The sequence below is a fragment of the Eurytemora carolleeae genome, unplaced genomic scaffold (genome assembly GCF_000591075.1).
Source record: "Eurytemora carolleeae unplaced genomic scaffold, Eaff_2.0 scaffold446, whole genome shotgun sequence".
NCBI lineage: Eukaryota > Metazoa > Arthropoda > Copepoda > Calanoida > Temoridae > Eurytemora > Eurytemora carolleeae.
Genome location: NW_019396379.1, coordinates 1 through 57,974, shown reverse-complemented (window position 1 = coordinate 57,974; position 57,974 = coordinate 1). Strand labels below are relative to the sequence as shown.

General features: G+C 31.3%; 1 protein-coding gene across 5 annotated transcripts; it reads right to left on the bottom strand.

The window, feature by feature from the left end:
- Positions 1-11,830: 11,830 nt before the first annotated feature.
- On the bottom strand, positions 11,831-57,201 carry LOC111702053 (uncharacterized threonine-rich GPI-anchored glycoprotein PJ4664.02). Of its 5 annotated transcripts, XM_023473607.1 has the most exons (14): positions 57,115-57,201; positions 43,663-43,819; positions 42,865-42,970; positions 41,625-41,747; positions 41,358-41,404; positions 37,495-37,634; positions 35,626-36,478; positions 33,756-34,085; positions 32,217-32,356; positions 30,381-30,408; positions 25,459-25,538; positions 24,175-24,407; positions 22,593-22,672; positions 11,831-11,964 (listed from the first exon to the last, which is right to left on the bottom strand). In XM_023473607.1, the coding sequence occupies exons 1-14, from the start codon at positions 57,163-57,165 to the stop codon at positions 11,948-11,950; spliced, it is 2,385 nt and encodes a 794-aa protein (XP_023329375.1). In that variant the 5' UTR covers positions 57,166-57,201; the 3' UTR covers positions 11,831-11,947. The 5 variants fall into 5 exon arrangements, with proteins under 5 accessions (XP_023329375.1, XP_023329376.1, XP_023329374.1 ...); XM_023473608.1 differs by lacking the exon at positions 25,459-25,538 and having other exon boundaries at positions 24,175-24,394; XM_023473609.1 differs by lacking the exons at positions 11,831-11,964; positions 22,593-22,672 and having other exon boundaries at positions 24,286-24,407; positions 30,381-30,410; positions 32,218-32,356.
- Between the last annotated feature and the right edge of the window lie 773 nt (positions 57,202-57,974).

Genomic DNA, 57,974 nt, shown 5'->3' with positions numbered 1-57,974 from the left:
TTAGTATAGTGATACCTACTGAGAAAGCTGGGATCTGTAAAAGTTTCGTCTGCTATGTTCACATTTTGTTTGTTTATGTTTTGACTGCATATGGTTGTACTTAGTAAAATAAGAAAATTACAGTACACAAACAGAGTAAACTTGTCCGTCTTCACTGTTCATCTTGCAGAGACATCTTTACAACCATTAACCGTTTTCATAAACCTACTCTAGCAGACATAATAATATTATGGCTTTTTGAAATTAGGTATTACAATGCTAATTCATAATAATTTAATAAAACCGATTTTTTATATATAAATAATATCAAAATTTATAAAAAAAATACTTTAGTATTCCCAATATTTTTGCATCCCAATAAAATTTGTTTGTTAGGCAATATTTTACCTAGCTACTTTTTAAACTTTTTAATGTACATATTGTGGAAGACGATGCCTGGCCTCGTTAAACAAGTTCCACAAGATTCAAAGAATGAGATAGAACGGATACGGGGCATAGTACTGATAAAACATCTACACGTGTGATATCGATATTGACTCTAGTTCTGAATCCTCTAGTAATAAGTTATAAGAAATATATATACTGGAAGTTATTTATGCGTTTTTATTAGAGTCTGACTCACGTCCTCTATAATATACAATAACCTATATAAATAATATAAAAATTTATAAAAAAATTCTTTAGTATTCCCAATATTTTTGCATCCCAAAAAATTTGTTTGTTAGGCAATATTTTACCTAGCTACTTTTTAAACTTTTTAATATACATGTACAATAACCTATTCTGAATTCAATAATTGTAAACGGTATAAGTAAATCAGACAATTATTTCTTATTTAAATGAAGTACCGTCTGAAAAGCAATTATAATCATACGGTTGGCCGGCCGGGCGATTACATATCCTTTATATTCCATTCTTCTTGGTTTCACTATCTAAATAAAGAATCTAAGAACAAACAGTTTTTGAACTTTATATCAAGAACAGTTTGAAACCTGTTATTCAAAAAATATAGGATACATAACTTCTCTTAAACTATAATATTCTGAAGAGAGAAAGTGTATAAATATTAATGAAATCTAGAGATCCACATTCTTCTCTTAATATTATTTATAGTTCTTAATAATACATTCTTCCAGGTAATATATCTTTTCTTTATTTAGAGATTTCATCATTTCAGCAAATATATTTAGATGCGTTATTATAATAATACTAACTGAAGTGCCAGACGTAGCCCGTAGAATTTTGAAAAAGATAGAATTTTGACAACAAAAATGGCAAATTTTGAAGAAAAGAATTCGATTATTTAGTTGACCCTGGCATACCCATAATTTTCTTCAAAAATTTCAGCCAATTTGGTCCAGCTGTTTGGCCAGCTACAGCCAACAAATTTTTTTACATTTTTATTTTAAAATTTTAAATTTTTTACAATATTCTTCAAATATTTATATGATATCAGATGAAAATATTTTGACATTTCTATATTTCTTGTTCTTAATTTTTTTCTTGTTTGAACATTTTTGAAAAAAGAAATTTTGGATATCCTTGCACTATGCCACTCTACAAGAAAGAACTATTTTTAGAGTTTTTTTCTGAGCTAAGCTGGTTTGCTTTCCTTTTTTCTAAACTCTGTATTGTTTGCACATGTGTTATCACTCAGCAACTCATTTTCTTAAACTTTTAATTAGGGGAAAATACATAGAGGGGGGGGAGACCTCTCCTAGCTCCTACTCTAATAGAGGGGGGCCGGGAACCTCTCCTAGCTCCTACTCTAATGTTGTCTCCAATTTTCATTAGAAAAATTGACAGTGTAAAGCTTGACATCAGAAATTCCCTTCCATTTTTTTCCTGTTAGAATTTCTTTTTTCTTCTTGTTTTTTATTTCTATATGCTTTGAGGCCTCTCCAAATAGTTATTTTTTCATCAAGTTGTGGAGCAGGTAGGAGAGAGATAAGGAGGTTTGTAGGAGGAACATTTTAAAGGATTGCTCCCTGTTTTCCCTGTTTTCCTTTCTGATTAAGGGGAATTTTAAGGAAACCCATAACTGCATCCCTTACGTAAAATGGTGAGTTGTAAGCCTTAAAGCCTCATCAGGAGGAATCTTCCACAGCAGTCCAGTCCTCACAGTACATCTAACATAAAAAAAATCTGTATATAGATATATGTAAGCGAAGAGCTTTATTATATATAGAAAGAAATAACCATACTGAGAAGGAATGACAAGGAATGGACAGAATCTCTATACTATGTAGGATAAGAAGGAGCAGTGACAAGGCAACGTTAGAATCTCCTTCTATGCGGAATTAGAAGGAGGAATGACAAGGTAAGGTTAGGATCTTATTATGTATGATAAGAAGGAGGAATGACTAGGAATGACAAGGCAAGGTTCTCTGTGTAATTCCCTTGAGATCATTTCTGTATTTATTTACTATACTACAGTTTCCGTTCTGGAAATACACAAATTGAGTTTAAACCTGACTTTGTCATTTCAACATTATTCAGAAATAAGTTCGAAGAATTTCTTAAATTTAAAATGAAATCTTTCCTTTGATATGAATGAGGCCCTGCATGCTGCAAACTGGGTCGGCCAACACAAGATAATCTAAAACCTTCAATTGTGCAATATTTATAATCTTACACGGGGTCCTTGTCGGAGTGATTTAATCACTAATAAAAAAACTATTGAAATTGTTGAAATAATTATTATTTTAATCGTTCTTGAACATAAAAAAGCTCTTAGCTTTTTAAAATCTATTTTACAATAATTTAATGAATAATATTAATTTGTTCACAGATAGATTTTCATAAATAGATTTTGATTATTTAAGTCGATTAGGCCAAGATTTAATGGACTATAAAGAAAAGCTACTAAAATATTAATATTAAGAGATTCTAAATTTTTAAAATTTCCAATCCCAATAATGCATAGTGTTAAGTATTTATAGAGAAACCAAATCTCTAGGGAAAGTTTCCTCTTAGCATGATGAAATAGCAAAATAGAGTTTTCTTAAATCATTATTTTATTTTAAATTAAAGGATTTACGTTATTCGTTGAAAAAAATCAAATTTAAAATTTGAATACTTTAGTACCCCCCCCCCCCCTCCAAACCTCTTGCAGGTGGCCCTGAAAAACCATTAGCCTGAAACAAGCTCAAAAACTAAAATTTTAAGAATTTTATATTATTATCTTTTTTTCAAACTTTATTTTCAATGTTTTTAATTATTCAATTAAACTTGCTTAATTCTAGACAGATTTTCAAATTGAAACTATCCATTTGTTTTTAAGATAATAAATCCTTTTAAATATAGCCTGAGATCCCATTCATGTCAATTATGCAAATAGGTTTTATATAATTCAGGTGGAAAGGAATTATGCTGCCGGGGATAGGAAGGGAGAGAGATATTTCAGACGTATCATCAATCAATATTTTGAAGGGACGGATGCAATACCGGAGACTAGCTATTTTTCCAATTATCTAACAGAATTTACTCATTAGGACAACGATCTGGAAAGAATTCAACAAACTTAATATTACTTCATGAGATTAAAATAATTCCTAATAATGGATCTTTGTTAGGAACAATTTGAAGATAGGCATGTCTGATTACAACGGTACTTTTTACAACTAAATAAATATGATCAATAATAATAATAATAATCTGTCATTCTTGAAAAGTGTTAAATTCTGATATAATTCTCCATTGTTTCTGAAACAAGAAATGCAAAAGTCACTTTTATATAGAGAGAAACCACTATACAAGAAACTTATCAGTTTTCAAAAACAAAAACATTAATGTATAGTTCATAAAAATGAACATACACACTTTTAAGGGCATTGTATCCACGTAGGGTCACTTGAATTATGTTTACAGCCATACAGGGATTTTTGAAGTTTTGAAAATTATATGAATATGTATGTATACATACATATGTACATACATACATATATATATATATATATATATATATATATATATATATATATATATATATATATATATATATATACAGTAAGATCAATGTGTATGAGATAACATAAGAAAAGGGGTTTGGGTATTATTTACTAATGAACTAAGATTATAGCTTAATAAACATGTTGACTGTTGAGCTTATTCAGGATTAAAGGGGAAGAAAATGGTATTTTTCTTATCTGAACTTTACATTTTTCATTAGTCCTTGGGATAATTAAAGGGACTGTACGCGTAAATTTCAAGTAATCCTCCGTTCAAAGATTGCAATGTTTAATTTACAACGGTACCACCGGCCTTAACCTTCATCTGATCAAAAACTTGAAGATTTTGCTTTTATTGGTTTAATGCAGTATTTAATTCAGCTAATTCCTACGGGGTTTTCTGCAGTATCAAATATCTAATTCATACTTGATCAGACAACAGTTTTAAGGATACCGTTGTGATTCGGGTATTGCCATCTTTGCATGGAAATTTACTTGAAATTACGCTTACAGTCCCTTTAATCTTGTAATGGAAGATTTAAATTCAATTCAAAGAACTATCACATTTTGAATTAATAAATTTGAATAGAAGCGAAGTTTCTGCAAAATTTGACTTAAATATATATATTAATTCTAAAAAAATGAATTAAACACCATCTGCAAAGATCTTAAATATTTTAATAATTTTGATAATGTATATCTCTTTCACTCAATCTTGTGACCAAGACCCAAGAATTTCTAAGGAATCAGTGTAAAGAATTATTCTGAGAAAGGAACTGAGTTTTCCCCACAAACTTAAATTATCTTTTTCATATATCTTTGCAAGCTGAAGGTGTATATCTATCATATTTCAAACTTAATTTATTTGATCTATTAGAATTCATAGTTTGAAATATCAAATGACAAATTTATTGTGTTCAAAAGATACAAAGATTAAAACATCTGATTTTGAGGCAAAATTTTTAAATTTTATTTGTCAAGATTAGACATGAAGCCAAAACTTTTATGTTCCAAATCTCGGGATCAAACATTGATCTCCATCTTCTGCAGATCTACGGATTGATTTAATTCCTTTTCGAAATCCCTTGATGGTCATACACTGCAGGGATATCTTTGATTGAGGGATAAAGTATAACTTCTTAAATTTAAAAGTGGTCAGTCTTGATATCGAGATCAAGCTTTCAAGGTGAACAATATCCCCACAAAAGTGTCGATCTCAGTTCAACCAATTCTTTTTCGTTTTCTTCTGTGGTTCAAAATTTTATCAAGTTAAATTCTAACTGAACAGTTAGTTAGAGATACATCACCTACTTGAAAAATATAAATATCAAAATATTTATTAAAAAAGTGGAGTGGGTGGGAGGATGTAGGAATTATTTCATGATTTTATTGTTGCCCTATATGTACAGAATCTACAGGGTTATCCACAAAGGATGAGACTTCAGAGACGACTGTGTGTACGTAGTCAGTATGTTTCCTTATATTCACGACTGTAAACTGTAAACTTGTTTCTTTCTTTGCATTATTTATTAAGCCATTAAATGACTATATTCAAGGAAGGAGACTTAATTTAACCATGGGGTTGTAATATTATATGAGTTTCAGGTCGTTATTACAGACTCGTTGTTTACGGGTATAACTGTATACATCATTAAAGAATAAAAGAACAATCCAATACAGAGTCTGATTCAGCTAAACAGCTTATTCATAAAAATAATTTAAATATTTTTAAAGAAAATTCATAATCAAATTTTTGTCAGGATTTAAAAAGATTTTGAGGCATTATTTAATTATCAATAATAATATGTTCAGTTTTTTAATGTAAAAATGTTGAACGTGTTATACAGGGAAAGATCTTGATGATCAAAAAAAGTTTTTATTTTACTTATTTGTTATAAGAAAACACTTTTTAATTAACTAACAAAATTAATGGGTTCAATTATTATGTTGTAAAACAAAACATGAGGAAACGAAATTCATTTTATAACTTATTAAAATTATTATATAGATTTCTTTTTTTCACCGTTTATACACAACTAGCTTGTAATTACAGGGTGTCCTAATAAACATGGGAATTGAGAGACGACTTGAATATCGTGTTTGATTTCCGAAAATCAAACATTTGATCAGGTTTGCTGATTTTTCATAAACTGGAATTGGGACAAATTTCCTAAAATCTCCTTCATGCAATTTTGAAAGTAAAAAAATAGTAGACCACATTTTGGAAATCCTGGCACTAATAGTTAAATACTTTCATTGTGATACTACAAAAAAATATGTTTACAAAATAAAAAACCGCATTGAACAAAGACGATATAGAAGTCGTCATTCAATTCCTATGTTTATTGAGACACCCTGTAGAAAAATGTCCCAAAATGTTTGAGAATTTTCACAAGAGATTTATTAACACTGTAGAACAGTAATTACGCAATTACTTTTATAAGTTTACTGAACCCATTTACTTTAATTAGTTTCATTCATTTTCTGAACCCATTTACTTTAATTAGTTTCATTCATTTCCTGAATTAGTTTTTGTTCATTTCCCAAACCCATTTACTTTAATTAGTTTTATTCATTTCCTGATTCCATTTACTTTAATTAGTTTTATTCATTTCTTACTTTAATTAGTTTTATTCATTTCCTGAACCCACTTACTTTATTCAATTTTTATTCATTTCCTGATCCCATGTACTTCTCCTATTTTTTATTAATTTCCTGATTCCATTTACTTTAATTAGTTTTATTCATTTCCTGAACCCACTTACTTTATTCAATTTTTATTCATTTCCTGATCCCATGTACTTCTCCTATTTTTTATTAATTTCCTGAACCCATTTTCTTTTCTTATTTTTTATTAATTTCCTGAAACCATTTACTTTTCTTATTTTTTATTAATTTCCTGAACCCATTTTCTTTAAATAGTTTTATACATTTCCTAAAACCATTTACTTCTCTTATTTTTTATTAATTTCCTGAACCCATTTTCTTTAAAAAGTTTTTATTCATTTCCTGAACCCATTTACTTTTCTTATTTTTTATTAATTTCCTGAACCCATTTTCTTTAAAAAGTTTTTATTCATTTCCTGAACCCATTTACTTTTCTTATTTTTTATTAATTTCCNGGATGGGATGAGAGGAAGGGTAGGGAGGATGGGAGAAGGTGTAGGGGAAGGTTAGAAGACTATTTTATTATCTAGAGCTTGAACATTGGTTGATGTAATCTTAGGAAATAGAATCATTAGAATTCTCCTTCACAAAAACCTGGAAAAATACCAATGGTTAATCTTTCAAGAAAATTTACATAAAAACCTAAAATATTTGTTATTCTATCAATTATTCTGAACAGTTGAAAGTGGTCCTCAAAATAAAATTGGAATTGTATAAACGAGAATCCGCTCGTAAAGCTATATAAACCTTCATTATGAATACATATTTTCGTACACCATGCATATCATTTCATTTTTAAATTTAGTTATATCTAATCTATAATCTCAGTTTTATTTTTGTATTTGAAAAAAAATCAGATACAGATAAAAAAATGGATCCCTCATGTTTGTTCATTACAAAATTTACCAATTAAATATGATAATTCGACCTCCTTAGAAATTACATGGAATTCTTTGAAAGGAAGATAAAATAATAAATTCTTTAGTTTGAATCCTGGAACTCAAATCTGATGGTGCTATTAAACTTATTAAAGCTTGAATTGGCCAACTGCACAAATTTAGATGGAGACTTGGATAATTTATTCTAACTCTTTCACCAGTTCTTCCAGATTCTATAGCTCCAGTATCCTCCAGCTTCTATAGCTCCAGTATCCTCCAGCTTCTATAGCTCCAGTATCCTCCAGCTTCTATATTTCTAGTATCCTCCAGCTTATATAGTTCCAGTATCCTTCAAATTGTATAGTTCAAGTATCCTCCAGCTTGTATAGTTAAAGTATCCTCCAGCTTGTATAGCTCCAGTATCTTCCAGCTTGTATAGCTCCAGTATACTCGAGCTTGTATAGCTCCAGTATCTTCCAGCTTGCATAGCTCCAGTATCCTCTAGCTTGTATAGTTCCAGTATCTTCCAGCTTGTATAGTTCCAGTATCTTCCAGCTTGTATAGTTCCAGTATCCTCCAGCCTGTATAGTTTCAGTATCTGTCTGTAGAGTGTAGACATGAAGAGAAGATATATATTGAAGGAGAACTGTCTGTAGAGTGTAGACATGAAGAGAAGAAATATATTGAAGGAGAACTGTCTGTAGAGTGTAGACATGAAGAGAAGAAATATATTGAAGAAGAACTGTCTAGTGTCTATAGAGTGTAGACATGAAAAGAAGAAATATATTGAAGGAGAACTGTCTGTAGAGTGTAGACATGAAGAGAAGAAATATATTGAAGAAGAACTGTCTGCAGAGTGTAGACATGAAGAGAAGATATATATTGAAGGAGAACTGTCAAAACTTTCAAGCTCATATTAAATCTGTCTGTTCCTGAAAGGGAGTGGTCGCAAATTTTAAAAGTGGGGAAATTATGATTATGAGTCTTTCCAATTTTGATTCACAGTAAAAGCACCATGCATAATAATAGAGTTATCTTCCATTTTATGTTTTCTGGATTTATTCCTGATCAACCCTGTCTGTAACATTACATTCTCTTTAACCAATATTTCAATATTTTAGAATTCTTTCAGATCACAATTTTAGTATTTAAAGAGCATTAACAAAATTCTCCAACCTTTTTTAACTGAACTCTCTGAACTTTTTCTTTTTGTATAAACATAAATTTTTATTAAATATTAATTTTAATTTAATTAGAACTATTGATCTTATTTGCAACAGACAAGCAAGCATTATTGAACTGCATTAAAATATCTCGCAAAAAAATGTCCGATCGGTTTAGCCATTTTGACGTTTATAAGATCCAAACAAAGAGACAAGCTGCTGGTATACAAATTAATGTATTGTTTGTAAATATAAAGGGGAGAGAGAGGTTTAATTTTGTTTTTGAAGTTACAACTTGAAGGTATAGAAAAAGTAAAACTCATGATTGTTCTATGTTTATATTAACTGTATAGAAAAGTAAGCATTCGTGAGAAGTTTTATTTTCCAACTAATTTCACAATAAAGCTCTTTTCAGTTCCAGTACACAACTTTCAATACTTTACCAAGAGAGTACAGGGTATTATTAAGATACATTCATGTACTAAAAATGGGTCCCATTTTCTTTAAAAAATAGAAATCGAGTCGTTGTCACAATCTCAAATTTTCTAATCCCTACATACTGATGGTGTAAACCTTTGATACTTCAAATTTAGATTATTTGATCCAACAGAATTCATAGTTTAAAATGCAGAGGGCTGTTTACGAAATTGCGTTGCGAAGATATAGGGATAAAAAATCAGAGTTTGTGATATACATAGACTTAATTCCTTTTTCTTGAACTGTGAATCATAAACCATAAAAAAAAGATTTGATTCCTCTGAAAAAAGTACTTTTTAAAAAAAATACAACTTTTAAAAACTTAGACTACACGCCAAATAAGTAAAATTATTCTTGAGGAATAATTGGAACACTAATTCAAACAACTGCGGAGAAACTTAGTTAAGAATTAAGATTATGTTTCAAGTAAAGTTTAATGTTCATTTCCATCTTATAAGGAGGAGGGGGGATATTCAACATTTAGAGAATTGGCCTGATTCACAACGGTACCCTTTAGTCCTTTGTAACAAGGAAGATAAAGTAGTTTTCCTGTTTTGAATTTTTCTAAATTTCCGTCCTTTTCTCTGCTGCATAAAACCGCATTATTTTAGATCTAATCGATGAAAACAGGGCCCACTTGCAACTATTTAAAAAGACTCTGTCGTCATTGATTTGGGTTGCTCCGGGTGCAATTTGATAAAGTTAATTGAAGGGATGTGACCTTCATTTAAGGAGGGACATGTCCGATTCCCAACCCAAGGTCTCCCTTCAAACCTTTGTCTGATACTTGATGTGGAAGACAAGCGTGGATTTTTAGCGTGAAACGTTGTAACTTTGGTAATTCCTTCGTTGTTTTCTTGCAGCAGAAATACGGAAGTTAGTTTTGTTGAGAAACCAAAATTGTAAATAATTAGCTTTTATTTCTATCCTGGTCAGACAAAGGTTTAAGGGGTACGAGGGTGTATCGTACATGCCTCTGGTAACGAATTTGGTCTGTTAATGTTCCGCACACTACAGACCCTGAGACCAATATTTAGTTTTCAAGAACTGACTCTTTATAAAGTTGAAGGAAAGGAGAAGTTACAATAAACTTTAAATTTTCAGCTTACGGCCAAATTGAGGATAAACTTTCTTTACATTTTAACACAAGAATTGATGTGAAGCTTCATACTAGAAGTAAAAATATCTATCTATCTTTACTACAAAACCTTTCAACAGATTAAAGTTGATAAAAATAGATTAAAGTTGATAAAAAATACATTAAAGTTGATAGAAAATAGATTAAAGTTGATGAAAAATAATTTAAAGTTGATAAAAAATAGATTAAATTTGATAAAAAATAGATTAAAGTTGAAAAAACAAGTTTAAAGTTGATAATAATACATTAAAGTTGATATAAAATAGATTTAATTTGAGAAAAAATAGATTAAAGTTGAAAAAACTAGTTCAAAGTTGATAAAACTAGTTCAAAGTTGATAAAAAATAGATTAAAGTTGATAAAAAATAGATTAAAGTTGATAAAAAATAGATTAAAGTTGATAAAAAATATTCCAAAACTAACGATTTCGTTCAGCTTATTTTGAAGTTTTGAGACATAAACAAGCAGAAATGAAAGGAATGAGATTTTCCAAAAACTCAAAATTTCTAAGCCTTGTATCCTTGCAACCTGATAATGTAAACCGTTACTATTTCAACTAAGACTTTTTGATCCAACATAATTTATTGTTTGAAATATTAAAGGTCTGCGACATCCAGTTTCAAAGATAAAAAGGAATTATAAAATCAGAGTTTGTTGCAAAAACTCAATTCCTTTGGAGGAGAACATAAAACAAAATGAAAGGGACTATTAATGTATTTTGAAGTGACCTCACATTTAAAAAAGAGGGGTATGTCAGCTTCACAAGGGTACCCTTTTTCTGACTAATAAAGTGAAGATATCGTTGATTTTCTTGCATGAAAAGTGTTAAAGGAACTGAGTTTTAGCCACAAATTCTGATTTTCAAATCACTATATCTTTGCAAACTGATGTGTTTACCTTTGATATTTCAAACTATCATTATTTGATCTAAAATAATTCATAGTTTGAAATATTTAAGGTCTCCGACATTGAAATGCAAAGATATAGGGATAAGAAAATCAAAGTTAGTGACAAAAACTCAATTCCTTTAATCCATTTTCTCACATTGTTTCCACAGTAAGAAATCAGTCACTTTTAAAGAGAAAACCACTATTTGAACAAATGGAGTTGTAAAAATAAAAGCAGAATCAATAATTATTTTTGCTTAAAAGGTTCAAAGGGTACCATTGTGTATCGAACATTCAACTCTATATATGGAGAATTGTATATTTGTATTGCATATGCCGTGGATAAATTTTTAAAAAATCTCTATATTTGATTCAAAGTAGGAAATACTTAATCCTTCATTTGGCTGACAGTGACATCATTATTATTTTTAGAATTCTATTATTGAATATAAAACTAATAATTTAAAGAAAAGAATATAATGATTTTTGAAAAAAAGATTTTTTTCAAAACTTACTCGTTTTTGCATAGAAACCTAATGAATATTTTCTTGTATAGAACCTAGTGATTTTTGGATACCTAAATATTTTTATATGGACATTTAGTGATTTTAATAGAAACCTACTGATTTTAATATAGAAACTTGGTGATCCCAACATATAGATTTAAATATTCAATAAAATTAAATTTAATTGGTTTTAACCGATCCTTTAAGATACACTATTTATTCGATTTATTTACAAACTACATTAAAATAGAGAAAAAGTGTACATCTGCTTGGCACCTCGCTCAGTTCTCCCTGGCTCCTAAAAAAAAGTGAAATGTTTTCCCGTTGCACTTTAACCAGTAAAGAAAATGAAATTATTGATAACAAAATAACACCATGCTTGAGATGCAAATTAAAAACAGCTAACTAAAAATTAGCTTACCTAACTTAATGCCAATATTCTGCGGTCACGTCATCTCCTCAAAATCCCAAATGAGTTTCCAAATTTACTCAACAAAAAACTAGAAAATGAAGGTAGTCTCTCTGTTGTTGTTAATACAGGAGTTGAAGTTATTACAGGTAATGCTGTTGTTAATGCAGGAGTTGAAGTTATTACTGGTAATGCTGTTGTTAATACAGGAGTTGAAGATGTTACTGGTAATGCTGTTGTTAATACAGGAGTTGAAGTTGTTACTGGTAATTCTGTTGTTAATACAGGTGTTGAAGTTGTTACTGGTAATGCTGTTGTTAATACAGTTGTTGAAGTTGTTACTGGTAATGCTGTTGTAGACACCACACTTTGAATGAGTTGTTGAATTGTTGAATCTGAATTTGCTTCATTAAAGCTAAAAGGTAATGTTGACTCTGAAGATATTGGAAGCCTTCTAGAGGCAAAATTGGAGAAATCAGAGAAAACTGTGTTAATCCTACTGTTACTGATACTATTGCTATTTAATCCTTGTGTGAAGTTGTTAACTGTTGAATTGAGGTTGTTTGCGGCAGCAATTCTGAGTGAGTTTTGATTTTCAGTCAGTTTGTTTTGATCTTCTATAGCATTCAAGAGAAGCTCAGAAAAATATAAATTTGATTCATTTTCATCAGTTGCTGGTGGTTGGTTAATTGGGATATTGCCTTGCACTGGACGTTGAACATTGTCATTTTCTGGCATATCATCTAAATCATTAGCCTTTATTAGTGGTTCTTCTGTAACACCAATCTGAATTGATTCAGTGACTGTTATTTGTTCACCATTTTCAAATCCCACAGTTGACTCCATGTTGTCCAAAGTTGTAGCTATTGTTGTATCAAAGAATTCATCAGGAAGAAAAAGAACTGGGATAAGTGCATCAAAGAGAGATATTTTTTCATCAAGAAGCATCACTTTTTGGGTAGAAGTGAAAGATCTTACAGTTGTTGATTTAGGTAATGAACTATTTATCGGGAGGGGAGGTTGTACAACTGTTTTATTTGTATATAGGTTTTCCAAAGCTGAGGTAGGTGGATCCACCGTAAAACTCAGATCAGGAAGAAGTTCTTCAATATTAGGAGTTGTTTCTCTTCTATCTCTTTGAGTAGTAGTAACTCCTTCTTGTAAGGTAGAATTTATATTCAATAGTAAATCAACTATATCAATATTTGAAGTAAAATCAGGAATCAGGTTTTCTTCTGTAGAAGGGACAACTGAAATAAGGACTTTAGAAGGCTTATTTACTGTGTTTGTTGAAATCTTCATATTTTCTTCTGAATCAATATCTATGGCTAGATCAGGGATAAGATTTTCTATAGCATTATTAGTTGTGGCTAGAACTTCAATTTGATTTTCGGATCCAGTTCCAGAAAGGACTTCTGCAGTGTTGTTTACTGAGCTAGTTGGGATCTTCATAATTTCTCCTATGTCAATATCTAAGGCTAGATCAGGAATAAGATCTTCTTTAGCAGGAGTAGCTGTGGCTAGAACTTCAATTTGGTTTTCTGTTTTAATTTCATCTAAAATATCAACATCTAAGATTAAATCAGGAATCAGGGTATTTTCAGTAGAAGAGACTATATCTATTGCCAAATCAGGAATTAGATTATCTTCATTATCCGGTGTGGTTAATATTTCAGAGAGGTTAACTATCATGGTTCCACTGTTTCTTTCAGTTGTGGCATAAATATCATTATCATTGACTTGATTATCTTTCTCATCTATCAATGTTTGAATCACATTAGAAAATTCAGGATCTGATTCAAACCCGTCTATGGTTGTTGGCACCCCACTATTTTCAATATCAATATCTACTGCTAGACCAGGAATAAGATTATCTTCTTTGGCAAATGCAGCTGTGGATGAAACTCCTGATGGTGTAATGGTATTAAGACTTATTTTTTCAGTAGAGCTGATTTTGTTGATCAGATTGTCTTCCTTCTCAAAAATTATCTGAATCCCATTTACAAATTCAGGATCTGATTCAAAGCCATCTGTTGTTGTTTTTAAATCTTTATCTTCTAATTCTTTGTTTAAGGTCAGATTTGGATTATTATCAAAAAATCCAGGCAAAAGATTGTTTATTTTAGTCTGGTTACTTTTCTCTTCCAGGAGTATTTGAATCCCACCAGCAAAGTCTGGATTTGACTCAAATCCATCTGTTGTTGTTTGGAATTCTCCTATATCCATATTTAAGGCTAGGTCAGAGACATGACTATCTTCTGTAGTAGTTGCATCTGTGTTTAATATTTCCAACGGATTTATTACCAAAGTAAACATATCTGTAGAGGTGTTGATCTGATCATTTTTCTCATCCAACAACGTTTGAATCACATCAGAAAAGTCAGGATCTACCTCTAATCCATCTGTTGTTGTTTGAAAATTTACATCCTCTAAGGCTAGATCAGGAATTAAAGTATCTTTTTCAATATTTCTTGCTGTAGTTAGATCTTCTACTCCAGTAGCTAAAATGTTCCTTTCTGTAGAAGATATCCTGTCTTTTGTTGTTGAAAATTCCATATCAACAATGCCTATTGCCAAATCAGGAATAAGATTATCTTCTTCAATGTTTACTGGCAAGGTTAAGACTTCTGATGGATTCAAAGTCATAGTGACCCTGTTTTGTTCAGTAGAGGTATCAATGGTAATATTGATCTGATTTTGTTCTTCTAAAATTGTCTGAAGAACATCTGATAAGCTAAGGTATGATTCAAACCCATTAGTTGTTGTTAGAAATCCCATATTATCGATGTCAGTGCCTAAAACTAAATCAGGGTTTAAACCTGCACCTTCAGTATTTAAAGTGTTTCTTGTCGTAGTTGAATTTATCAAGACTAGATCAGTTTGATTATTTATCTCATCCAGTATCGTTTGAATGCCTTTAGAAAATTCAATGTATGATTCAAACCCATCTGTTGTTGTGGGAATTGGTGATTCACTTGTCAAAGAAGAAAATGTTGTTGTACTCATACTAGCTACAGAGTCATTTTCTATATCAGAGATTTTGTTTTCCTTTTCTATTTCTTCAAGTACTTTCTGGAGAATATTTTCAAATTCAGAATAAGATTCAAACCCATCTGATGACTCCAAGGTTGTATTAGTTTTTGATGAGGAATCAGGAATCTCATTATCAACTCTATTTATAATAGGTTCTAAACCAATAGAAAGTTCAGGAATCAAGTCTTTATCTCTTATTGAATTGGTAAACCCATTGAGAGGAGTCATGTCAAGGCTTGAAATTGTTTTTGGTTTGTCTGAAGTCACAGCAAGCTCTGGAATGAGGTCTCCATCTTTATCAGAGAAGATTTTAATTTCTGTATTTAGATTTGCTGTAAATGCTTGATCATCATTTAGCAAAGTCTGTAGTGATGATGTCCTAATATTATCATCAAAGAGTTTACTGTCTAATGCTAAATCTGGGATTGAATTACCCAAATCCAATATTGAGGTTACTGCTCCTGCTTCTGGTTCTGAGATAATTGTAGTGGTAGTTAACATAGATTCTGGAGCTTGTGTGTTTAGCATGTTGCTCATTGTGCTTTCTGCAGAAGTTCCTGTTAAAAGGGAACTACTTGAAATTTCAGGTAATAATGTTGTTGAATCAAAGTTTCTATCATTTGTTAATGTTTCGTTCCTATTTAGTGCATTGAGTATTGCTAAAAGGGAGTTTGCAAATTCAAAGTCTGATTCAAAGCCATCCAGGGCGTTCAAATCTTCAGCTAAAATTGTTGTTGGAAAATTTGTAGTGGTAGAGGTGTCTATATCATTATTACCTGTGGAAACAGGTTCTCTGTTAGAATCTAAATCTACTTCAAGCTTGGGTTTAAGATTGTCTAATGAACTTGTAGTTTGGGTTTTAGGTCTTTCAGATGATGATATAGCTTCCTTATTAAAGTCAATGTCTATTTCAAGTTCAGGGATAAGAATATTTTTGAAAGTTGTTGATCTGATTGTATCAACATTTACTTCGTTAAAGTCTATTTCCGTATCTGGTTCAAGATGTACAGTTGATGATTCTGATGTTTGATTGACAGGTAATTTAGATGTTGACATTGATTCTTCATTCAAATCAATGTCTACTCCTAGCTCAGGGACAAGAATATTGTTGTTAGGTTTGAAGGTTGTTGAAACAATTATAGCAGTAGGTTCTTGGTTATCGCTTAAATCTATTTCGAGCTCTGGTTCAAGATAATCTGACAAATTTGTAGTTCCAAGATCAGGAACTAGAATATCATTGTTTGAGATAGTAGCAATATTTTCCTCTTTAATGGTTAAGTCTATTTCTAGTTCTGGTTCAAGATATATAGTTGAGCTAGCAGTAAATAATTCTGTTTGGGTAGCAGGTTTTTTAGAGGTTGAAATAAATTCTTCATTTAAATCAATGTCAATTCCAAGTTCAGGGATAAGCATATCATTGTTAGAGTTGGAGGTTGTTGATCTCAATGTAACTGCATGTTCTTGGTTATCACTTAAATTTATTTCAAGTTCTGGTTCAAGATATACTGTTGAACTTGTTGTAGATGATTCTGTTGTTTGTTCAGAAGGCAATACAGACATTGGCAAAGGGACTTCATTTACTTCAATGTTTATTCCAAGTTCAGGGACAAAATTATCATCATTAGAGTTGGTAGTTGTTGATCTAATTGCAGTAATATTTTCTAGGTTGAAGTTTAATTCTATCTCAAGTTCGTTTGAACTTGTACTTGTTGACTTTGTAGTTTTTATAACAGGAACTTTAGACGAAGGCATTGATTCTTCATCAAAATCTATGTTCATTCCAAGTTCAGGGATCAAAATCTCATCCTTACTGCTGGAAATTTCTGGAATTTTAGTGGTTAACAAACTTACTCTATTAAGATCTAAATCTATTCCAAGTTCAGGAACAAGAAAATCCTCATTAAGGTTAGTACTTGATTCTATAAACGCTGTTGTACCTTTATTTGTAGTTGATTCAACCATAGATGTTGATCTTACAGTTGGGAGAAAAAGGGGGGGTAAGTTGGTTTCTGGGAAAACAAAGTCAGTATTATTTGATACAGTTGAGCCTACGTTTCCAAAGACTGTTACATTAAATATAGATGGTGGAGTGACTACCAAGGATTCTGTTGCTGACTCCACAGGTAACATATTTGAAGTCATTCCTGAGAAACTAAATGTTGTTATTGGTATTGTTAAAGTTGATTGTAGGGTAGTTGTAGATGGTACTTGTGAGGTTGGCAGAAAAAGAGGAGGAAGATTTGCTGTTGAAAAGCTAAGCATACTTTGGGTTGTGTCTTGGCTTGTTTCCTTTTCAGTTAAGCCTAGAGGTTTTGCTGTGGAAGAGGTTTCATCTGTGAATATATTCTCCTGTTTATCATTGAAATCTTCTAAATCTAAAGTAAAATCTGGAATCAAATCTTCAACTATAGTTGTAGAACTTTTGACTGCACTTGATTGTGTGGATGATGTTTTAAAGGTTTGAGCAGTGTCAAATATGTCTACAGACAGCTCAGGAGTTAAGAATTCATCATTTAGTGGTTTAAAAGTTGTTTCCAAGTTTGACCCTGAAGAGTTAGGCATAAACGTAGCTGGAGAAGCATCTGATGGAACGGTTGTAGTTGTGAGGTTTGAAATGTTTGTTCCTAAAAGTTCAGATGTTGTTGAGACAGGAAAAGTAGTAAAATTTAAAATTGCCTGATCGTTCAGTTCTTTCAAAATGGCCAGGAGAGCATTGGCAAATGCAAGATCGGGTTCAAAGCCATCTATGGGAATTCTAGATGTTGTGGATTCTTCAGTGGTGGAAAAGTTCAAGGCAAGACTGGTAGTTGTGGGAATTTCAGTTGTTGGTTTAAATTCGTCCAAGTTATCAAGATCAATCCCAAGCTCTGGTTCTAAAGGTTCAGGTGAAAAATTTATAGCAGTTGATTCTGTAGGCTTGCTGGTGGTAAAGAAGTCTGTGATTGTCAAACTTTCAGTTGCATTTTGTGTAGATTGTGTAGATACTTGTAGTATGGGGGTTAATGTTTTATTCAAAAGAAAAAGGGGAGGTAGGGTTGTCTCTATAAAAACTATCTCTGAAGATGTTGATGATGTTGTTGATCCCGCAGAACTTATTAAGGTTGGAAGTGGAGTCTTTTGTGTAAAGTTATAAAAACCTGGCAATGGTGGAATAACTGTTGAACTAAATATAATGGACTGATTTACTTCAGGTTTAGGTGAACTTGTGGGTTGGAATGATGTTGGAATAAAAAGTGGAGGGAGATCATCATCAATGAAAATGATGGAATCTTCTGTTTCCAATTCTAAAGGTACAGATGTTACCATAATGGTACTTTGCTGAGTAGAAGATGTTCCTGTTGATAATTTAGGTGCATCTGATAATGGTTTTAAAGATACTGGAGTTCCTTGTGTTGAATTCTCAGTTGGTTCTGATATTGTAGGTTTACTGCTGGTCACATTTAGAGGTTCAAATGAAAATGCTTGTTCTTGGGTCAAAGCATCCCCAGTGTCTGCTTCCATTGAAAGGTCTGTAACTGTTATTGGAGTTACGGCTTCTGAACTTGATGTAACTTCAGATGGGCCAGGGAATGTACTAGACATTTGTATAATGTCATCTGTTATTTCCAACTCAATTTCAAGCTGTGGGATTAGAGATTCTTCTGTGAAACCAACTGTAGTTGACAAATTTGACATAGATAAGAATGAATTTGTGGATCCTTCAAAAGATGAGGTTGACACTGTTGTTACAGAAGGTGATGACAATGATGTTGTTCTTATTATGGGGTCAGATGTTGATATTGACGATGACATTAGTATTGAAGAAGTTTGAAACTGAGAATATTCCGGGAGTGGGGGAATTTCAGAAGAAATAAATGGGATTTCAGTTAAATTTCCTGAGGCAAATGAGATGTCTGTTACAGGAATAACTTCAGGAGACACAGTCATGGCACTAGATGTAAAAAAAGTTGTGGTTCCATCAAATGATGAAGTTGATTTTGTTGTTACAGCTGGTGATGTGGATGTTGTTGATTCAGTTATTGATATTGAAGATGACATTGGCGTTGAAGAAGTTTGGAACTGAGAATATTCTGGGAGTGGAATTTCAGAAGAAATAAATGGGATTTCAGTTAAATCTTCTGAGGCAAAAAGGATGTCTGTTGCAGGAACAACTTCAGGAGACACAGCCATGGCACTTGATGTAAAAAAAGTTGGGTTAGCTGTTGAAGTAGTCAAAGTTATTGGCATGATTTCATTTTTTATTTCCAATTCAATTTCAAGATCAGGGATAAGAGATTCTGCTGATAGTAATGAAGTTGTGGTTCCATCAAATGATGAAGCTGATTTTGTTGTTTCAGACTGGGATGTAGATGTTGCCGGGTCAGATGTTGATATTGAAGATGACACTGGTATTGCAGAAGTTTGAAATGGAGAATATTCTGAAAGTGAGGGAATTTCAAAAGAACTTAATGTTAATGTATTTGAATCATCTGGGGCAATTAGGATGTCAGTTACAGGGATTATTTCGGGAGAAAAAGCCATAGTGCTAGATGTAATTACAGTTGGGTTAGATGTTGAATCAGGCAAAGGTATTGAAATAAGTTCATCCTTTATTTCCAACCCAATTTCAAGATCTGGGATTAGAGATTCTGCTGATAAGAATGAAGTTGTCAATTCATCAAAAGGTAAAGTTGATTTTAGAGATGATGATGTAGATGTTGTTGTTCCTATTATGGGCACAGATGTTGACAAAGAAGATGAGGTTGGTATTGTAGAAGTTTGAAACTGGGAGTATTCCATTCCAAGCTCTGGGATGAGAGATTCTGATGTAGAGGTAGTTATATAGGAAATATTAGACATAGAGAAGATTGCTTCATTGACGTTCGAAGTTGATTTAGTAGGTGGAGATCCATCAGTTTCCCCTGAGGGAGAGTTTGATATCTCTACTGATGCATCAGTTGGCAATGTAGGTATTAATGATATGGATGATTCTGTGGTTTTTGGTCCAAGAGTTCCCAGCAGAAATATATATGATGTTTGTAAGGTTGATAATGTTACAGTAACAGGGGGTTTGTTAAAGGTAGCCTGCGTAGGGCTTATAGTTGATGATGATGTAATAGATGAAGTAAATACATCTAAACTAGATGTTTGTGTAGTAAATGTGGGAACTGAATACTCAGGCAGGTACTCATCATGCATCTGAGAAGAGATTTCTTGATAATGAGAAAAAAACTGACATAATGGGGATATTTTAACCTTTTTTTGACTGGGGTACTTAAAACCCTGTTTATTTGGGCCGGAGAATGAGGGGAGTCAAATTTATAGATTTTTTGTATCATCAAGATGATCTGCCTGATTTTCGAGAAAATTGGGCTCAATCGTAGAACTTTCATTGTGAAGATTATTCAATACTTCTTTCTCCTGTAATGTTATCTTTAAATGTAAAAATATGTCAACCTGTGATAAACAAGCAGAAGACTTAAACTGCTGTAAAATGAATAAATAAAAATAAAACATTCCTGATATTTTGTCTTTCTTTGTGTAAGATCAATCACTTGATCTGCAATCCCATTGTCAAGATACTGTTTGAAGGCGTTCATTAGAATTTAAGAAAACCATTTAATTTAAGGACTAGAAAATTGGTGTAGGAATGTCTTAATCAAAAAAATTAAAAATTTAAATCAAATCAAAATATGTTGAAACATTAAAACTCAAAGTACTTAATGAACATTTTGAATAAGAACCTTCCCATAAGGATAAATCCATTGTTTGATGATTCATGATCCAGGTGATTATGATGATACAGCTGATCATTGGATAGAAGTAAATTTGGTTCTTCATGTTTAGAATTGGCAGGAATATTTTGGATAGGAAGATGCTTGTAAGAGTCGTCGACAACTTGACTGCTCGTTTTCAACCCATTAGATTCACTTGAAGGGTCAGTAGTATGTTTTCCAGGTTTGAGGTTTTCTTGGAAAATTAATTGATATATTGGTTGGTATTCTGGAATATTTTCTTCTGATTGTATTCCATAGTTTAATTGGTCATTTTCAGGTGACAAAAATGGTTTCTCATCTTCATCTGAAACCCCTGCTTCTGTGTCAAAGATCAGGTTGCTTTCAGTCGTCATTCTTTCAGGAATATCACTTTTAATCTCTTCAGATGTTTCATGATTAACTATCTGATTCTCTTCAGCTGTTCCAGGATTCACTATCTGATTCTCTTCAGCTGTTCCAAGATTAACTATCTGATTCTCTTCAGCTGTTCCAAGATTAACTATCTGATTCTCTTCAGCTGATCCAGGATTCCCTATCTGATTCTCTTCAGATGTTTCATGATTAACTATCTGATTCTCTTGAGCTGTTCCAGGATTCACTATCTGATTCTCTTCAGCTGTTCCAAGATTAACTATCTGATTCTCTTGAGCTGTTCCAAGATTAACTATCTGATTCTCTTCAGCTGTTCCAAGATTAACTATCTGATTCTCTTCAGCTGTTCCAAGATTAACTATCTGATTCACTTCAGCTGTTCCAACATTAACTATCTGATTATCTTCAGCTGTTCCAAGATTAAATATCTGATTCTCTCCAGTTGTCACTGTTCCAAGATTAACTGATTCTGGTTCCGAATTAAAAATATTATTCTGGTAATCTGATATTCCTGATCCAAGACTGGAGATTGAATTCCACAAGATTGTTTGTGGCTCTGGAGAAGGTTTGTACACAACTACGTTCGTGTATTCAGGATTTTTGACATCAGGGCTACTCTCACTGAACCAATAAATTCATGATAAATATTGATTCAAGATTTGGAAAAAATGGATTTTTTTATATTAGACCTGATGTTTGGTGAGCTAATTATAGGCCTCCAGGGTTCACCACAGCATTTAGAAAAGTCAACAACAACAAAAAATAAAGATAAAAATTCATGCAAAATTAAAAGGCTATTTTACATGCTATATATCTACAAGAAACATAAGGAAAATGGTAGATGCTAGCAGAAAAATGGGCATGAGAAAAATGACACACAAAAATCACCCCGATGGTTTTTTTGTCAAATGGTTTATATATTAAAGAATAGAAATATTATTGATTATATTAAAGTAGTTCCTATGGGTCAGAATGATCTTAGCATTAATATAGAAAGAAGTTAAAAGGTTCATAATCGATTATCTGGTTAATTGTGGCTAAGATTTCATGACTATTGAACAAAAACTCGATTTCAATTTTAATAGAAAGAATCGATTCTTCTGGATCTTTGAGTGGTAGAAATAGAATAAGTTGTGTTCCGATTTTCAAAAATTTAAATATAATATGTGTATTTCTCAGTAGGTGAAAAGTCTCCTACTGTGGATTTTTTAACCCCCTTTTCCCAACACGGAATTCTCAACACCTGTCTAAAAATCGGATTTAAACAAAAAGAAAGAAATCTAATGTTACATAACTAACAAGAGCTTAGTCGTGTAGCTAATTGCGCCCCTGTCATCAAAATAAATAAATAAACACCTGGATTGAATTGGAGTCTATTGAACTGTCGTCTCTTGATAATTTCAAATCTCTCTCTGTCTCTCAAACTTCTCTTTGATCTTCAACAAATTTTGGATTAGAAACATGACAAGAATTTTACAAGTTTAGCAACATTATATTTGTTAAGATAAGGAAAGTGTATTTGACATTTATAAATCCTATAATAAGGATGGGGTTTAATTGGCATCAAGAACATCAATTAAAGTGTTAAAACCTCGTTAAGAACTGCAATCATTTTTACCTTCACATACAAGATAAGTTTTGTAAGGGAAAAAGTTACATAAAAAACAGTAGACCCATAGAAATGTGAAATTAGAAAACGACACTTAAGGAATCTTTCCATTGCGTAAAGTGTGTTTTTAAGTTAATTGGATTATTTAAAAACATAACTTGAGTCGATTAAAGGGAGTGACCGGCTATGTATAGTTATTAAGCTGTGTATGCAGTATTGAGGACAAAATATTTAGGATTCATTTGAGACATTTAAAACGATTCAAAGATCTATATTTACTGAATTTGAGCGCAAAGTCGACGTTCAAAATCGTAAATTTGAGTGGGTACGTTTTCAGAATTGGTTTTTTAAATTTATTAAATAACGACTAAAAAATTGCAAACAAAATTATTCAGTAAACTAATTTGTTGTTTAGGAACAGATTAAGAAAATAAAAATTAACTCTTATCAACGAAATAATTATAATATTTACATTTTAAATTTATTTAGGGTGTTAACTTCTCCATGTCATTTTCGCGGCTCTTTGAAAAAGTTGAAAGTTGTGCGGCATTATTTTCAAGTTGGCGCTGGCGGAAAAGCAAGTCAACTCAACAAATAGTTTGGAAATCTTAGTTTCAGTTTTCCGGGAATAAAGCCTCCCACCCTTGCATAAATACAAACAATTTTTGATTGATTAAGTTAGAACTGTCGTCTTCATACATGAAGATATTCAATTCAGAATTCAAATAAACAAACTTTTAAGAAATAAAGTGAACAAAAAAGTGTCGCTCTACTTTCTTTCCGCAATCTGTTCCTAAACAACTAATTAGATTACTGTATAATTTTGTTTACATTTTTTGTCGTCGTTATTTAATAAATTTAAAAAAAACTATTTTGACAACGTTCCCACCCGAATTCACGATTTTGAACGTTGACTTTGCGCTCAAACTCAGTAAATATATAGATCTTTAAGACATTTTATATGTCTCAAATGAATCCTGATAAATTTGTCTACATTACTGCATATTCAGTTCAACCACCATACATAGCCGGTCACTCCCTTTAATAAGATTTTCAAGTTTTATGGATCCCACTTCATATAAAAAAAATTCAAACCAAAGCTACAGAAGAAAAACGTCGTTTATTGTTTTCACATATCTGCAAAATTCTTAGAATTTCTAAGAAAAAATGAAAATTTTAATTTTTTTCCGTGGCCGCAAAAATCAAGTGAAAAATGAAGATAAGGCTACGCCTTACAGCTTGAAAATGTGTTCTATGCTTATTATCTTCAGCAACTTATTCTTAAATTCGTCGTAAGACTCCACATACTGTACGGGATCAATGTATTACCTGTTGATACTAGAATGTGGAAGACGGTCTGATGGCAGCATATGTTTGGAAGCAGGCGTTAAAGGAGTAGAACTAGTTATGTCAGCATCAATATTTGTCAAATCTTGTTCAGGTATTCCAGTAAGATCAGTTTTATCTTTGTTCTCCATGTTAGTGTCTCCAGGTTGGGGTTGAGTAAGGTTCATCAGAGTTCTCGGAGAGTTTTTAATTATCATCTTCTCTGTATTCAAGCCCTGAGTTAAAAATGATAAAATCAATCAAGAAATTGGATTTTTAAAGGTTACTCCAGATTAATCTTATTAGATAAGAAGTTAGAGACAATAAACTGTTAGTCCTATTCATTAAATGTATTTAATGCGGATATTGCACATTTATTATATTTGGTTCCACATGTTCGTTTATTAGAATTTTAAGAGTATCTATAAATGCAGAATAATACTGAATTTTAATGTGGTTTTGATTTCCAAGAAAGAAGAGAACATATATGAAAGGGGAAATAGGAACTAGGCAGCATATATGAAAGGGGATATAGGAACTAGGCAGCATATATGAAGAAGATATAGGAACTAGGAAGCATATATGAAAGGGGATATAGAAACTAGGCAGCATATATGAAAGGGGATATAGGAACTAGGCAGCATATATGAAAGGGTAAATAGGATCTAGGAAGCATATATGAAAGGGGATATAGGAACTAGGAAGCATATATGAAAGGAGATATAGTAACTAGGAAGCATATATGAAAGGGGAAATAGGAACTAGGAAGCATATATGAAAGGGGAAATAGGAACTAGGAAGCATATATGAAAGGGGAAATAGGAACTAGGCAGGATATATGAAAGGGGATATAGGAACTAGGTAGCATATATGAAAGGGGATATAGGAACTAGGCAGTATATATGAAGGGGGATATAGGAACTAGGCAGTATGTATGAAAGGGGATATAGGAACTAGGCAGCATATATGAAAGGGTAAATAGGATCTAGGAAGCATATATGAAAGGGGATATAGGAACTAGGCAGTATGTATGAAAGGGGATATAGGAACTAGGTAGCATATATGAAAGGGTATATAGGAACTAGGCAGTATGTATGAAAGGGGATATAGGAACTAGGAAGAACATATTTGTATAGGAAATCCTTTTGGTACAGTTTATGTGTGCGTCCACGTATACAACAAGCGGTAGGACGCAAACGGTTAAAGCTATTGGTGAACCCTTTCATCATCTTGTAAAAAATATTTTGTAAAAAATTAGAAATAAAGGAGAATTTTCATTATATTTTCCTTGTATTTGAGTTTGTGGCTGTATTTGTTGGATCCTGTTGGTTCTGAAGTTGACACATACACCTTGCTTCCACCAATACCTTCAGTTTTCAGGTCTTGTACTTTTAAAACAAAATGATTTAGAGAATTTAAATCCTAATATCTGATAAAACTCAACTATTAAACTTAGCATGGTTAAGTTAAATCAAATAGATTTTAGTACAATAGATGGCAACGTAGAATTTGTACATTCTCAGTACATCTACATTCTGACGTCACAAGTGTCAACTCCGTTTTTGTTGCCAACAAAATTATTAATAGTATTGATAATTTTATTATAAATTGCTTATCTTACAGTAAAATAAGAGAAATTTTAAGTGTTCTTTATTTTCTGCTTTTACACTGTTTATTAAATCTTGAAAAACATGTCAATTAATGTCAGAAAAGTTCGTTTTCCTTGTTATATTTGACACTAGTCCTGTATAATTGGTCCATTTCTCTTTTGCCACCTATTGTATTTGTACTTAATACTCTATTTGAGTTAATGTCTGATTATCCTTCTGACTCAATAAAAATTAAAAAAATCAGTGCAGTGATAAGATTAAATATAAGATGGGCGGCACTTCTGGTTTTTGGATTTCCAAAATGTGTCCTGTCGCTGTTTTACTTTAAGATTAAGAAGTTTTAACATGAAAAAGAAGTTATACGTAAAATATATGTAAAAATCAGCTGCATTACATGGGCGCTAGCGTACACATTTGATTTTTTTTCGGCAATTTTAACACATTTTAGAGATAAACACAAGTTGTATGATCAATAAAAGGTTTAAAGGGAATCATTTTAAGTCCCCCCCCCCTTTCATGGAAGATCACATAAAATTATGCTTCTTTGAAATCTTTAATAAAAAGGGCAAAATTTTCGAAAGTTTTGCAGACTTACAACATTCACAACTCCTTTGACAAATATTATCTTTACAAAAATCAAAGACAAAATGCTGGTTTTGGGTCACTATCTACTAGAATTCTTTATATGTACTGCATAATTCCCCATTAAGAAAATTACACTGAAACTTTCTGAAACTATATGATCCATCCATTCTATTCTTGTCTCTGATATTCTCAATATCTAGTGTACGGAGTCGGTGTAAATTCTAGATATAAGTGAAAGGTCTCCGATGGCAGTTTATTTTTCCAAAAAGTCTCTTTTGATAATATATAGTGATTACTAGAAAATAGTAAAATAGAAAAAAAAACTAATACAAAATAAAATGTATTTGATGTTGTTACGCATATAGTTTTCCAGTAACTTATAATGTGAATTGGTTCTGTTTCCACTGCACATTGGAAGTGCACTCCTGTATGCCGACTCCCTTAGCGCCTGATCCAATCAGGGTTCAGTCATGTGTTTGATGTCTATTCTGAACCAATAGAAATAGTTCGGCGGTAACATCTATCTTTCTATCTATCTCATTATCCAATCAGAGTTATGAATCCTTCATTCGGCGCTATCAGTAAATGGAAATATTTACTTCTACTGAAACTATGGTGAGTGTCTCATGTTCATTTAACTATTTGAAGTTATAACTTTTGTCTAAAAGATGTCTTCCTATTCAAGAGTTTTCTGGTTCTGAAATTTCTTTCATTCATTTTTACAAAAATTGGTTCTCTTTAATCCCCTTTAGGTTATTTAATGTTCGTTGTTTATAAAAAGTATGAGTAAGAAAAGTCTCCTGGAAACCACAAATCAGGTTTTTATATTACAATGCCAACAAAGCCTTGCTCAGCAGAATTACAACCTTATTGTGTTAAACTTAATTTAGAAATATGTTGAATGGAGAAATAAAACCTGAGTTTACATTTCTAAATGGTACAATATTTAAATTATATTTGCGAAAATACCCAAGGTTTGACATAATCTTAGGAAATATCATCAATATTTCAAAAAATGTATGGCATATTGCCCGATATCTTAAATAATATTTGGGATATTGTACCAATTATATCTTAATTAATATTTGGGAAATTGTACCAATTATATTAAATAATATTTGGGAAGAGTTACCTCATATCTCAAATAATATTTGGGATATTATATCAAATATCTTAAATGAAATTTGGGAAATTGTACCTTATATCTAAAATAAAATTCGGGAAATTGTACCTAATACCGTATTTGTATCGTATTTCCCAATTATTATTTAAGATATAAAGTGCAATTTCCCAAATTTAATTTAGATATTTGGTGAAATATCCCAATTAAATATAATTTAAGAAATTCGCTACAAATACGGTATTAGGTATCTAAAATGATATTTGGATATTGTGCCTAATATCTAAAATGATATTTGGATATTGTGCCTAATATCTAAAAAATTCGGGAAATTGTACCTAATACCGTATTTGTATCGTATTTCCCAATTATTATTTAAGATATAAAGTGCAATTTCCCAAATTTAATTTAGATATTTGGTGAAATATCCCAATTAAATATAATTTAAGAAATTCGCTACAAATACGGTATTAGGTATCTATGATGTTAGGGAAATTGTGCCTAATATCTAAAATGATGTTAGGGAAATTGTACATTTTATCTTAAATAATATTTGGGAAATGTATCTAATATCTTAAATAATTCAAATATCAAATATTTCAATATTAATAAAATTCTTTTTCACAAATAATACGAAAAGAATTTTAAAACTGTTTAGCAGAAAGTTGAAAAATATGTTTAAATTCCAATTACAAATAACTTCCCTCCAATAGGAGCTTATAGTTGAATTTCTTTTTATATTTTGGAAAAAACTTTTTCAATTTTCTAATTAGCTTGCATTCAAATATTAACAAAGAAAAAAAATAATCATATTTTCAACATAACACTCATTGGTGGCCGGGGGGTGGTAAAGGCTAAAAAAAATCTATTTTTTTCAAAATATTTTTTTAAAAACTTTTTATTCACGGGCAACGCTGGACCCTTCAGCTAGCTAGTAGCGTAATATTTCCTAATATGAGTTTTCTTAAAAAGTCTTATTGGTTCATAGTTGTAGATTTTCAGCATTTGTTTTGGAATACAATACAACTATTTGACCCTAAACTAGACGAAGTGGATTCAAAACCCTCTTATATTCTAAACACGCTGTGTATAAGGCATGATTTAACTTAAAAATTGTGCTCCCCCCCCCCCAGCTCCATCATTAAATTAATTAGATATTCCATATATTATAATGGAAGCTGAATGGATGGGATGATGGATTGATGTATATAAGAGACATCAAGACACATAATAAATTATAATTATCTAAATCCCTTCCGTTTAATATAAAATCATAAAAACAAATTAAACACGCACCTCTGCCTCTTTAAATAGAAGTAAATAAAAGTAAATTTAACTTATATGAAGCATAAACTCAGACCGCGTCAACCTTGTTGCACCGGCTAGTCCTGTCCATAGAGCTAGGTACAGTACAAACTGGGAACGGAAAGGTTGACCCGGCTCGGATATTCAAGTGTACTACAGCTGCCCGTGTAAAGGGACTGGACACATCCTATCAAATGTCTTTCCACGTTTTTCTATGTTTTTCTATGTTAAAAAATATTAAAATTAGATAGCTTCCGTCTTCATTTCTGCTTCCATAACCTTCAAGTCACTTTACAGAGAAACCACATTTAAAAATCATCAATTTTTAGGAAGCAAAAACCGTTTTGAATCGGTCATGCCGATTTATGCAGATGAAGGGTTACTTGCAATGACGATTATACGGTCTCTTTTTGAGAATTAGTCGTTTTATGTTTTACTGAATACTTTAGATCAGATTAATATATTTTGATCTACTTCTAATCTTGATTTCGTGTTTTTCTAAAGAAACTGGTAACTCCGACCAAACTCTAATCTTCTAATCCCATATCTTTGCAATCAGACGTTTTTTAAATATCTTAGGTCTAATACTAAAATTATTGTTTAAAATGATTGTGGGGGAGTTATCAGTTTTTTAGTTAATATACTCTGAGATTAAATATATGTTGAGAAAAGTACGTAAAATGTATGTATAATGTATATATATATATATATATATATATATATAATATATATAATATATATGTATATTGATTTAAGTTTAAGATTTTCTAAATTTTACATATATGAACTTTCGTATAATTTTAACACAGTTTTATATCAATTTCTCGAGACAGGAACATCAGATAAAACTTTCATGGGTCACGATCAAGAGCTAAAGAGATTAGCTTTCAGTCTATACCCACTTTCATTTTTCCTTTACAGTCCCTTTAAGGGAACTGAGGTGTAATTTTCAGTAACACTCCATTCATAGAGTGCCTTTCCGATTCACAACAATGAGGAAGATATTGTCATTTTTCTATCTGGACACTCTTGTATGCCGAGTCCATTAGCGCATGATCCAATCAGGGTTCACTCATATATTTGTTGTCTATTCTGAACCAATAGAAATAGTATGGCGGTAACATCTATCTTTCTATCTATCTCATTATCCAATTAGAGATATGAATCTTTTAATCTGCGCTATCAGTAAATGGAAATATTTACTTCTACTGAAACTATAGTGTGGAGAGTCTTAAGTTTACAGAGGAAACATGAACCATGCTTAAAAAATAATGAGATTGCTTTATAAATCAGCACAACAATATTTGATAAAACTGGAGAGCAAATAATTCTTTTTGGATTAGTAATAACCTAATACAAAATAAAAACCTATACCTGGTTAAAAACTTGTTAATTTGAAAATATTTCTAAAACTTGTGCAATCTGCTTCTTTTTGTCAAAAAAGTTTAAACACAGCCTGGATTTGAACAGGCCAATACTTTTTAAGATATGCTTATAAAAAACATCCTATACCAGTAGGAATAGCTAAGGCTAAAAACTATACTCTTGTAAATTGTTAAGAAATCGATTTCAATAAAAGACTTGAATTCCTTGTGTTTGAGATTCTGGTTTCTTCTCCTACAATCGTAAATATTCTTCTTTCAAATTAATTTTTTTTCGTCAAAATTTGATTCAGAAACTCTCATTTACTAATCCCTACTTCTTTGCAAATCCTACGATGTAAAGCGTAATCCTTTGAAATCTTAATCTCTTAATAAAATCAATGTTTAATCCCGAGATTCACAATCCAAAAGTTCTTGCTTCTCTTCCATTTTCATGATACCATAGGTAAAATTAAAACAAGTTACATTAAGAATCCCTCAAACTAATAAAAAAAAACTTTTTGAAACAAATTTAAAAATTTCTATTTTTGCAATAGATAGAAGTTTGTTTAAATTGTTTTTTCCTCGGGGAGTTCAAGCAGTTCTTTTAATCTTTAAATATTTAATCAAATTTCTAAATATTATTTTGAGGTTATAAATATTTTCACTGTTTTACTTTTTATTTTCATGTGAATTTGCTTTTTTAAAAGAACACAGACTCCATCAGACTGACAAGGTTCTGGAGTATTTCTTTGAAGACTTTTTCAAACATTTTCAACATTAACATTTCTTTTACGTTCTTCGTTGCAATCTTTATGAGCCTTATGCTTGTAATCTCAGTTTTTGTCGTAAGGTAGAGAATGTTCAGAATTTATGTACTGACCTGGTTAAAGGGACTGTTAAGGTAAAATGAAAGGGGGTAAAGGCTGAAGCCTAAACATTTTAGGAGTTGATCGAGATCAATATTATTTCTATCTGATGTCACTGTCTCGATAAATTGATATAGAATTGAGTCAAAGTTATACAAAAACTTATATAGGTAATATAGTCGACGGAGCCTTGTGACCAGATACCATAGAGAATAGAATATATAGAGAGGAATTTACTAGAAAAAAGTGTAAAACGGCCATTTTGTTGTACTGCTTCCATACTGCAGGTGTACTTCACATATTTATGCTATATAACCTGTTGGGCCCTTGAATATCATTTTATAGAAAATCTAAAATTATTGTTAAAAGAAAACCAAATTATGAAATAGGCTGGTTTCCACTTTACAAATGATGATTTTCCGTTATAACTATAAATCAAATGATGTTTTTATTCACCTAATTCATTAATCATCATAAAGTTTATTTAACAGTTTAAAAAATTCGAAATTGAAATGAATAGTCTAGGGAACATACTGTATTAATGTACTCTACTGCATATAATTTGTGAACATTTACATGATTTGTACACTTTGAACTCCCTTTCAGGCTGAAAGGGACTGAAAAAATTAATACCGAGAGATTCTTTTAATTCCTCTCTATATATTCTATTCTCTATGCCAGATACTGATCGGTCATTGGTGGAAATTCTGGTCATGTGATGCATACAGATCCACGTGACCAGCCACTGCACTGCCATTGGTGGAACTGTTGGTCACGTGATACAGACCTTACAATCATATTATCGATTACATCTATTAAAAATGAATAAGTATTAAATTTAAATTATATTAGGATCGTACCTAAAATCTTTAGGCAACTCTGGGTTATCCTAATTTTCAGATTTGTTCCATATTTGCTAAATATGGTCTGTTTAAAACTTTCATTCATATAATATATAATATGTATATAATTTTAATATAACTTTGACACAGTTTTGTATCTATTTCTCGAGACAGGAACTGCAGATAATACCAATATTGGTTGCGATCAACTCCTAAAATGTTTAGGCTTCAGCCTATACCACCTTTCATTTTACCTGAGCAGTCACTTTATGTTGAATGAAAAAGTTTAGGATTTTATATTTTTGTCGGCTTTTGTTTATGTTCAAATTAGAAATTAAATCGAAGAATTTTTCCTTTTTTGTTGACATTCGTTGAAACTGAGAATTTCCATCCGTAGGTTTGAGATCTAAGGAGGCAGGATGTGAAGAGGACGAGTTGAGTTTTTGATCCATAACTTTTCCTTCCTCTGCTTTATCTTTGTCCCAAGACATTTCTAGAAAGATGATAGAGAGATAGATAGATAGAGTCCTATAAATTTCTCCCTCTCTCACCCCTGAGGCTGTCACACACTATGTGCACTTTAATAAATCAAATATCTTCCTATGTTGCAAGAATTTAAAATGGTGCAACTAACCCGAGGTATAGATGGAGCACGTGGATCAAATAAGAAGATGGACGAGATTAAAAGGGAAAACTTTAGTCAAACCTTATAGAAATCCAACGTATAGAAACAGCTACGTATAGCAACAAGGCGTATTTTTCAGGAGAACATTTTTTATATTTTTGAGAAATTGAACGTTTTTGTAAAACATTGTAGCGTATTATTATCATTATCATAATTTCTATTTTTTACGTTCCCTAGACATTAAAGGAGCAAAATAGTTTAATATTGTGTTTAAGGTCCTCCAGATTTTATTATGTACTGACAACATAAATGAATGATTATATATGGTCATGCATAAAATTGCGCATTACTATTAAAAAAAAAATATTTTTTTAAATGCTAGCTACAGTTTTATTTTTAGAAGAAAAAAATTTCTCAAAAGTATAAAAAAGTTCTCCAGTAATGCTAATGTGATTTCATAAAATTTCGTTTTACCATTTAAATAAAAGGATTTTATGAAAATTATTTCTACTTTATACTGATTTTTTAATTTCGCAATAATATAAAAAATGTTTTCCAGGGAATTAAATACGCCTTTTTGCAATATGTAGCGGTTTCTAAACGTTGGATTTCTATAAGGTTTGACTTCGAAAAATAGGAGAGTGGCGGGATTGAAGAAATTGTGTAATTTAATGTTTTTTAAAATTAGAATAATTAAATTATTGAATATATTTAAAAAGCAATATCTGAAATCGATATAGTTAAATGATTGTATGAAAGTTAGGAAACGTTATTGAACTTTTTTAAACATATACATATTACATAATACATATATTGTTTATATGTTTGGGCTAGAATGTGTGTACTTTAAGTTTGCTACATTTTAGATTTTATTTTATTTGAATCTATTGCCCTGACGCAGGTTTATCATTTAAATGTATGAAAACGTCTGAGTAATATCCTTCACAAGACAATAAAGAAAAATTTCAACAGACACTTACTAAATTTTCATTTTTAGCTAAAGATTGAAAATAATGAAATTGGCCAAATGAACTGAGTTTCTGTCACAATCTCTGATTTTCCAATCCCGATATCTTTGCAACCCAATGTTAGTATACCTGGGATTTTTTACACTGTAAACTCAGTTAGATCAAATAATTAACGGTTTACACCATCAGGTTGCAAAGATATGTATGTAGAAAGTTGGAGTTAGTAGCATAGACTTAATTCCTTTCAAGTTCTGAATTTCCACATTCTTTCTTCTCAGGAGTTATTTATAAGCTATTACCTGATTTCCCTTTTCTGTATTCTTTTTTTTCTTCTATACCGTCTTCAACCCTGGTTCTTTGAACTGTACTGTACTGTTTATTGTTTTCTTGAACTGTTTCTACAGCTGCCACTGTACTGTACTGTTTCATGTTTTCTTGAATTGGTTTCATAGCTGTCACTGTACTGAACTGATTCATGCTTTCTTGAATTGGTTTTATAGCTGTCACTGTACTGTACTGTTTATTGCTTTTTTGAACTGGTTCTATAGCTGCCGCTTTACGGTACTGTTTGTTATTTTCTTGTGCAGATTTTATGAATGGATCTGTGGTTTCTTGATCTAAGTCTCTATCTGTAAATATTACTGGTTTAATGTTATATCTTCTGTTAGAACTGAGCATCTTTTTTTTACAATGAATTCCAAAACAGTTGTTTTTTGTTCAGAGCAAAAAAAAACCAAATCTTTTTGTACCAAACTTTTTTTTTTATTTACATTCAAATAATTGTTTCTTTCGTTCATCTTTAACGAAAAACAATTTAACAATTTATAAAAAGGATGAAGTAGTTCCCTTTTCCTAGTTTTCAGGGCTTTTGTTTTGATTTCAGGGTCTAGTGGACAGTAGACATGCTGAATCTGATTTCAGGGTCTATTGGACAGTAGACATGCTGAATCTTATTTCAGGGTCTAGTGGACAGTAGACATGCTGAATCTGATTTCAGGGTCTAGTGGACAGTAGACATGCTGAATCTGATTTCAGGGTCTAGTGGACAGTAGTCATGCTGAATCTGATTTCAGGTTCTAGTGGACATTAGACATGCTGAATCTGATTTTGTTTTGTTAACATGGAATTTATTTACCTTTTACAGCAGATCATGAATAGATCATTAATAGTTCATGAATAGATCATGAATAGATCATGAATAGATCATGAATAGATCATGAATAGATCATGAATGGACCATGAATAGATCATGAATAGACCTTGAATAGATCATTTATAAACCTTGAATAGATCATGAATAGATCATTAATAGTTCATGACTAGACCATGAATAGATCATGAATAGATCATGAATAGACCATGAATAGATCATGAATATATGAGGACTAGATCATGAATAGACCATGAATAGATCATGAATATATCAATAGACCATTATTAGTTCATGAATAGATCATATACAGACCTTGAATAGATCATGAATAGACCTTAACTAGATCATGAATAGACCATGAATAGATCATGAATAGATCATGAATAGACCATTATTAGTTCATGAATAGATCATATACAGACCTTGAATAGATCATGAATAGACCTTAAATAGATCATGAATAGACCTTAAATAGATCATGAATAGATCATGAATATATCATGAATAGACCTGGAATAGATCATGAATAGATCATGAATATATCAGGACTAGATCATGAATAGACCATGAATAGACCATGAATAAATCATGAATACATCAGAACTAGATCATGAATAGACCATGAATAGATCATGAATAGATCTTGAATAGATCATGAATAGACCATGAATAGATCATGAACAGACCTTGAATAGATCATGAATAGACCATGAATAGATCATGAATAGACCTTGAATATAGTGGTTTAAAAAACAGTTATGATATATAACCTGGGAATTTCCACCAAACAGTAGAAATTCTGAAATCTCGAAAAAAATTTGTAAAAATTAAAAATCTAAATCATTTAGATTAAGATTTGAAAATTGCCGATATAAATTGTAGGGAATGACCTTAACAATCAGTTTATAAATAAGAAACTAAGCCATACAAAAATTAAAACATGAAAAAAGATGAATTTGTGATGGTTCCTTCCTGCACAAGCAAGCCACAGCTCTAAAAATGATAAACAAAATTACCTGAAATTTTAATATTCTGGTTTTCTTTTTGTAGTTTTCTTCTTTCTATTGTTGTTTTGCTTGTAGCTGGTGTTGTTGGAACTGTACTAGGTGTAGCTGAAACTGTACTTGGTGTACCTGGAACTGTACTTGGTGTAGCTGGAACTGTACTTGGTGTTGTTGGATCTGTACTTGATGTTGTATGAACTCTACTTGGTGTTGTTGGAACTGTACTAGGTGTAGTTAGAACTGTACTTGGTGTAGCTGAAACTGTACTTGGTGTACCTGGAACTGTACTTGGTGTAGCTGGAACTATATTTGGTGTTGTTGGAACTGTACTGGGTGTAACTGGAACTGTACTTGGTGTTGCTGGAACTGTACTTGGTGTTGCTGGAACTGTACTTGGTGTTGTTGGATCTGTACTTGATGTTGTATGAACTGTACTTGGTGTTGTTGAAACTATACTTGGTGTTGTTGGAACTGTACTTGGTGTAGCTGTAACTTTACTTGGTGACACTACCATATCTGATTGACCAGAAACGATATTTAAAATTTTTGAATTTCGTGTGCTATAAGGACTAGAAGAGGAACCCAAAGTTGTAGTAGAACTGACCGTTTTTTTCCTTAAAACGTTGACTACATTTTCAACGGTTTCCCCTTGCGGGCTTTTAGGGTTTCTATCCATCCTCATTGATGCTGAATGCATATTCTTGGATGCGTTGGCGTTATTCAACCACGTTGGTTTACTGGAAACCAGAGCAGCTGTTGTAGTGAGGCCATTTTCGGGTTCGAACAGCTGTTCAAAAATGGCGTCAACATCCTTGTCTTTGTTCTTGTAAAAACAACATGAGTCCACCTCGTGGTTAACCGGATCCTGTAATGGAAATATTATTATCATCAAAATTTAGACTTTGATGATAATAACTTAACTTTTATTTTATTATGGACAGCGCGTCCATATTTGATTTGTTTTGAGCGTAAAACGCATGAAAGGGTTTATGATAATAGCTAGACAGTATTTTTAAAAAGATTTCTGATGCAAAAATTGGGGTTATTTGATAAAAGCAGTTTTGGTTGGAAAATAACGGTAGTTCTTTAATGGGGTTCCGTGAGGAAAGATCGACCAGTAGAAGATATTTCGTTGATTTATTAGAATCAATCTAAGTCTGAAGTATAGCTGAAACTATTTAGAAACTAATCAACTCAAGCATAATTAACAAACTTTCCCTAAATTCACAAATGTATTAAAGTGCTTTTCCTTCTCAATGCTTTCTGAGAGAAATTTTAAATAAAAACTTTTGAAATATAAAAGTTTAATTACAAATGAAGTTTTGTATAATTGATGGAAATTATCCGCTTAAACTTTCTTCATCAAATATTTGATAAGAAAATATTTTCTTACCTCTATGGATAAGAAAGATTAAAAATGGATTTTTTTAAAGCCACTTGGATCGATTGGCTCTTTCCAATTAGGCAGCCTAAAAACCAATAAAAAAACCGAGCTCAGTAAGAATTGTTTTTGCTTTTGTTCATGAAGTACATTTCTTGTGGTAAATCCCCACAAGCGGACAAAACCGCAAAGTTTGTTTTCGCTCCCGCATAGCAATTTAACATCATAGAAGCACTTAAATGGTTTGAAACTTATCCAAAATATAAATTAAGCTTTCATCTTAAAATTCCTGTGATACATACCGGACGCCGGTCGCTCCCTTTAAAAACGATCTAGAATGCTTCTTCAAACTTCTACCCAATTACCATAAAAAAAACCTTCAACTTATTGATGTTTGTGCACTTTGCTCACTTAACAGAACTATGACACTTTCTTTAATCGAATTAATGGATTCCGAAAAAGTCTTGAGAAATTTCTCGTAAACAATCGAAGATTTTTACCTCAATTGTGCAAACAATATGGGTTTCCTCTCCGCATTCACATCTTAATGTTTCATTATCAGGATAGTAGAGGAGAGAGGAGTCCTTCACCCAATCCCGTCCCAGCTCACACTGACCAGCATGCCGCAGCCAGGCGGGCACTAAATATTAAATTTTAATCTTAAAGGGAGTGTTCACTAAATTTACTTTAAAGGTGAAAAAAATTATTATCTCAAAAATAAATGTTCACGATTACAAACCCCTTGCAAAATTTCAGTTTTTTTAAATTGGTTTTTGGGTTTCTTTACTTCATCGAGGTACACACAACAATTTCTTCAAAAGTAGTGAACTCAGGGCGCAGTCTTGAAATTCATAGCGGCATTTATTTGTTAAACTAATTTTACAAGTACAGTGGTAGGGGATTATATAAATAGAATAAAGACAACTTTCTTATTTAAGTTTTGATTGTTAATAAGCTTACATGTCATCAAAGAGAAGCTTTTACAATTGACAGCTTCTCTTAACTTCTATGTTTATGTGTATCCATGCTGTTTAACTCTTTGGTATAAATAAAAATTGAAATCGAAAGTATTCTTCATTGTATTGATATAATCGCCTACCACTGTATTATCTGGAAAAAAAACATTTAACACCCTTAAATTACCCTTTCACGCATCTCTGTTTCTTTAAAGTAATAGTAAATTCAACCTATGAAGCATAAAGTCAGACCGCGTCAACCTTGTTGCACCGGCTAGTCCTGACCATAGAGCTAGGTACAGTACAAACTGGGAACGAAAAGGTTGACCCGGCTCGGATATTCAAATGTACTATGGCTGCCCGTGCTTTAAAATGACCGGAGACATCAAGAATTAAGTTCATATTTCCATTTACAAGGCCAAAAAATTGCCTAAACTCAAAATATGAGCCGCCCATATTCATTTTTTAGTGATTAGTATTTGCTATGCAATCAAGTTCTCTTGTACAAGAATTAAACATAATTCTCTCCAATTCTCTCCTCTCAATACCTTCAAATCAGAACCAGAGAGTTAAACTTCAAATATGTTTCAGAATAGAAAACCTGAATATATTTTTAACCCCTCTGTTAAAAATTCTGGAGATTTTTGATTTAAAATGTGTATTTTCATATTTTTGGCGGGAATGATTTTTTTTCATTTATTGATAAAATTGACAAATGTCCTTTCTTCTCACATCATTCTCAATTATTTTTAACATGGCATTGACATGACAGCTTCTTAGGATTTAGCATTCAAGAATTAAAAAAAGTTGCAAAGAGAGGGATAACAAACAAAATGCATGAATAGGATGCATAATAAATTATACTGATTTAACAGAGATAGAATTTAAAGAATTTGAGCCGCGGTTTAAATCTGCCAAAACCCGGTTTAAATTAAGCGCCGGCTTAAATCTTGAAACATTTGCTACAATTTTAAGTGGAACCAACCATATTTGAGCCGCGGCTTAAATTTAAACCGCCGCTTAAATTCTTTAAATTCGGCCTCAGTTCGGTTCTTTTTCCAAGCAAGCTCTACATTTCGATTAACATTAACCTAATAAACATATTATTTTTTCTTTTTCTTTTATTTACTTTTTTGTTTTGTTTTAAAGCCATCTTTGTAAATTTAAATGTTAATTGCGATTGTTTCTTTTTAAAACGGGGAAATTGTTATTATTCTAACAAAGTTTTAAAAGTATTTTCTTAAATTAAATTTTTGAGTATATAAATCAGATTGAAATTTATTCAGAAATGTTTAATGAAATAAAAAAATATTTAAATTTAAAAATAAGAATTTAAAATTAGCAACAATATTTTGATAAATTCCCTTTTGCTACGGGAGGAAGTTTTAATTAATATAAAGGTTTATGTTGTGGCGGAGAATGCAAAAATTATAGATATTTCATCTGCAACAATAAAGTTGTTGAATCTGTATAACATAGTATTTAGGATATTCAAAAAGTTGGTTGGTCGGTTCAAAAATTTGGTCAGTCCAGTAAGATAAAGTAATTAAGCAGTTTAAAATATTGTTCAGTTTGTACATCTGTCGCGCGGTCCAAAAGAAGTTAAGCGGTACAGAAAGTTAGTTGGTCGGTACAATAAAGAAATTAATCAGTTCAGAAAGGTGGTCGGCGGTACAATAAAGAAGTTAATCAGTACAGAAAGTTAGTTGGTGGATACAAAAGAAGTTAATCAGTACAGAACGTTAGTTGGTCGGTACAATAAAGAAATTAGTCAGTACAGAAAGTTAGTTGGTCGGTACAATAAAGAAGTTAATCAGTACAGAAAGTTAGTTGGTCTGGGCTCTTTTAATATTACATCTACTTGCATTTCCCTCCCTCAGGCAATCTACATTCTACATTGCAATGCACCCAAACTAAAAGATTAAGAAAAGAAATATATTCTGATTCACAACAATACCATTCAAAGCTTTGTCTGATCAAGTATTGCATTAAATATCCATGTTTCCCATTTTGAAAACTGATTATTTAAATTTGTGGTTTCTCTACAAAAGTGACTCGTGTATTTCTTGCTTCAAAAACGATAAAGAAATGAAGGTACCTCGAAAATACCACTCTGTAGATGGAGGATCACTTGAAATTACGCATTTATTCCATTTAAGCATAATTACATTGTTTAAAAAAAAATACCTTAAAATCTCACTTTTGCCCTTAACTAAAAAAGTTTCATTAAAAAAGCTTTAATCAATACTGCCTTCAATGTAAATGTATAATGATATCATAATTTATAAAACAATATGTATCGATCCTATGAAAACATGTTTTTTTAGAAACGTTTCCATCTTTATTTTACATCCCATAAAGCTAACACCACAGCTAGTATTAAGAGGGATTATCTGATGAGTCCACTAAAGAAAATTTATTAACACTTGTAATATGGAAGTGTGTATATGATCGAATAGTTTACATAGTTAAAAAAGGTATCAATATTTTTTTCAGAAAAGGTTGCCAAGGGGGGCACACAAAAAAAATTGCGCGCAAAATGTGCCCCCCCCCCCCTAGACAAATGTTCTCGTACGCCCCTGATTAATAAATACGTAAAATGAAACAACTCTGTTATAAGTATAATGATTGATGAATTATAAACCAAAATGTGCCCCCCCCCCCCTAGACAAATGTTCTCGTACGCCCCTGATTAATAAATACGTAAAATGAAACAACTCTGTTATAAGTATAATGATTGATGAATTATAAACCAAAAACTATTAAATTCAAATTGAAGAAACCGAACCAGTCCTCGTTAGTCAAGGGTGTACTGCTAGCGAAGAGAATTGAATATATATTAGAGGGGAATTTACTAGAAAAAAGTGTAAAACGGCCATTTTGGTGTACTGTTTCCATACTTCAGGTGTACTTCACATATTTGTGCTATATAACCTTTTGGGCCCTAGAATATCATTTTACAGAAAATCTAAAATTAATATTTAAAAAAAAAACAAATTATGAAATAGGCTGGTTTCATAATTGACCAATGATCATTTCACATAGACTCTATGCCTTTCACTTTACAAACGATGATTTTCCGTTATAACTTATAACTATAAATCAAATGATGTTTTTTATTCACCTAATTCATTTTATAAAATTTATTTAACCGCTTTAAAAAATTCGAAATTGAAATGGATAGTCTGAGGAAAATATTGTATTAGTGTACTCTACTGCATATAATTTGTGAACATTTGGGTGATTTGTACACTTTGAATTCCCTTTCAGGCTAAAAGGGACTGACAAAATTCATACCGAGGGATTGTCTAATTTCCACTCTAATATACATTCTATTCTCTTTGACTGGTAGCCATGTATGGACCGAAAAGATAATTGTTTTTACTCGGGATTTAAGAATATTTCACCTTCTATTTGACAGATTGCAGCGGAAACTTTTTCCCCCTCGCAAAACCTGAAAAAAAAATTTATTATTTGAAAGGAATTGAGCTAGGCTCTTTGTTTCAAATGAAGTTGACACAGCAACGGAATGCTATGGGCTGATTGAAAATTTTGGTATATTCTGAAAAAATGACAAAAATTAAGGCAGCTAATTCAACTATGTTAACAGTAATTCTATTTTGTAAAAAAGATTATTTTTTTCATTATTATGTTTTTTTTTAATTTTTACTAACCTTGTATCCCATCTATAATCTTGATCTACATTCAGAGCAACACAAAGGGACTGCTGATACTGTTCTTCTCCTTCAACTGCATCTCGTCCTGGCGCCCAGTCAGAAATCCACGAAAACTCGTCCCTGTAAAGGGACTGTTCACGTAATTTCAAGTGGTCTTCCATGTATTGAGTGGCATGTCTGATTTAGAATTGTACTCTCTGCAGGGCCTTTATCTGAGTAACAATAAGGAAAAGAAGAAAAGGGTACTTTTGCTAATTAGACATGCCACTCTACAAATTGAGGAACACATAAAATTACGTCTACATTCCCTTTAATTTGTGAAAAAATATTCTTTGCTAAAAAATAGTGACGGACTCTTTTAACAATTAAAAAATCATCAAGATAACCCTAGAGATTCCCCTTCATCAAAACCTTTCTAATGGATCTGTTAGAATATTTAATTTTATTCAACCTCAGACCAAAATATTAAATCTATTTTCAAATTCATATTTTTCTCTCTATTCTTGATCAAAACACAGAAATGATAATATTTCCAGCTGAAAATGGAATAACAAAAAACCTATTTATTTACCTGGAATTATTGGCTGGAATTATAAATACCCCAACTCAATCTTAAAATGTCTTTAAAAAATACCAACTTAATCTCAAAAAGTCTTTAAAGATACCAACTTAATCTCTAAAAGTCTTTGAAAATCCCAACCTCAATCTCAAAATGTCTTTATTTAATTGTCCAGATATCCTGTTTTATGTCCCATGCCCATGGCCATATATTATTATGAATTTATTAAAAAAATCTTTCTCAAAGACTATAATTCATATACATTCATATGCATACGGGAACAAAAATAATAAAATATCTAGCAAGGACAATAAAATTGCCAACCGGGACAATAAAGCGGCCAGCCAGGACGATAAATGGAACCAAACTTGAAACTGATCTTACTGAGCTGTAAAACCAGTCCAAAAAAGTTTGGATTAAAAAGGTTTCAAATAATTGAGGAAGAAAAATAATGTATTTATTAGGAATATAAATTAGCTGAAAGGGACTGTAAAGGAAAAATGAAAGGGGTATAGGATGAAATCTGAGAATCTCCAACGTTGAATGGTAAATATAAGACATCTATCTGATGTTCCTGTCTCGAGAAATTGATACAAAACCAATATGAAAATGACGATATCCCACAGAAACCTGAAAATCTCAGGTTTGCTCCTGTTAATAAACTTCTTATTTACTTACACCCATCTAAATGGTTCGTTTGGTGAAGGTTGATGTAGTCCCACCCAGACCTGGCCGGTCAGCTCGTTTGCATTAATAAACTCACGCAGCACCCCACCAGGGTCATCTAAAACAGTAGAATTAATAAATTCACGCGTACATCATGTAGGGTCATCTACAACAGTAGGATCAATAAACTCCCCACCAGGAGTATCTACAACAATAGGATTAATAAACTAATATCCAGCACCCCCAGGATCATCGACAACAGTAGAATTAATAAACTAATGTGCAGCACCCCACCAGGATCATCTACAACTGTAGGATATCTAAAGGGATTGTTCATGATTAGACTCTCTCCTTCACACTCCACCAGACAGCAAAAGAATGCCAAATTCACCTTTTGCCAAATGTTCAGAAAAGGACTGACAAAAATAGTTTACCTCTCGCCATTGGCCAAATGTTCACATAGAACCGAAAAGAACAGTTTACATCTGGCCAAATGTCCACATAGAACCGACATAAATAGTTTACATTTGGCCAAATGTTCACGAAGAACCAATATAAATTAGTTTACATTTGGCCAAATGTCTATTTAGGAACTCAAAAGCATATCATACCTTGGCCAAATGTTCATATAAGAATTGACAACTATAATTTACCTTTGACCAAATGTCTTTATAGGGACTCCCAAATAAAATGAATCTCTGGTCAAATTTCCAAAATTCTACCTCCATGATCAAATATTTAATGTAAGGACTGGCAAGTATTTCCTCTGGCCAAATGCCCATATAATCAAGGACTGACAAGTATATATACCTCTGGCCAAATGTCCATATAAGGACTGACAAGTATCTTCAGCTTGTATCCAGGTTCTGTGTCCAATAATATGAAGGTATGCTCTGGATGAGGAGTGAGAAAGTAAACTCCATCCTTGATTCTTCTTATATTTATATTCAACCTTCATAGTTGTGTCCTGGAAAAGATAATAATTAGTTATAATCGGTAATCTTAGAATCTAGAATAAAAACAGACCGATAGCTAGAACGGGCTCAAAAGCAATACCGGGCAATAGGAGAACTATCTGAAACGCGCATTTTTACTATGCTTAGTTCTTTCAGAATAGATCGATCGAAACGATAGAATTTTCGTAAAAAGTGTCCTTGATTAATATGAAAATTTTCCATAAATAAAGCTTATATGACCTTTCTACATAAATTTCTTGTAAAAGCCATAAAAATGGTATTAGAGATAGTAAATAATAAATGATAAATAAATAAATAATAATTAAATAATAAATAAATTAAACAGTTTTCTAAAAAAAGGATTCCATACACCTGTTCTAAGAAAATTAGGTTTTTTCTATAAGAATGGATAAAATTTAATTCTTTTCAGACTTTTTCGACATTTATTGAAAATTGCATTTCATTTTCAGATAATTTCTTTGCTTTTACCATACAGTGTGTTCTGCAATAAACATGACAGTTCAGAGACGACTTGAAATTCGTCTTTTTACTTTAAAAGCATGAAAATATTAAAAACGTTAATCGACGTATCAGTTTTCAATGATAAGGGATAACCCCTGGAAAGCTTACAACTTGCGCAATTAATATGTTAAAAATTCAGGACGACCTTTCAATTAATCAATCAATCAGAATTTTAGGGACAACCGATGACCTTTAAATCGTCAGTCAGTCAGTCAGTCAGTTAAACGTCTCAAAACTGCTATGTCATATATATGACCTTATTTCATTTTTTCTTTCTTTCATACCGTAAAAAGAATATGGGGTATTTTAAAGTTTAGTTGAAAAGCATACTTTGGGACAAGTAAAACTAATATCAAATAACTGCAATATTTGGGGTCAAATGGATTTTACAAAATTTCAAAATTATCTCTAGTAATGATAATTTTTATTAAATTTACTCCTTTGAATTTCTACTCGATTTTTAATAATTCTAGTCGATCATTGGGAGAAATCAACCTAATTTGATCAAAAATAATTGATGACTGGTTGTGAAATCTACTCGGTTTGATTAAATCTACTCGATTTCATCAAACTCCCATTTCTTCTATAAATAAATATATTTGATGTTTAAGTCCTGAGGTTTTAATTGAACTTTCACTCAGAACTGTTGGTTTAGTTTCTCTTATTGTTATCTTTGTTGCAGTGAAAATGTTTTCAGAACTTTTTGTAAAGAGATTGTTCCCAGACTTTGTAGGAGGCATGAGCTAACAATTTAAATTGATCGCGGTGTCAAATATTTCTTGTTCTTCTCTGTTTAGCATTATTTAAGGAATTCTACCCTATAACTTTTTTCCAGACAAAATTTTAATAAATATTTGCAAACTTTTTTAATATTATCTAACAACATTTTTAATATTATCTAACAACATTTTTAATATTATCCAACAACATTTTTAATATTATCCATCAAGATTTTTAATATTATCTAACAACATTTTTAAAGCTTAAAGCTTAATGCAATTAGGGGGGGACCGATATACAACAGTGAATATACCTTTAAACCTTTGACTGCAATCAATAAGGGCAGAGAACTCCGTGTGTTTATCCCCAACATGGTGTTTGAAATGCTGTGAAATTTATGTGAACGCTAGCGTACAGTGTGAACGCATCATAGCTGTCGTTAAACTCCCCGAAATCCAGAATGTTTAAGGCGGTTTTTAAAGATTCGATGTAAGATTCGACAGATAAATGTTTCAAAGATATCTTAGGATTATAGAATTAGATTATGATATGAGTAAATTCAGTTCCTGTATTTTTCCAAATTTTAGTAAAAACCTAAGCGCCAAAATGTTTAACATTACACAGGTTTGAAATATGACATAGAAGAAGGGGGGGGGGACGTCTTTTACATATATATAAATATATATATAACGCAAAGCTTAATTAGGATAGAATCTCCAGGCTATATCGAAGTATTCAAAATCCATCAAACAATCCGTAATGAACATTTTACTTGAATACCTAATGACGTAAATCCCATCAAAAAAGGTTTGAAATAAAAAAACTAAAAAACGAAAAGCACGGAAAGGATTTGAAAAGTAACTATTTTACCATGGAACATTTGAATCACCGTGAAATGGTAAAAAGTATCACAGGATACCTTTCTTCTGCCGACTAAAACAACTGGTGAAATATTACAAACGACTTTACGCTCTTATTTATAAATTGTACACTGTAAAAATGTCTCATTGGTATCAAATGAATTCTAGTTTTTTATCTTCAAAACTGCACTTTTAGCTTCACTACCATGTCTAACCCGTCTCTCCCTTTAAGTTTTAAACAGTTTTAAATGTGTGTCCTCGCTTCAATGAAAATATTTTTCTTTTAAACGATTTTATCTCAAACTTAATACTACCAAAGTAAAATTTCTTAGAAGTGCTTTTCAAAAAGAAAAAGGAAATTAAATTCTGGTAGATAGATATCTATGTATGTAAAATATAAATCTTTTTTTATATTTTCAAAAATCTGATAGATTAGCATTTGTACCAATTAAAAAAGATAATAAAAAAGGACCCGAATAAGTTTTTCTATTTAAATTTTTTATGAACCTGTTATATCTGTTTTCATATTTAAATAAATTAACTCGATTTTAACACACCTTAACTGTAAATGTGTCCTAATTGTACAAGTTTACCCACAAAGAATGCGTATTTTATGACGACATTAAACCATTAAAAGTTGACAATTAGAGGGTATAATTTGCTGTTTTCTTTAAATGATTTTTTTAATGATTTGGAAAAGATATTTAGACGTGTATCAGCTGTGGGAAGCAAGGAATGTAAATAATAAAAATAAACAATTATTCAAAACTGTCGTCTCATCCTTTGTGAGTAACCCTGTACATCAAATTCTAAAAAGTAAAAACATCCTTCTTATTGCGCAGAAAATGTACGCCAAAAAAACTCCTCTTTTAGACAGATTTCATTCTTATTTAGTGAAATTCAAAATCCTGGCTGAAAGTACAACACACAGTGATCATTGACATTTTTGACATTTAGGAAGATTATAACAAGCTTTCACGCCAAATTGACATAAAGGAAGATTGGAACAAGCTATCACGTCAAATTGACATAAAGGAAGATTGTAACAAGCTATCACGCCAAATTGTTTGAGAATTTTGCCAAATACTATTTTAATAACTAAAGCTAGAAACAAGTACTCTATAATAATTGAACTGCACGGCTAAATCAGAGGCGTATTCAGGGGGGAGCTATGGGGGGGACCAGTGAAATCTATTGATTTCAGGGGGTTTTCAGGCCCCAACGGGTGCTGAGCCCCCCCCTCCCCCCTGGAAAGAGAAAATAATTTAAGCCCCTCCTGGACAAATTCCTAAATATGCCCCTGGGCTAAATAAATCATAAATAATTCAACTTTTTATAAGAATCTGGACAGTGCAGCTGCAGAGCTGAGTAAATACTTGTTTTACATATTTTTAATAAAAAACCGAATTATCCCTTGAACGCTGATATTTTCCATTTTGTAAAATTAAACCAGTTTCCATTTTTCTGCTGAACTCACATATTTTCCAGTCTTATATACATTATATTTCAGTTTATTGTGCAAATTTTATATTTTATATTTCAGTTAATTGGGCAAATTTTGTATTTTATATTTCAGTTTATTAAGCAAATTTTATATTTTATATTTCAGTTTATTGGGCAAATTTTATATTGTATATTTCAGTTTATTGTGCAAATTTTGTATTTCATATTTCAGTTTATTAAGCAAATTTTAAATTTCATGTTTCAGTTTATAGTTCTTTTATATTTTATATTTCAGTTTATTGGGCAAATTTTATATTTTATATTTCAGTTTATTGTGCAAATTTTATATTTTATATTTCAGTTTATTGTGCAAATTTTGTATTTTATATTTCAATTTATAGTGCAAATTTTATATTTTATTTTTCAGTTTATTGTGCAAATTCTATATTTTATATTTCAGTTTATTGTGCAAATTTTAGTTTGGATTAAAAATTCTTTATTTTATATTTCAGTTTATTGTGCAAATTTTATATTTCATATTTCAGTTTATTGCGAAAATTTTATATTTTATATTTCAGTTTATTGTTAAAATTTTATATTTTATATTTCATGTTATTGAGCAAATTTTATATTTTATATTTCAGTTTATTGTGAAAATTTTATATTTTATATTTCAGTTAATTGTGCAAATTTTATATTTTATATTTCAGTTTATTGTGCAAATTTTANCTAAATAAGAAGTGAACATGTTACTTGATGACACTGATAGTTTATTAATGTTAGATAGATTATATACTAAACTAAATAAGAAGTGAACATGTTACTTGATGACACTGATAGTTTATTAATGTTAGATAGATTATATACTAAACTAAATAAGAAGTGAACATGTTACTTGATGACACTGATAGTTTATTAATGTTAGATAGATTATATACTAAACTAAATAAGAAGTGAACATGTTACTTGATGACACTGATAGTGTATTAATGTTAGATAGATTATATACTAAACTGTATAAAAGTAAATCAAGGTCTTCAAACGATATTTTTGGAAAGTTTGTTTAAAACTATTTTCATTTATTTTATATATATATATACAAGTTTTAAACTTTTCAGACCCTAGCAACTTTTATATTTGGTTTTAACATATTACATATACGATAAAGTAAACATAAAGTATCAATGAACTAAATTTAAAAGAAAAAATGCCAACACTCTTTTGCCCTGCAAAAGAGTGTTAAAAAAAACTTATTGAGTATTTTGTCCTTACGTGACCTTGTGGCAAAAAAAAATATTTTGAAATTGTGTTTTTAATAATTAGTTTGTTATAAATATATCAAGTTTTGACAAAAGTTGTCTGTATTTGTCTTATATTATCAATTTTGTTACTAATTTCTTATAAAGATTAGTTGCTAAAATCTATTTGAATTCAATTCGTTGTTCGTTGTTTCATGATTCAATGAGTAAATGGTCGATTTTAAAAATTCAACTTGCTTCACCGAGAAAAGAAGAAGTATTTGATATTAAAACGTCTTAAAGAAAAGACGTTTTTCTTTTAAGCAAAAATTGCGCAGACAAAAACTCTTTTTGTGATGATTCAAATGAAAATAAACTCCATCTGGTAAAGGAGAATTTAAAAAGTTTGAAATCGATAAAATCTGTTCATAAAAATATAGAGTTAAAAAATGTTTTTGGGCCTCTACTTAGAAAATTAAAAAAAACGGCCTTCGGTGGATCTTTAAATGCCAATTAAGCATCTTTTAATGAAATCTTATTTTTGATAAGTATTTTTTGAATATCGTCCTAATTAAAGAAAAAAACTCAACGTAATACATTTCAAAACATTTGTCTTTGCTTTATACAAATCCAGTAGATTTAATAGATTCTTTAAAAAAGGAAGGGGGTTTTAAAACAGGCCGAAATCACCGCCCCCCCCCCTCCCCTGAGTTTTGTCTTTGAAATTTAGCCAACTTAAATTCTTTCAAAAATAGTTTTACAAACTTCATGATTATTAAACTAATGCAGTATTTTGTTATTCTAATTTGCATTAGGATTCGTCATGAAAATGGCTTTTCAGTAGAAATTGCGTATGTATACAGATCTATTTAAGTTGCATGAAGAATTTAGAAGGTTCTGATCAAATGGATGCATTAATAGAATGGCTGAATCAGGAGGGGGGGGGGGGATTTAGTTTAAAGAAATTGAATATTTGCCACAAACTCAAATTGTCTAATCCCTAATTCTTTGCAACCTGATACATCATCATTCCAAACTTAGATTATTTTATCTAACAGAATTAATAGTTTGAAATATCTGTCCATCTTGACATTGAATTGCAAATATTAGAAATTAGAAATTAGAAATAGATCGGGATTAGAAAACCAGAGTTTGTGGCAAAGGCTCAATTTCTTTGAGATATAAGAGTAAAGGTTGGATTTCAAATTGTATAGTAAGCCAAATTTTACCAAGTGTCAAACAGATCAACTTTGTTCGGACATTTGGTTGGACAGTAAACAATATTTACTGCAGTTCTCTGGGAGGTTAGACTCTTCAAGAGGTTTTATTAACAAGTAGTACATTCTGAATTGCATCTGTGTACCAATGTTTCCAGTCGGACCAGTGTCCCCTTCANATATTTACTGCAGTTCTCTGGGAGGTTAGACTCTTCAAGAGGTTTTATTAACAAGTAGTACATTCTGAATTGCATCTGTGTACCAATGTTTCCAGTCGGACCAGTGTCCCCTTCAGGAGAACAACGTACTGCAAGTGTCAGACAAATGTCTCTGCGGGTTTATTATCAAGTAGTTTCTTAAACAAGTTTTATTGTGTAATCTATAGTTTTCAAGTTCATAACTTTATATAAAAATGAAGAAAATAAATTGAGAAGGATATGGCAACTTGTCCCAGCTTACAATTTAGATTCGTAATTAACCCTGAAAACTTAATATAGAACTTTAAACTTGGAAAAGTTAAATCTCAGGCTTTTACTCTCTTCTCTCTACTCTTCACTTTCTACTCTCTACTCGATCTACTCTCTACTCTCTACTCTCTACTCTCTACTCTCTACTCTCTACTCTCTACTCTCTACTTTCTACTCTCTACTCTCTACTCTCTACTTTTAGATAAGTTCCAATCCAGGTACAACTCAAAACTCCAGGAAATTTCAAATTCCAGGATCTCAAATAATCAACGTAATTACAAGTTTTACGTAGTTATTTACAAACGTAGTTAAGCTTAATTGTGATACATGTTTTACGTAGTTATTTACAAACGCAGTTGATTAACAGAGGGCGTAGTTAGGTTACCAATAATGTACAACGTATATTCAGGTTTATAGATATAGGGTTTATGACGATATTCATTACATCTCTATAATGTTGAGATATTTAAGTAAGAATGATTATATAAATTCTCCTGAAAGCCAAAGAACCTTAGATATTAAAAAAAAACGAAAGAAAACTATGACCAGCTCTATATTTTTAATGTACTATTACTGTATAGTGTATGTGCGGTGCATAAATAAATAAAATAACTATTATCCCATAAGACCGGCTTGATGTGTCTTTTCTCAGATATATTTTCATGTACATTGTGCATGTAACATTAAATCTTTTAAAAATACTTAAAAATGAAAAAAACTCTTCTCTTAGTTTTACATCAATCTAACTGAGATTCCAAAATTGACGGGACAAAATTAAAAAATTTCAACTTTTTGGGATAAAGCTAAATTGATTGTTCTAAAGAATGTTAAGTTTAGTAAGAAAAAGTATATTTCAAAATAATGATCGGTAGAGATCGTATATCTTACTAATATTGATCATTTGCCACGCCCACCCCTGCTAAATTATTTATTCTTAAAGAGACTATAAGTTGACGTAGTTTACAATAAAGAAGAGTCAGGGGCGTACGGGGGGGTGCCGGGCCACCCGGCCCCCCTCACTTTTGCCCTTAACTAAAAAAGTTTCATTAAAAAAGCAGTGTAACTATATCCTTTATATCATTATTTATAATTATACGATATGTATCGTTTTTATGAAAATATAGATATTTTATAAGAAACGTTTCCATCGCTATTGTTCACCCATTGAAGCTAATACCACAATATTACGAGGAAGTGTCTGATGAGTCCACTTAAGAAAATTACATAAATAATTTATTAACACTTGTTATATGGAAGTGTGTATATGATCGAATAGTTTACATATATTTAAAAAAGGTATCAATATTTTTTCAAAAAGGGGTTTTTAAGGGGGGGAACAATGTTGCCAAGGGGGGCACAAATTCCCCCTCCCCCCTACGTCCCTGAGTAGAGTTACATGACCGATGATTCAACACTATATACAATGAACCTATTCTTCGCAAAGATAATGGAAATATCCTTGCTTTCTATTAAAAAAATATCATATGTTATTTTAATTTTAGATTATATTTAAGTGGCTTTTTGATTCATGTCTTTTAGAGTTTATATCTTTCTGAGTGTAATGATGATTTCTTCGACATTGTTACTCAGATGAAAGTGTGAAGGGTACCACTGTGAAAATTGAATTCAAAGAGACTCTAACTGTTATTTCAAAAGTGACCTTCCCCATTCAAAGATGACAATGCCCGATTCACAACGGTACTATTAAGACCTGTATCTGATCAATAATCTGGAAGATTTTTTTGTTTTCCAGGTATAAAAGTGTTTAATTCGAATGTTTTACTGCAGTAGAAATGCGCAAGTCACTTTGTAGAAAAACCACAATTGAAAATAATCAGCTTTCTAAAGTATAAACATTAATATCTTGTTGATACTTTTATGGTTACCGTTGTGAACCAGGTATTGCCATATCTTTGCAAGGAGGGTTACTTGAAATTGCACTTATACATTCTCTTTTACTCTTCAAATAGAGGGTTATTGTGAAATTATGTCGACAATTTTTATGTCTTGTTTTTTATCCTGCGAAACGACAATTTTCTAAATTCTAATTTAAATTTTATAATTCTTGGACAACAGTTACATTGACTGTTAAAACTTTCAACTTTCGAGATAGAGTAATTGTAAGTACATTTAGCTACTCCAGATTACTATTTCGAGTAAAGGGGGGGGGGCTGTCCCCCCATGGAAACAATTGTCCCCGGGGCACGTGTACATCCAGAAAAATAAATGCAAAAGCAAAAATTGGCTTGATTTATCATGGAGAAATATGTGCTAGCACTTTCAAAACGTTTGTAAGTTATCTTGAAAAACGAATTCACCATTTCGATTAGCATATATCTATAGGGGTTTTAAAATGAGAAGCAAAGAAAAACATAAGTTTCCCTAATATTCTGTAATTTTCACAATTATGGGATTATTTTGTAGAAAATAGTAGAAACTCAGTAAAGACATTTTATAAACATAATAATAGTAATGCATTTGTCTATGTGCACAGAGCTACATAACCTACAAATCAAGCAAAGTTTTTGCTCTTTTTTTCTTGGATTTACATATAAGATTTAGTTCTCAATGTGAATTAACTAATAATTGGTNCCCCCACAGTGTTTCTTCCACCTTATTTACATGATGAATACAGTGAGGATTTCTTCTTTATTCAAGGTTTGCTTCAGGAACAAAATTCCCTGTCTCCCCTGACATTGATAAATCATCAGGAATTTTTCACAAAATATTTCCCCTGTCATTTCAACTTAAATCCAAAACTTTCTTTAACGTGTAGGAGTAAAGTGGTTTAAACCACCCTCATGTAAACACTTTAAGAAACTATGTAGTAATAACTTTTCACAACAGGAAAATGATTTTTAAAAAATCTCAACTTTTTAAATTTTTTTTACCGTCTTAAAATTAACTGGAGAATCTAATTTTTTACTGAAGTTTTAAAAATATTTTTAATTTAATTCCAGAATATATATTGCTATGATGTTTCATTCAATTGTTTTATTTCAATGTTGCTTTGTCACCATATAAGAGTAACTTTTCTTTGGGAACTGGGTTTTTGCCACAAACTCAAATTTTCTAATCAATAAATTTTGCAGTTTTTTCCCCTGCTTTTTTGTTGATGTTAATTTCACGAAGAAAATAAATTTTTTTTCTAAAATACCTAAAACTACATCGGTGGTCCCTGGGGCCAGGCCAAGTTCCACACAAAACAGAATCAGTTATGTGTTTGAACAAACAAACCTGCAAACCTCTTTTAGCAAAATAAATAAGATAGTTTAAAAAAGTACAACAAAAAAAATTGATCCTGAATTTTATTGAACATTTTATTGTAAAGAGAAACTAAACTTTTTTCTTCTATATTTGATAAACTTCGAGTATATAACTGAATGCAGAGAATGCATTTTATTATAAATCTTTGATCTGTCAAATCCTGCTAAACTAATTGTTATTTACAGTTAATAGTTACCAACATTTTGCATTGAGTATTGTATAAATTGTGAAATAAATCAAAAAATAAACTTCAAAAGCTACCATTATGATAAGTCAAATATTAAAGGGTTGTTAATTAATTCCCCGTGATCCTCCATTTAAAGGGAACATTTTTAGTTTCACATCGTTATTCATCTATAACATTTATCAAGTTTGTTTGTATATTTGTTTGTTTGTTTTTCCGATCATAAGTCATGAACCTCTTGACCGATTTGCCTAAAAATTTGACTTGGAACTCGATGAACCGTTCAAAAGTTTAACTTTTATATACTTTTATATAGAGAAAGTTTAGTTTTCTGGCAAAACCGGGTTCCCAACCTAGTAAAGTACACTATGACACTTTTATCTCTGTAAAACCGGGTTCCCAACCTAGTACACCATTACACTTTTATCTCTGTAAAACCGGGTTCCCAACCTAGTACACTATAACACTTTTATCTCTGTAAAACCGGGTTCCCAACCTAGTACACCATTACACTATTATCTCTGTGAAACCGGGTTCTCAACCTAGTACACCATTACACTATTATCTCTGTGAAACCGGGTCCCAACCTAGTACACTACAACACTTTTATCTCTGTAAAACCGGGTTCCCAAACTAGTACACCATTAAACTATTATCTCTGTGAAACCGGGTTCCCAACCTAGTACACCATTACACTATTATCTCAGTAAAACCGGGTCCCAACCTAGTACACTACAACACTTTTATCTCTGTAAAACCGGGTTCCCAAACTAGTACACCATTAAACTATTATCTCTGTGAAACCGGGTTCCTAACCTAGTACACTATAACACTTTTATCTCTGTAAAACCGGGTTCCCAACCTAGTACACCATTACACTATTATCTCTGTAAAACCGGGTTCCTAACCTAGTACACTATGACACTTTTATCTCTGTAAAACCGGGTTCCCAACCTAGCACACTATGACACTTTTATCTCTGTAAAACCGGGTTCCCAACCTAGTACACTATGACACTTTTATCTCTGTAAACATGAGAAAGATATTATCCTTCTTCTATCTTACAAAGAGATCAATTCTGCAAACTTCTTAAAGTCCATTTTTTCAAGAAATCGGAATTAAACTCATTTTTTTTATCAGGCAGAAAATTTTTTTTTATTGTTTTTAAGTAAAAATTAAAGTGATTTAAGATTTGTCTGCATTGAATACATATATTTCTATTTTAAAACTATTAAGCATAAAGAAGTTTAAAAATATGTCGACAATTTTATCTTTAATCTCTTTTATTTCCATAAAATAAGATAAATTTGTGAATATACATTTTAAATCAATTCCATGCTACTGATATAATTCATCCTTTTACTATTAAGTATATTGCTGTGTCATTCCAACTAATATGTAGACACAGTACTAGACATTAGATACTAGACAGTACTAGACACTAGATACTAGACAGTTCTAGACACTAGATACTAGACAGGACTAGACACCAGATACTAGACAGTACTAGACACTAGACACTAGACAATACTAGACACTAGATACTAGACAGTACTAGACACTAGATACTAGACAGTACTAGACACTAGATACTAGACAGTACTAGACACTAGATACTAGACAGTACAAGACACAAGATACTAGACAGTACTAGACACTAGATACTAGACAGTTCTAGATACTAGACAGTTCTAGACACTAGACAGTAGACAGTAGACACAGTACTAGACACTAGATACTAGACAGTACTAGACATTAGACAGTAGACAGTACTAGACACTAGATACTAAACAGTAATAGACATTAGACAGTAGACAGTATATAAACTTGTCTTAAAAATCTTCTTCGTTAATTATTTATCTTTGTCCTACTTTGGGAAGATCTATAAAATAATATTTTCATACCAAGATAAGAACATTCGTGATTTATATCAAAGACTTTTAGCATCGTCTTTGCTTCAGATGTCATGGTTGGACAGACAAACAGAGATAACTCGTGCTTTATATCAAAGACTATTAGCATCGTCTTTGCTTCAGATGTTTGGTCGGACAGACAAACAGAGATAACTCGTGATTTTTATCAAAGACTTTTAGCATCGTCTTTGCTTCAGATGTCATGGTTGGACAGACAAACAGAGATAACTCGTGCTTTATATCAAAGACTTTTTGCTGCATAAAAAAAGACAAATACTAGCTTGGGAACCCAGCTTTGCCTGGAAACTAAATTTATCTACAAAAGTCAGATGGAATCAAAAGTAGGACCTTTCCATCAATTTTTAAATTTGATAGTGGTTAATTATATATACTCCCTTTTTATTTATCGATCACTCCCTTACTTAAAGAAAAATGCAATTAGCGACAGGAAATTAGTAATATAAGGTCAAAAGAATTAATCTTGAAAGGAAATTACTTTTGCATTTTTGGAAATTCTATTTCAAAACAAGTTTTCTAAAAATGTCTGCACTGATCTCAGTCTAACAACTTAATATTTATGAAAAATTAAAATCATTGGAATAGAAAGCAAAAACTACATTAAACTCATTTCCACACAAAATTTAATTTTCTTCAAATATTTTAAAGCTTTCTTCCCTTGTTAAAATTCCTTGTTAAAATAACATTTTTGTTTTTACGATTTAAAATGAAATTTTAACATTTTGGAGTCAGCACATACAAGGTAGTTTATTTAGAATATCGATCACGTGACTTTATTTTGGAGTCAGCATATACTAGGAAGTTTATCTAGAATTGCGATCACGTGATTTTATTTTGGAGTCAGCATATACAAGGTAGTTTATCCAGAATATCGATCAAATGACTTAATTCTGGAGTCAGCATATATAAGGTAGTTTATCTAGAATTTCAATCACGTGACTTTATTTTGGAGTCAGCATATACAAGGAAGTTTATCTAGAATATCGATCACGTGACTTTATTTTGGAGTCAGCATATACAAGGAAGTTTATCTAGAATAATGATCACATGACTTTATTTTGGAGTCAACATATACAAGGAAGTTTATCTAGAATTTCGATCACATGACTTTATTTGTTCATTTTTCGTGCAACTTGTCACAAAGTACTTTTTTGGCATTTAGAAATATTAATACAGGGTGCATACGTTCCAAACTGGGGTGATGGCCTATTTTTGACAAGTGTTTGAATTTGGCCAAATCACGATCTGGAACTAACAAACTAGTTTTCACTGTTCAAAAAAATACTCACGTAAGAAATTCAGGAAGGATTTCGAGCAATTTAACAAATCCTAATTTCAAAATCCTTTTCATACCTGTAAGATTTGTCAAGACATGTGAATAAAAAACTTTTCTATTCTATTCCAAAAATGTATTCTCTATTGATGATTTGGTCATATTATGGATACTTTAAACATACCTGAGCAGTGACTAGGTAGACTAGGGTTAAGAAGTACAAATACATTTTCATTTATCTATCTATCTATTTAACATGAATTCACCATATTCTTCTGAAAATATCTTTATTATGAATATGTAGGTAAGAGTAATAATATGAAGTGCTAACATGCAAAGAAAACATTAATGAAAGAGCGTGGGATTTTTTCTCTATATTATTTATCTTAAACTGAAAAATGCCATAGGCTAAAAATTGGTGATTCAACATTTTTTGGAAATGATATTCTGAAATGAATGGATGAATTAAGTTGAAATGTAAGAATGAATTGTTTCGATTTAAATCATTCATTCATTTCAACTTGATTGATTTTTTCATTTCAACTTGATTGATTTTTTCATTTCAACTTGCTTCATACTTTGTTTAACACTTCTTTTGCTCATCAGCTTGACCTATTTCACTTCAACCAAACTAATATAATTTATAAAATTCTATTCTTTCCTGATTCTCAAACATTAACGAGAAATTTGTGCTTTTACTGCGTAATATGTAGTTTGTACATGCTTACTGTGTAATATGTAGTTTGTACATGCTTACTGTGTCATATGTAGTTTGTACATGCTAACTGTGTAATATGTAGCAAAACATGCTTACTGTGTAATGTGTTCAATGTACATTTATGTGACTACTAGTGTACAATTACAAACTATACTACTTGGGTTTAGAACAAAGATAAAGAACATTCTAGTTTTAGCAAATTGTAAAGAGAACTTTATACTACTTTTTACTGCAGAGGAATTCGCGAGCAAAATACTGTCTTCTGTATAATATCAACTTGCTGTCTACTGTCTACTGTCTACTGTCTACTGTCTACTGTCTACTGT

Excerpts from the sequence above, each read along its gene's own strand:
- LOC111702053 (XM_023473606.1), bottom strand. The coding sequence starts at position 20,286 with ATGCATGATGAGTACCTGCCTGAGTATTCAGTTCCCACATTTACTACA.